The sequence below is a fragment of the Lampetra planeri genome, chromosome 43 (assembly GCF_965212315.1).
Source record: "Lampetra planeri chromosome 43, kcLamPlan1.2.h2, whole genome shotgun sequence".
Classification (NCBI taxonomy): domain Eukaryota; kingdom Metazoa; phylum Chordata; class Hyperoartia; order Petromyzontiformes; family Petromyzontidae; genus Lampetra; species Lampetra planeri.
Genome location: NC_136149.1, coordinates 675,742 through 747,830, shown reverse-complemented (window position 1 = coordinate 747,830; position 72,089 = coordinate 675,742). Strand labels below are relative to the sequence as shown.

Here is a 72,089-nt window from a genome sequence, read left to right as displayed (position 1 = left end):
GGCCGTGGGCATGGGACACGCTCCTGCAGCAGGGGACGTCGAGTGGAAGGGATCCAACCAGCCTTGGACCGCTCCCTGGCGGCCACGCAGCAAAACGCAGCTCGCGACGCCCGCCAGATTAGAATGTCGCAAGTCCGCAATGGACGGTCTAGTAGTGTCAACCAGGGTGTAGTGTCAACCAGGGTGTAGTAGTGTCAACCACGGTGTAGGGGAGTCAATCACGGGGTACTCAACCCAAGGATTTTAATTTGCGAGACCCAAACTGAAGTGTTCAGAAAAACACCGTATTTGGGTTAAGTAGCTCTTCTGCCAAGACTCATGAACGAGCCTTAACCAGCGCGCATGTTTCCGATCTTAAAATGTTGTACTGTAAACAAGTCTGTTTATGTAGGTTTGAAAAAAAATACTGCGAGATATCACCATAAAACAAGGCGTAGGAGGGGGTGGGGGTTGAACACTGCGAGCGTATGGAATAATCTTACAAAGACTCGGTGCCTCAAGTATTATTTTTTATTAAAAAACGTGCGAATGGGAGGGGTGCGGGGGGGACAAGACATCCATAGAAATACCTGAGGTCGACATCACCGCATGGCAGTTCAGAGTCGACACAAACCAGACGGGCCAGTGATGCCCCGAGTCTAGACGGTGGCACCATCGGCGCACATTCGCTACTTGAAATACAAAATACCGCTCGTACGAGAACTGCCCACCTGTAATTGCACCTACTGAAAGCCACGAGTTGTCCATGCAACATTTTTAGACCGGTGCGGTTAAAACATTCGAAAGTGTGCAAGGATAATGACGTAACGAATGTTAAACGAGATAGTAAATACGAGGCTACCCGGTGAACTTCGAGCATTGGTGACATCCATTACACTTCAAGAGGTGCTTTTAATGTTTGCATTTCAGATTCACAGCGCCTCGCACCAACGGCAGTTCGCTCGCCTCCTTGTGCTTCGACGGAGTCGCCACACAGCGGCGACAACAAAGCGGGCCAGGGGTGGTGAAAGTTTCAGGCGACTCGGGCAGACTGAGACTAGTGCAATGCCACCACCAGCGTCGAGCACTTGCTCCAGTCTCCGCCTGCTCGCGCCGTCCAGACGAGACCCCGCATCTCCCTCCCCACCCTCCACTCGCTCCACCCAGCGCCCAGGGGTACAGACAAAGGGCAGCCCGCTCCCTTTCCGGTCCCCCCCACCACCCAATTCCAGCCGGAGTTGTTCACCTGTGGCCCCAGGACAGTGCTGAATGCCGCTATCGGCAGACATCACGCTGCATAACTCGAACCAGCGAGAACGAGTTGGGTTGTTTTGTTTGGGCTAACGGCCAGGGACAGGTTTCAGCCTGCACCATGCAGGTTACAAAGATGTCACCACCCCCCACGAAAAACGACATCAGTTGTCTACGTGGATCGTCCAAGCCACAAACGCACCGCTGCTTTTCACATTTGATAGCACTTTTAAATAGGTTATTTTCGCAAGTCCGACTAGAAGAATGTTCAAAAAAAGGTAAGGTTTGTGATCTGCATAATTCCAGAAAACCTTACTTGCCAACGATAGCTCTGTAGCACTTGTGAGTAGGCATTAACGTGCTAATACGCCACTTACAAAATAGTCTAAGGAGCGCTACAAATGTCATGTCACAAGACGCAGTCCTGGAGCCTACACTTAAGGCAACTGAAGGGACCGTGGATGTCGCCACCACCCCCACAACATCCTGCCGAGGTTGCTACTTGAATCCACTGCAAAACCGGGTGCTTTCAGTATGGCAAATGGTTTCTAAAATCAGAGCAATTATAGATCCAACTTGTCACTTGCCAGGTCGTCAATATTGGGAGCCTTTGCACACATTAAGCAGTGGTGAAATGCGTAATCTGTGTGTGCCATTTGGACTTCACTGGCTAAAGAGTTTTTTGGGCCCTTCTCTCCAAGATGTTTACAAGCTTGGCAGGGGCCCAAGCAGTGGTGATGCAAACCAAGACAACATTGCCAGAATCTGTCAAACCAAACATGAAAAACATTTGCATTCCCTTACCATGTTGGCACCCACATTGAAATTTTACTGGATTATTGAATGAATGGTTCAAACAAAACCCTAAAAATAAATTTTCCATCCAAAATAAAACCCTATCAACATTGACCAAAATCAGGACTCCATTGGGTCACAAATATGCACCCCAAATTGCAGTGAACGTTACATTGCCACAATTTTTTTAATAGCATTTGAAGTTAGAAAATGGTAATGCACATCAACCAATGTCTGCATAAGGGTCACGATCAATTCATTATAACGGTTAATAATATTGCAAATGGTTCCTGAATTAAACAGATTGAAATGCCCTTTTTGGTATAGATTTATGTAATCCCTTCGACCTCAAACGTTGGCCGATTTAACGAGGTACATTAAAATTCAGACACTGTTGCAACTCGATATTGCCGTCTCAATTAAGGGATGACGCAAACATGTAAATTCCGCAATTAACTACTTGGCAAACACCTTAGGAGAGTTGTGGCCACCCACAGATTTTACTTAAAATTTCTTGTAGAATCCAATCAATACCAATATTTGACACAAATTCTTACTAATAGTTAACAGCATGTCAATAAACACTTAATACCAGAAAACCAATTTGGGGCAAACGTAAACAATTTACATTTCAGTGGTATTAAAACTTTTAAGTTTTAATCTGGCCACAGGAGTTCGGAATTACAGATCAGATTAAAAAGATTTATATTTCAAACTGTTGAACACTTTACAACTTTTCAAATACACATGGCATGAAGGAAATAACTTTACCAATCCAGTGTGTAAAGCATTTAAAAAAATTCTGTGGGCAGTTGCTTTAAAAAAGGTATGAACACTATAAGGTGGTAAAAAAAAATGCTGCTTCAAAGCTGCACCTCATTCCCCTGAAAAGGATCAGATACCCAATAAATCTCGCTAAGGCCGGGACGAGTGCAATACAGGATCTAGTCACGCATTGCTGCCCATCCCGACCTCAGCGGGACGGGGAACGCGTTGTACAAATAGATGCAACAATAAATAAATCACAAGGCAATCCCCCGAAATGCTCGACAGGGTAACACTGAATCTGCTGCAGACCGTGAAGACATGCTGCGTTGATGTGAAGAGTCAGCGGAGGTGCACTCACCGTCAGTTTTGCATGGATTTGCACAGCACATTTTGACAAGCCGACAGCAAACATGCAAAACTGGCAGGGAGAGCATGAAGGGAGCAAACGTTTTAAAATTCAAAAACACGAGCCACATGATTAGAAAGGCCTGTAGTTTGCAGTTGCATGGCTAGGAGGCATCCATAAACTTTTACAATACAGACCTAAAGGATGGTTTTTTCCACACCTGGTGCTACAAGTGCTCAAAATGCAGTAGACTAAGATCAACTACCTGCACTATAAGCACTTTGGCACCATGTGGGCAGACATAACACAAGCAAAGTCCTGCCACTAAATAATACCGCCAAACGTGTAATCAATGTGGATCTACAAGATAATTAGCAAGCTGGGAGGTTGCTTGCTAAACTCATGTCAGTTGCCCCTAGGCTATGGAACAGATCGAGTCAATGTGTACATTCAAAATCAACTAAAGACTGTTCTCAAAAGGTCATAACGGGATTAAATTCCCTCTTTCTCCTTTGTATATTCCCCATCCCTGCAATGCTCTTTAGTTTTAGTACACATCATTGTTTTTTGTGTAATATTCTCTCTAGTATGTATAAAGGTTAATATTTTCCCGTTCAGTGCATTGAGCGTGGGAAAAGCACTAGATAAAAAAAATGCATTATTAGTGTCTCCATATTTAACAGCAAGGGATTAGGTTGGAGGCAAAAAAGTTGAGTGAACGCTAAGAGACTTGCATTTACATTTCTAGTCAAAGGTTACACACCAAGCATCGTTATACAGAAATGGCCAGTGTTGAACTATGTAGCACAGAAAGCAGCAGAGGCATCAGTACAGAGTACAATGTTGCTTCCCATGTATACAATTTACCGCAAGACTGGTTAACACACAGCACAACGTGCACGTAATGCTGTGGAGACAAGACATTGGCAGCATTAACAAAATATGAAGCAGTTACAATACTAAAGGCACTATCATTTTAACAAATCGCAAACATGCAATGAATATTAAATTATGCTCGACAGCCAAATAATGCACAATTGTCCACCTGCAGCCAAAGCAAATTCAGCAATTCAATGGGGAGAACCACATCCAAAATACGCATCTTATTAATTATGCATGGATATTAGGACACGTTAGCCCTTAAACAGGATTTAACTCTAAACCTTGACGCCAAAAGGACGGCATAACAGTACAAACCTTGCACCAATAAGCGTGTAATTCGCGACTGCTGTAAGACCAAGGACAGCATGCGTGTGAGAACACGGAGAAGCCGAATTTAGATGCCTTCATTGGAAGGTAAGGGGGTTCATGACGGGTCAACTCTGCAGAAAAGGTTACAATCATTGGGATTATCACAACAGCAGCAGGTAACTCGAGGATCACACCAGGGTCACAGTTCAAACAACATTTCTTCTTGGTTCAATCCTTGCCCACCGTGTTTTCATTTCAGCGCTTCTGCCAAAGCCCTGCAAAGGTGTGTATCCGACTCGCACGAAAGAGGGGGCAGGGGCAAGGTGTAAGTCTCAGCCAGATGTAATTCAGCACATGCGCAAGACACCCCAAACTCAAGCAACAGCCACGGACGGGTGCTCTCCCCAACCATGCGCCACCTAATAACTCATGGCAGCCAATTACTTTAAAAAACCTTAACAATTTTTCGTAATTACAGATTTAATGCAACAGCAATTGGTTGGAAAAAAAAAAGTCTTAAAAATAACTTGGTATGGATTTTACAATGTATCCAAAAGACAATGGTGGACAAGGCAAAAAAACGATGCAAGTGAAGTTGACAATGAAGCAGCATTAGCGAGGGGATGGGGGGGCACGAGGTAGGGAGCACATGCAGTGTCGCCATCAGTTTTGCAGGGGATTTGCACAGCTTGGGAACGAGGCACCACCGCAGTGCAAATCTGCAAAACTGACAGAGGCACCTTCTCACCAGCGCGGAGACGATGCAAAAGGAATCCTGTCCTCTTAACCTTTTTTAAGTGCAATCTCTAAATGCATAGAAAAATGTAAAAAAAACACCACTTGCAAAAGTTGTCTACATGATGTACCAATTCAGGGTAGGAACAATTATCCCAGCTACATTACATAAATTCTGAACGTTGATAATCATGAGGTATTCCTTTAACCAGGTTAGCACCTGAACTTGCAACAAAAAAATCAGGCGCCCGTGCCAGCCTCAAGTGACCGAGCAGTTACATTTGTTGGATTCAAGAATCCTTGCACTTTGTTGCAAGTACATTTGCTTAACGCGAAATATTTTCAATAGCAGTGTTGGGGGGGGGGGCAAGCAATTTTAAAGCACACAACTCTGTAAAGCATGGCACATCGTGCTACAAAACCCAAAATTAGAATTTAACGGACGTGCGCATGCCGTTTAATATTTAACCACTCCCCCAAGATGAAGACAAATCCCTCCCACCACCTGCTCATTACACAACTGGGCTCTAAAAACGAAGCGTGTCGTCAAACCTGAAGCCCATTCAAAGCCCATCAACTTTTACAGGGAACCATTTCCTGTTAAACAATGATCCATCCAGCAGAAGGCGACAGAGGGGATTGGGACCGCACAGTGTTTAAAGTGTAAATAGAGTAGCTGTCATTTTTAGGACCAACTACCACTATCTGCACTTTAACAATGCACGCCCACAGCAGGCTTGATTCCTCGTTTTCTTCAATTCTTTGAAATCTCACCGCTATGCCATTTGAAGACCGCGTGTTAAAAAAAAAAATCACACCACCTGAATCCAGCGGCACACGATTGCACAAGCGCCACCGTAGAGCGAGCAAGCCCCAGGTCGAAGTGCACTCCCGCCCCACCCCCCAACCTGACAAAAGCACAGCACCACACAGCACACATTTACCCCCCCCCCCCACCAGGTGCGAATTATCAGCAGCGCAATATCTCAGCTTGGATTTACCAGAACAAATGGTGCAGAGGGGGTGGGGGGGACAGATTGATCAGGCAGAGCAAGCGGTAATTTCACTTGCAGTACAGGTGAGCAATGCCGACAACACTACATTGTCGTCAATAAGTCGATGAAAATCCCAAGCTGGGTAGCACGCCCCAGGGGGGGGGGGGGTGGATGGCGCACGGGCGGGGTGTGTCCAGGGATGGAAGCAGGAATGAGGAAGCAGCAGCGGCAGCAGCAAAGTGACTTCTTGTGAAAGAAGGAGCACATAGAGCAGTAGAATGCCAGCTATGCCACTATCTGCACTAAATGCACCTTTACACAAGCAAGCACAGCACATGCGCGCGCAGGAAGCTCAAATCTGGACAGGGGTGGCAACGCGAACACGCGCAGGCAAGAAAATCAGTTAATGTTAATTTATAATTAAAAAAAACGCGGTTAATTACCAACAGCAATTCCGAATACCCGACCTGGGGGGGAATTTTTTCCCCCAAAATTCTAAAGCGTCGTGACAACCACAACGTGCAACGTTCTTTTGTGCGGTGGATGACCCAGACGGCCCAGCTACAAGTGCTTGCACTGCAGTAGAAAGATAAGTCGTCACTACCTGCAATGTCAGCACTTTGGCAAGGCCAGGGCATTCTCACAAAAAAACACATTTAAGAGGATTGCACTGTTGCGCGTCTTCTCAATATTTTATTTTAAAACAATTTCCGTTACCCCCCCCCCCCTCCCACAACAAAATCGCCAACCCCACCAGACTAAAAAAACATTTCTAAACAGTACGCTTTCGCGACCAATAGCATCATCCATAGTTTGGGGTTGACCGCGTAAATTTGTGTCGTTAAACCCGCCGCCACCACCGTCTTTGCTGGGGGCCAATTTAAGGCCACGTGCCGCTCACCGCACGTGGCTTCCAATGACTTTCCCGCCACCCTGCAAACAACAAAAGACGTGTTCAGCCACACAACCAACGCCACACTTCGTTTTAAACAGCTGCGCAGCAGAGAGCACTTGACAACTTAAAAAGCAACTATTAAAATGTTTTGAGTCTCGTATCCAGCTGCCTATAGCGTATAATGTACACATCCGATGTACATATTTCATATAATGTACAAATCATATAATACCGCTGTGTACGAGGCTACAAATGTTTATTTAAGCAACACTGCTTGTATATTGTACAAAGCGGCGTTATTTCTCCAATTCTAATTGGAGGCGCCGATTGTAGGACGTGTACGCGATAAATATATTAAAACTGTAAATGTCTGTAAAGTTGTAATTGGTGAATTGTAATAAAGTTATTACAAACAAGCATTTAAATAATTGCTAAGCGTACAATCCCACAAGAGTATTCACTGCCAGCTTTGCCTGCGAGCACGTGTTTGTTAGGCGGCGTATTCGGCAGCAACCGAAACCAGCGCATTACACAATGAACAAAAGTAAAAAAATTAAAACAAAATTGCCGCGACGTAGGGAAAGCGGCGACGCACGAACACGACCAAAAACCGGGCAACAGAACAACAACTCGCTCGAGTGCGAGTTATCATTTGACCCCGCTCGCCATGTGCTCGTGCACATGTTGCTGGCGGCGGCCATTGTTCCAGGGCGGGGTGCGGGCCCCGCCGATGCCTCCACACACAAAAAAACTTTTCGCGCCGCTTTAGAGACGTTTAGCACCGCGCGCCACCACACAGGTGTGAAAATCTAAAACAATAGAGTTGCTCCGTGCGAGTTTGTCGCTGTTTGGGGCGAGCCGCTTTTGTTATGCGCGCACCCGCGGAGCCAAACCCCCCCCCCCCATGCCCCGCGCCAGGCGAACATGTGCTCGGCCCGCGGTCACCCACCGACACGGGCAGCAGCGGCAGTAGCGCTGCACGCGCCTCGCACAAACTTTACCTTAAAAAAAAGCTCAGATAAAAAAAAAGATCCCAGCAGTTGCTGTAAAAAGGGGCGAGGCGAAGTTGCAGCGTCTACTTTTGGTCGTGAAGATGAACGAAAAAGATAAATTATTGAACAAAAAGAACGGGGGGCGCCTCGCGCGCCGTTTTTTTGCGCGTCGCGCGATCGCGGCCTGGCGGGCTCGACTAGTCCGCACCCACCACCACCACGCTGCGGGCGGGCGGGCCAGATTTATACTTTAAAAAAAAAATTCTCCCCCCAAAAATTTTTACTTTAAAAAAATTTGCGACTTCACAATGACTACGCGCGCCTAGTGGCGGAACGGGCACGATTTTAAAACGAGGAGAGAGAATATTTTGGTTTGTAAAAGTTAACTTAAGTCAGCGGCGGCATTGTTCCGACAGCAGCGTCCACAACTTTAGACCCCCCCCCCTCACAAACTTAAATGTTTTTAAATAGTTCCGCGTAAATTTCGCCACCCGGTCGTGTTTAACAAAAACGAGCTTACCTGCGCTCAAACTGCAGACTTCTTTGCTGAACATTTCTGTATAATTTAAAGTTTACATCGAACATTAGAAAAAATCGTTGTTGACGCTGGACGGGGTCATCCGCCGCGCGCGCGCTCACGCCGCTGTTTGAGAAAAATGGCGCGAACTACGCACCACGTGACTTAGTACCCGCGAGCCCCGCCCCTCGTAACCCCCCCACCGCGCCCCTCCCCATTAACAACGGGGTACCCCCACCCCTCACTCCACCCCTCCCCCACTTACTCACCCACCCCCTCAACTCCACCCCCTCCCCCACTTACTCACCCACCCCCTCGTCTTACAGGCCCCGCCCACTGACTCGCGTCCCCTCCACTTCGTCTCGCGCTTAGAGCACGACCCAAGCCCCGCCCACTCCAAGCCCCGCCCACCTCAAGCCCCGCCCACCACATCGCCACCTGAGTCCCATTCATGAGGAGCACGAGGAGGGTGGAGATTGCGAATGAATCACGCGCGCCAATGAGTCAATTGGCCCGCGGATTGTGCGGCAGATGAAGGCGATGAGTTTCCAGCCCTTCCCGTCCCGCGCGGGGCGCGCTCATGCCATTGAATCATTGTTAATTATCGTGTCGGACAAGAAACGCACGGAGGAACGCGCTCTGGAAGGTTCCGCGATTGGTCCTGAGGCGAGGTTACGTAATTTCCACGGTGCTATGGCGGTTAAACCAGTCGATCCTTCGCTTGATCACCGTCGCTTTTAAGAGGATGACTTTGACGTCATTTACCTTCTATCAACGGATTATAAGACCATAACCCTCACCCCACAACTTGCTCACGGTATCCAAATCTGGTCAATCACACACACGCCTTCATCCAGCAGTGGATAGCACATGGATGATGAATGTCCATGTGCCGATGGCAGTGATGTTTAGGACAACCTCAAATGTAACTGTACTCTGACGAGACCAGTCGGCAATCTCAATCCACTGCTGGATGAGCATAGAAGTACGGGCCAACAATGGAGGTTGCCGCACGTGCCCTCTGATGGCCACCACGTGGCGCGCGGTGGTCGCCCGTCCAAGCCTCGACGGCACGAAGCTCGCGAGAGCTCACGGACATCGAGAACATTCCTCGCCGCAGGCTGCTGAGTCATGGGAACACTTCTGGGGGCTCCCACCAGGGGAGGCTCTACAACGCGGTGATGTGCAGAGTCTTGCCCGACACGCCGCCAGAGATTGGAGTCGGACGCACACGCGGCCTGCCCAGCCACTGGGTGACGTCTCACTAACTACACTGATGGGTGCGTAGAGGCGGAGGATTTAAAATAAATAAGAACTTGCCGATTGCTTCAACTGCCGCGCATGGGAGATTTAAATCGGCGACCTCTGCATTGTAACCACAGGGGGTGTTCGCCGTGGTTACACAGTGGCAGCATCCCTGCATTGAACACAAAATGACAACTTTCAGGGACAATCTGCTGCATGTGACGACTACACGCGCTTGTAATTCGTGGCAATGGCGAGGCTTCTTCCCCAGTGACGGACGCGCTTGCGCTCTGAGAGCTGCCCCCGCCTGCGAGATCTCAGTTGAGATCAGTTGAGTGGGAGGCAGCATTTCCATTCTAGTTCCAAGAATGGGAATGTTTAGGGCGTTACTTCAATCCCGAGAAAAGAACCCTTGTGGATAGACCAGAATCGGCACCATTGAATGATTACACTAATTAGAAGTGAGACAAAGTAATTGTGGCATGAGACGTGATTGTATGGCATTTGGTTATGGACCCAAAAGGCATCAGTTGAATTTTTTTTTTATGCGAACAGAGACAACATTCCAGGCGTCTTTTGAAAACGCTTCCTACCCGTAACCATCCTCAATCCACCGCTGGATGGGAGCTCCTGTTGTCTGAGAGCAGACTGCATATGCTGCTCCAATCAAATGACTCGCAAGACGAAGGCGCAGCCCTGCAACTGCCTGCTCACGCCACTGCTGGCAGAAGGGCCTCCACTAGAGGGAGCTCTGGAAAGACCCTGTAGAGTCTGGGAAGGTATTTGGCCGACACGTCCAAGCTCGCCAGATGTGTTAAAAGAGAACGTGGTCCAGACAACGTGCACGTGGCCATGTCAGCCTGTGAAGCAGAGCGGCGGATGTCCGTGCGGTCGTTTCTCAACCCGCTTGGCCTGGCGCGGGTCGCGGCGGCAGCGTGTTGGGTCCAGACCTCCCTGGCGACAGACTCCAGCCCTACACTACACTATACACTACTACACACTACTATACACTACTACACTACTATACACTACTACACACTACTATACACTACTACACTATACACTACACTACTATACACTACACTATACACTACTACACTACTATACACTACTACACTACTATACACTACTACACTACTATACACTACACTACACACTACACTATACACTACTACACTATACACTACACTACTATACACTACTACACTACTATACACTATTACACTATACACTACTACACTATACACTACTATACACTACACACTACTCTACACAGACTGTAGCTCTTCCTGGGTAATTCCCAGGCGGCGTTCCCAGGCCAGCCGAGCGACGTCGTCCCACCGCCAGCAGCAGCAGCCGCGTGGTCCTGGGCCGGCCCCGGGGTCTTGGCCCAGTGGGACGCGGCTGCTGCTGCTGCTGCCCGGGAGAGTTCCGGGTGCCCGAGCCACCTCGAGTGGCTCCTCTCGGTCTGGAGGAGCAGCGGCTCGACCCCGAGGCTCTCCCGAGCTCCTCACTCGACCAGGCGGGGAGTGCTGAGCCCGGAAACCCCGCGGAGTACCCTCAGTGCGGGGGGCCCTGGTACCCGCGAACTCCTCCTCATCCTTGTTGCGGTCATTGCGCTGGATGTCTCACGCGTTATTATCGGTTTCATTCTGCACAAACTCTTTTTTTCTTTCGCTCTAAAATCACCTACTCTTTCACGTGCATATTTATCATGGCGCTGTGTTTGCCAAAGGCCTGTGAAAAAATTCCATTCGAGTCTAATTGCAAAGGAAACGCCGTGTGCCAGTGGATGCTTCCCTATCTCGATCGGCAGTGGCGGTGCCAGGAATAAGCGAACCAAGCAAAAGCGTGGGACCCTAAGCAGCTGAAGAGGCCCCAGGTTCATGAAGACAATCGGGCTAAATCGAATATTACCTTGAACTCAGATCCGTATAATAACGGAAAAGTTCATCATTCTAACACCCCGACAAAAATAATTGTGATTTGTCTTCATTAGCCTGATTATTACAACTGTGATATTATTACGTTATTCACCTTGTCCATCATATCACGTTCGTAGCAATGTGAAACATCCAAAAATAAATTCTGCTTAGGGCCCCGAGTGAGCTGCTGTCACCACCACCAGTAGTCGAACTTGACTCCTGTGAACAGGGGACGTCAATTGTCTCAGCGCTGGCCTGTAAACCTCCGCAACAAGCAGAGGTTTGAATCCAGCGGCCGCCCTGGTTAATACTGTGGGTGCATTGACCGTACCTCCGATTAGTACGGTTGGATACGTACGGTGCGAAAGAAGTTCAACATACATACGCACAGTGGACATTAATCATCCGGTGATGTCATTCCCAACCAAGAGTAGGGCATTTGAAAAGAATGAACCGCAAATGACTAAAGTATGATTATTTATCCCCCCCCCCCCGCCTACTGCGACAACTTGGCAGGATACTCCTGAAAAAGAGTGGCGAAACTCAGCGAGGCTTTCCTGGGTAAACAGGGGGCGGGGGGCGGGGGGCGGGATACCAACACATTCTTTATCTTTGAGCTTCCTCCATTGTGAGCAGACCATAGCCAAAGTGATCACAAGAGGGCAGTGGTGTAACACGAGGAGACGCCGGCCCTTGTCCGTTGCCGCTGCGCAGAAATGGAACACCGTGCAGTGAGGACAGGAATTGACGGCCCTTTGTCAACCCACTGCTTAGATGAAGGCCTCCTCGTGGCACGTCGGTCATTCAGGTTGTTGGACCACACTGCGAGTTGGTGAAGTGAGGCGGGGAGTGGGGGGGGGGGCGAAATCGAGGAGGGGCTCCATGGAGTGTTAGCTTGCTAACACTTCCCACAGCAGGTGAGATCGCGTTGGTGATAGGTGGTGTCCAGGATCACTCTTGCTAACACTTCACACAGCAGGTGAGATCGCGTTGGTGATAGGTGGTGTCCAGGATCACTCTTGCTAACACTTCACACAGCAGGTGAGATCGCGTTGGTGATAGGTGGTGTCCAGGATCACTCTTGCTAACACTTCACACAGCAGGTGAGATCGCGTTGGTGATAGGTGGTGTCCAATATCACTCGCCCACTCAGTGGTTGGTGACACCAAAACGTAGCAACACTGACAATGAGCAGATGTATTTTGAGGATGGATAATATAATTAGAGTGAATTAATCGACAGCCCCACTCATTTCAAATGGTTATCACGTCGTTCACTGTTGTCGGTCACATGAAGACATAGGATCCGCTGAAGCGCTGCCACCCCAGGTGTTATTGACGAGGCGAGAGAGCTATCTGGTCTCCTGGGCTCGCGGACTACTTTAGCTGCTCATCAAATTCAAGCAAACCTCCTGAGCCACTGCTGCACCCCGCGGTGATTTCACAATTCTGACAATGTGAAGGATTCATGTTGGTGAGAGACACATTGAACCAGAGGCTTTGTGACCAGGCAGGACATTCTGAGATTAAATTCACTTTGTGACAGTTCATATGAAACTGGTATTACTGTTCAGATCACGGATATTTGAATGAGCCTAACGAAGCGTGAGTTTTCGGATGAATAGCATATTGAATTGGAGTGCGAATCTCTCTTAGCGGTGTGAAAATCCTTAACAGGGCAGCAAAGGAGATAGTGAAAGAGGCTGAAATAAATAATGAGTGTTAGATAATTATCGCAGTGTCGTATTTTGCAGTCGTGTAATTATGTAAATCAAGAAATAAGATTGTGACTATTTTGAGCCACTCACTTTGAGATTTTAAATTTAAGCAATGCAATCGTGGATGGAGCCTGGACTTTAGTTTAAGCCCTTTATAAATAATTGTAGGTCTCTGGTGGAAAATAATTACAGTCGTTTTGTACGATGTGAATGATTGTTTCAAATCATCGCTCTCACCTATGTGACATTGATCAAAAAAGACATTAGGGCCCGTTGTTAATCCACTGCTGGACGAAGCCCTCCCCATGATGATAGCCGCAAGCGTGCGTGCACCACTGCCCCCCCCTCCCGCCCAATATACATGTACAGGACAGAAGAGAGTGTGCCACTTGTCCAGTGTTCACATGGGAATTGGCATCTGTATTCGGGTTGCAGGGATTGACTTGTACTAAGCCCGGGTGGTACCTCTATTGCGTTGAACTTAATTACAGTAAACTGCACCGTTTTCATTATAAACCTCGTGCTGACTGAGAAACATGGCCGGGCTTGGTCTACAATGGGAAAGGGTGGCAGCCGTAGCGATACGTGTACCCCTAGCGATACGTGTACCCCTAGCGATACGTGTACCGTAGCGATACGTGTACCCTAGCGATATGTGTATTGTAGCGATACGTGTATCCTTAGCGATACGTGTACCCCTAGCGATACGTGTACCGTAGCGATACGTGTACCGTAGCGATACGTGTACCCTAGCGATACGTGTACTGTAGCGATACGTGTACCCTAGATACGTGTACCCTAGCGATACGTGTACCCTTAGCGATACGTGTACCCTTAGCGATACGTGTACCGTAGCGATACGTGTACCCCTAGCGATACGTGTACCGTAGCGATACGTGTACCATAGCGATACGTGTACCCTAGCGATACATGTACCCTTAGCGATACGTGTACCCTAGCGATACGTGTACCCTTAGCGATACGTGTACCGTAGCGATACGTGTACCCTAGCGATACGTGTACCCTAGCGATACGTGTACCCCTAGCGATACGTGTACCCTTAGCGATACGTGTACCGTAGCAATACGTGTACCCCTAGCGATACGTGTACCGTAGCGATACGTGTACCGTAGCGATACGTGTACCCTAGCGATACATGTACCCTTAGCGATACGTGTACCCTAGCGATACGTGTACCCTAGCGATACGTGTACCCTAGCGATACGTGTACCCCTAGCGATACGGGTACCGTAGCGATACGTGTACCCTTAGCGATACGTGTACCGTAGCGATACGTGTACCCTTAGCGATACGTGTACCCTAGCGATACGTGTACCCTTAGCGATACGTGTACCCCTAGCGATACGGGTACCCTAGCGATACATGTACCCTTAGCGATACGTGTACCGTAGCGATACGTGTACCCCTAGCGATACGTGTACCCTAGCGATACGTGTACCCTAGCGATACGTGTACCCCTAGCGATACGTGTACCCCTAGCGATACGTGTACCGTAGCGATACGTGTACCCTAGCGATACGTGTACCCATCTCACTGAAGGCTTTTTTTGCCGTGTATTATACGTTAATTGCTTATTCTTGATTTGGAGTTTTCGTGACTGCAGGAATCCATACTCTTTGGTTCTTTCGGTAAAGTCACGTGGGTAGAAAAAACATATTTTTCTACCCACGTGACTTTACCGAAAGAACCAAAGAGTATTCATTGCTTATTAACTGTCTGCCAATTTAAAACTGCTAACATGTCCAAATAATGCCCTTAACCTGAATATGTTCTAAGCCACGTGATTTCGTTTGTCCATTCTTCACCGCGCTAGTCAATGCAAGTTGGTTAAGGGGGTGAGGGCCAGGATTGGTTAAGGCATCATTCGCCTACTGACGTTAGCAGCGGGCAGGCATTAAACTTGGATTGCTGGGTTTAGAACACAATGCGCTAACGACTGCGCCACCACTCCACCCACGTGTGGTTATTGTCAATGTCAACACGAAGGCATGGACGGTTGTGAACACATGCTTACCACAACACACACACACCTGCCCAGGCACGCGCACACACACACCCCACAAAACACACACCCCATACAAATATCCCCCGATAGCCTTCACAGACGGTGGGTCAAGTGCTGTTAGCGAGCACCTATGAAGGCCGGAACGGCATACGAGGGGGTTGGTGGCCAGAACCACACCCGATGTTTACACCCCCCACCAGGTACTCATTTTAGGCTGAGTCGATCTAGGGGAGGCCCAGGGCCGGTTCAGATAAGTCACTGGTGTTGGCTGTGAGCGGGAATCGAACTCGGATGGCCGGGTTTGTAGCGAAGCTCGCTGGAATTCTGCACCACCGATTCCCCCACACACACACACCACACACACACCACACACACACCCATAAACACCACACACACAACACACATACCCACAAACACCACACACACACCCATAAACACCACACACACACCACACACACCCACAAACACCACACACACACCCATAAACACCACACACACCACACATGACACACACCCATAAACAGCACACACACACCACACCACAAACCACACACCACACAAACCACACACACCACACAAACATCACACACACACACACCCATAAACCCCACACACACACCACACTCATAAACACCACACACACACCACACACCACACACATACCCATAAACATCACACACACCACACACACACACACATAAACACCACACACACAACACACACCACAAACCACACACACCACACAAACCACACACACCACACAAACCACACACACCACACAAACACCGCACACACACCACACAAACACCACACACACACACACTACACAAACACAACACACACACCAGAAACACCACACACCACACAAACATCACCCACACACACACCACACAAACACCACCCACACACACCACACAAACACCACCCACACACACCACACAAACACTATACACATATATGCCACACACACAGCACACACACAAACAGCACACACACACAGCATACATACCACACACAGCACGCATATTATACACCACGCACACACACCACACAGCACACGCACCACATACCATACACAAACAGCACACACACACAGCACACATACTACACACCACGCACACACACCACACACATAGCACACACACACACAGCACACATACCACACACACACAGCACGCATACTACACACCACGCACACACACCACACAGCACACACACACAGCACACATACCACACACAGCATACTACACACCACACACAGGGTCGGATCATGGTCCCGTGAGGCCCCTGGGCACATGTCTTTTGGAGCCCCCCCCCACCCCCGCTTTCCTATGTTGGTGTCTTTCTTACCTTCCTACTCGCAAAATCATCCACTAGATCGTCAAAATCTCGCTCTCTGACGAGGTCTGACTCTATTGACATAGGTGACAATGAGCTGAGACGAGTTTGGCACATGCTACTCCGCAGCTAATTTTTTATTCCGCCTAAAAGGGAAAGTGTCCGCTCACCCTGCCACTTTGTCACTTGCAAAGTTAGAAAAATCCAAAGTGCCACGGAAACATTGGGGAACACCGACTGCAGACTAGGTGCCTGCAACGTCTCAAGCAATTTAGTGTCAGACATGAAAGACTTGAATTGGATGAGTTCGCTGGCAACGTTCATGTCCAGGTCTGATGGATATGCAGCGGAGAGTGCATTTACCTTTTCGACTGTGACATCACTGTTAGACACCTGATCTGACATTAACAGAACTCCAAAGAGACCGGTCAAACGCTTGTAAGTGTCCAAGCGATGTTCAATGCATGCCACTAGCTTATCAATGACTACATAAAATGTTTCTATTTTGAACTTCTCCCTCCCCTCAAGTGTCACACCTGGCTCTGAGCTCTCATCTGCAAATGTTTTGCGATTCCTCTCTCGCTGAAGATCGTGCTCATATGACTGAGACGCCTGTCACATTTAAGGTTGCCCTCTCAAAAGCCTCAAACTGGTCTCGCTGTCCCGCCACAAAATCCATCAACGAAATCAAAAGCTGTGCTGCTACAGAGATGTCAATGTCACTTTTGTGCAGGTGCATGCTTGTAGCGTGGAACCAGTCAAGTACGACGTCCCAGAAATGTGCCATGAACACCATCTCTAAGGTGTCCAATTTAGCACGTAGTCCAGCGGCCTCAATTCTAGTGTCTCTTTTCTCATTATCATCATTGCACACACCACCGAAGGCATCTCCAATGTGGGTGTCATTTCTCCACGGTGCCTTGTTGACTCTGCCCGAGCACTCCACCGAGTACTGGACAGCGATTTTAATGCCAGTCTGACGTCTGTCTTCTGAAAGACTTCCCTCCATCTGTGTGTGGATGAAGAGAAAAATGTGCACAGTGACTGCAACATGCTAAACAACTCGTCAGCCTCTTAGCTACTGCCGTCTAAGGTGTTAACACTAACTCAGTTAAGTTAATGCGCTGCGCAAGGCACAGACTCCATCAGACGGTTTTTTTGCTTAAGTTGGGCCTGTAGCCCATTGCATTTTCCTGACATGTTGCATGCATTGTCATGTGACTGACCTCTACCGTCTGAGAGGTCCAACCCAAGGCCCTCCACCATCAAAGTCACACAGTCTGCTAAACTTTTACCAGTGTGGTGTTGCTCTCAATTGGCTGGAAGCCCAGGAATCGCTCCACCACATTCCCGCTGCTGTTCACACACCAGCATATGGACGCAAATTGGTCCACACGTGACAGGTCTGGGGTGGAGTCAACAATTATTGAAAAATATGTGCAGCGCTCATCACAGATACAGTTGGGCGTTTATGTTATTCATATTTATAGTATATCTCAATACTTATTAAATAATTATTGAATAAATATCAATTAATAATGACAACACCCTTCAAATAGTGTTGTTTGCAAAATACAATCAAGTGGTAGTATTTCATGTCTACCTGTACCTAAAGGCAGCTTCGAGTAGATAAAAGAAAAACATAGAAAATAACGTAAAATAAAATAACCCTAACCCTTTAAAAATGCTGTTAGAAAATAGCCCTTAGGAGGGATGGTTGAAATAGCATTTAAAAAGTCTGTTGTTTTAGAAAAAGATGAAAAAAAGGCTCTGAATATATTCACTGTGGTGTACCAAGCAAGAAAACAGGCATCTGTCTGTGGCTTTTCCTACCAGGAAATGTCTCATAGACCTGCCTGGCACAGACAGGATTATGTTGCTCGAAATTCAAAGATAACTTTTTTTTCATTGGCTGAACAACCACCAAAGGTTTCTCATAAGTCAGTGAAACGACTTGGTGGAGACTACGCACATAGGCCACACCACATCGATGGGGAGGGGGAAAAAGACCTCGTGAGAGCTGTCGACAATTTGCATGTCAACGTTAACATTGTCTACTTCCGTGGATCTAAAAACAGACGGTCTATGGATACAACGAATGAGGTTTTCCTTAATCTTCAAGTATGGATTGGGTATCTTATATATGCGTTTGTGTATGAAAAATATAGCTTTTGGCATATTTTTTTTAATTTTTAACAAAACCGCGATGTATTTTTAATAATTGATTTGTCAATGGCTAAGCTCTCAACAAACGAGGAGCCCTCGGTCTCACGAGCTGGCTTTTTAGTGCAGCTAATTTGGTTGTCAGGGCAGCTAGCTGGCAACAATTGCAACTAACTAACTCGTTTCTGTTAACAAGCTGAATCATGTGGGCAGCTAGCTTGGGAAAATGGGCACCGAGCTAAAATAAAGGGATAGCGAGTTACGGTAAGTCAAATAACGAACTGCTTGCCATAATGACGCCCTTCAAACTGTCCTGTTATGCAGAATGAAATGACTTGTTGGTGAATATTGTGTCATGTTACAGTGTGCTGCAGCGTGCCCACCGGGGCTCAGTTGTGCAGCAGCACTGCGCTCTCCGAGAGGCTCTCGCTTTCAGCACGCACTGCGTGTACCCAAGGGGCCCCCAGGTGTTACACTCGATGTGTGCACCCAGGGGCCTGGGGCCCGAGTGGTCAACTCACACTGTTAGAACCCAGGGGCCTGGGGGCCCTCGTGGTGAGCTCGCACTGTGAGAACCCAGGGGTCTGGGGGCCCTCGTGGTGAGCTCGCGCTGTGCGCGCTGAGGGCCCTGGCGTTCAACTTCCTTCGGAAGTATTGGGCCACGCACCGCGAGCGGCCCGAGGCTTGGAGGTCTCCTGGCAGTCCGAGGCCCCGGGGCACTGGCCCCGCTGGCCCGGTCCATATAATCCAGCCTTGACCACACACACACACACCACACACACACAACACACCACACACACACACAACACACCACACACACCACATACACACACCACACACACCACGCACACACCACGCATACACACACACCACACACACACCACACATACAAACACCACACCACACACATCACACACACACCACACACACCACACACACCACACATACACACACACCACACACACACCACACATACAAACACCACACCACACACACCACACACACACCACACGCAAACACACCACACACACCACACACACTACACTAGGCATTGCAACAACAGTGACACGGGGGAGTTTTATTGCATAACTCGACATCGTTTCAAACGTTTAAATCCCCAGAGGGCGGGGGGGAGTCTCTCTCTCTCTCTGTCATCTTGAGGCGCATTTCCTCTCTCCGCCACGCCGCGAGCCCCTGTGCGCGAGCGAGGGACCCCTTTCACTGCGCCCAGGGCGTGAAAGCTTCCCCCACACGACGAGCGGGGGGCGATGTGTCACCAGCCGCGCTGTTTACCCATCGCCGTTGTTGTTGTTGTTGTTGACGATCTAAACCCCCTCTCTTGACATACACCGACGACGGACGGCACGTGGAGCCTCTTTGTATTTGTCGGGGGGGGGGTCAAAAATGGAACGCCCCCCTCCTCCACGCCCCCCACTTAACAAGAACAAATATGATGAGAACGCCCGCCCATCAATAATGCACAAAGTGAAGCGTGGGCAAATGTCGAGCAATACGGATGGGGGGGGGGAATTTTGTATTCGCACATTAAACATTCGCTTTGATGCGGAACAGATTTTTCCCCCCTTTAAAGCAAACAAAACGATAAGGGGGGGGGGGGGGATTAAGTTAATAAAAGCTGCCCCTCGAAGTGGGAGACATCTCCCGCGCCGGGTTCACAAGGCGCTGGGTTGCAGATGTCACCGCGTCGCGGGCTGGCCGCACACACACGCACACGCACACACACGCGCACACACACACGCGCACACACACACACACGCACACACACACACGCGCGCACACACGCACACACGCGCACACACACACACACGCACACACGCACACACGCACACACACATGCACACACGCACACACACATGCACACGCACACACGTACACACACACGCACACACGCACGCACGCGCACACACGCACGCACACTCACTCACGCACACACGCACACACACGCACACACACGCGCACACACACACGTACACGCACGCACACACGCACACGCACGCGCACGCACACACGCACACACGCACACACACGCACACACGCACGCACACACACACGCACACACGCACACACGCACGCACACACACACACGCACGCGCACGCGGAGTAGTTGGGGGTGGTGGTCACGTAAACATTTGCAAGGTGTTTTCAAGGTCATAGTAGGCACAGCTGTGCAATGATGGGTTTATTATTTGTGAGCCGCGTTTTAAAACCAAAAAAAATTCAAAACGACAGAAAATCGCCCCGCACACACGGACGTGAATCGGTGTGAAACTTCCAATGGTGGCCTGATGCCAGCGGTGGAAATTCCATGTTCCGATGACAAGGCCAGTCCACCCACAGGGCGAAACACTGATGGCCGACCACAAGTGCCCATAACTGACGCGATTCAAGGCCGGATTTAAAGTATATCTGACTCAAATCATTCATAAGCCACCATTTCATTCATATCTGAGCGGATATCTCATGCCGTTGTAGATTACCCGTCAGCTGGAAAGGTAGACGCGATAGCAAGGAACCAACGCAACAAATGCCCATCGGTTGTTACGCTCAGACATTCGTAAGCTAAATGTTACACAACACGGCAAATATGTGTGCTGCGTACTTTGCTCTTAAGATAGATTCATGAGGTCCAATATTTTCAGGATTCTACGACGAGCACGAATTTCACGGCAGCTGTCACTTGACTTGAACGGCATTGTAATTGGAATAGCGTCACGAAGCTTCCCACCATGCATTGCAATACAACTCACAAGCATAACACTGGGGGGTTTGGGGTTATAAATGTTGTGTCGGTAAACCCACCACCACCCGGCACAGCCAATTAGTAAGGTTTGTCACGTCAACAAAACGTGCCAATTCGTCACTAGTACAGCACACCGGTGTGTTGGAGAGCCAAGCCACAACATTTACAATCTGAGCGCGACGTTTCGCCAGTAATTACAAATACTGACACGTCGTACTCAGATTGTCAATGGCGTGGCTGTTTACGTGACAAACCTTACTAATTGGCTGTGTCGGGTGGTGGCGGGTTTACCGACACATTTATATATTACGCGATCTAACCCAAAACAAACCTGTATTATGATATTGGTTGCGAAAGCCGACGTGTGAAACAAAACTCACAAGCACGCTTGGCAATTACTAAAAGTAAAAAACCACATAAAACGTCAACAATAATAACGATACCATCATATTACTTCTGTCCGAGTAAGCTGCTTGTATTCGTGAGATGGATATCGTCAGATGGATATGTGTTTTTTTCCCCCCATCGTGGCAATGTGAAATCGCCACGCTTCTGTCTCTGACGGGGCGAGGCGTCTGTGCGGGCTGTGGGAAATGCCCCTTATGAACAATACACATCTTGGACGTAAATCGATAGCGTAAGCTCTGTAATAATTTACAAGTTATAAACATTTAAGCACTGTTGCATATACAGGGTTATTTTAATATATATAACGGAAGCCAAAACCTCCACTCTTGGTTTTGTTGTGGCAAAATAATCATAGTTACTTCTAAGTCATCATAATCAACGTTAGCATCATCATCATCATCAGCTCGCTCATCATATCATGATCCATTGATTTAAAGTTATTAACCATCTTAACTTGACACCATGTAAAATCATCACCATCATCACCACCATCAGGGCTTTATTTATCACTGAATATCCGGATCGTTTGCATACCCGGAAGTCGTCACGTGACGAGTACTCACTGCCAGAGCGATATGTATACTCGATGTGGTATGCCGGGCGTGCAACTAGTTTCAGGTATGCTGACCCGGACGGACCCGGCTGAATTTAGTTCCTCATCATCATCACCATCAGCAGCATGTTTCCATCTGCTGCTGATTCACATCTGCCAATGTCAGTGTACCATCATGTCGATGTATCACCACCATCATCATCATCAGCACCATCACCATCAGCAGAATATTTCCATCTGCTGCTGATTCACATCTGCCAATGCCAGTGTACCATCATGTCGATGGATCACCACCATCATTATCCATTCTCTGTCTTCTGGTAGGTGGAGATGTGCAATTATCAGCACCATCAAATTAAATCACCATCGAAAGGGGCAGCACCTGCGTGACATCAGCCCCTGCACAACGGCGAGAGAGAGAGAGGACGACGCCTCTGGTTGGTGCCACGTGGGCACGCCGAGGAGGAGCAGGCGGCAGGCCTCACGGAGCTGCGAGGAAGACCCCCAAACACCCCCACACAGTAACGTCGCACGTAGTCGCACAGGTGTGCACAGCCAACGTTGAGTGGCCTACACAGCTCTCTATACACTCGCTCGCTCTCTATGTACAGGCAATGACAAGTGCACAAGTGAACAAGACAAAGATCCCCCGTATAGCCTGCGACAGTTTGTTTTGGGGAGGAAGTGCTGTTAGCGAGCATCTATGAAGGCCGGCATGACACACGAGGGGGTGGGTGGACAACACCACATCCGGCCGCCTTTGTCTCCCCATTGATAATGTTTACACACCACACCAGATACTCATTTGAGGCTGAGTCGACCTGGAGGAGACCCAGGACCGGTTCAGATAATCGTCACTGGTGTTGGCCGTGAGCGGGAATCGATGTCGGGTCGCCGGGTTCGTAGTGCAGCGCGCTAACCGCTACACCACCGCTCCGCACGCACTACACACACGTACACACACTCTACACACACTCTACACACACTCTACATACACACACACTCTACATACACACACACTCTACACACACATACTCTACATACACACACTCTACATACACACACACTCTACATACACACACACTCTACATACACACACACTCTACATACACACACTCTACACACACACACTCTACATACACAGACACTCTACACACACACACTCTACATACACACACACTCTACATACACACACACACACTACATACACACACTCTACATACACACACTCTACATACACACACTCTACATACACACACTATACACACACTCTACATACACACACTCTACATACACACACTCTACACACACACATACACTCTACATACACACATACTCTGCATACACACACACACGGATTCATTTTCAATGAACGTTCTCCGGGTCGCTGGTGGACTGGAGTGGGCACCACGTGACCAGTGGCCCCTAGCAATGGCGAGAGATGTGTCCTGCTTGTGGTGTGTGGGGGCAGATGTATCCCTTGCGCATACCTAACTAAAAACATAACGCAACAATAGACACACACACGAACATACACAGACATACAAACCAGCACACGCACAAACCAGCACACGCATGAGCACAGATACAAACACAAACTAGTGCACACTCACAGAAGTGCGCACACATATGGACACATTTACACACAAACACAAATATAAACAAAGGAATGCACGCACACACACACAGAAACCAGTAATCACAGACGCGTATGCACAACTGACATACACACATGGGCACGAACCAACACACCCGCACACGGGCAAATTAATACGTACACACACAAGCAGAGAGCAATGACAATAGATCCATAAGAGGTTTTTTGGTTTAGATCGCGTAAATATATAAATGTGTCGTTAAAACCCGCCACCACCCGACACAGCCAACCAGTAACGTAAACAGAACGTGTCCAATTCGTCACGAGTACAGCACTAACCGGTGTGTTGGAGAGCCAAGCCGCAACATTTACAATCTGACTACTCAGATTGGCTGTGTCGGGTGGTGGCGGGTTTTAACGACACATATTTACGCGATCTAACCCAAAAAACCTCGATTATGGATATTGGTCGCGAAAGCCTCCGTGTTAAAATGTCAACAAACCCAACACTATTCAACTTAATCGTAATATTAACGGTCTTTCAAAAAAAACACAGAGAACTAATATTCTTATACAACCTTGCCGTGAAATGTTTTGGCATAATAATACAGTCCAGTGAACTCACTCGCGGATATTAATCAACACGAATGGAAATTAAGTAAAGTTGGAGCAGCTATAATCCGCAATCGCAATTCTAGGAAAATTAAGAGTTATTTTTTTTACGGAATAAATAAAAGTAATGTTTACAATAAAGTGAAGGCCTTTGCGAGTGAGTGTATTGTGGGAGTGATGTCCATGCCTCTCGTGCATGCCGGATAATGAACAAGCGTATACAATGGAATGTGTAAACTTGATTAAGTACTCAACCTGTGCAATGGAAAGCACCCATCTGTGTACATCGTGTGAGTTACTTTTTTGTTCAATGGACCTTCCACAAGGAAGAAAAGTTACATTTTAAAAGAAACATAACTACATAAAACTTATACGGAAATGCATGTTTAAACATTTACAAAAGCTGACCGCGTCTAAAAATAGCGACGTCGTTACTGTGAAACTACGGCCGACCCTCCAGCGAGCCGTTGGGTTGTACCGTACCGCGTGCTGCTGCTGCGGCAAACGATGTCCGACGTTTCGTTTCCGCGTGCCCGAACCAAAGAAAGCTCCCGGCGTATTCCTGGAGAGGCTCCGGGCACGGGCAGCTGAAACGTCGGACGTCGTGCCAAACGACGGGGGGGAGGGGGGGGGACAGATCGGGACGCTCCACAGGACAACAGCAAAACAAATTATGGAGCGGCGCAGTGACGTCGAATGTTCATCAGTCACACAATGTCAAACAGGGGTTTCATTGCTCGGATAAACGCTGCGGTGGCAGGACTCGTTTATGTTGTTTGCTCTGAGCCGGTGGTGGATATTCTAAATTCCCATGACGGGGGCTAGATTACGACTTTTCACGAAACGGTATTGCATTTTTTTTCCAACGTCAGAGGGGCGATGGACCGACTTGACCCCGACCTGACCCCGACTGGGATTGGAGCTCGCGAGCCGTCAGACTTGGGAGTTGTGCTTCGTGCCACAACGCAGCCAGACGCAGCAGCTACTTCCGAATCACGACGGACACTCCACTGCGAACCGTCAACTTGAACACGGAAAAATGAAAATGCACTGGCACAACACGCAAACAACAACAACGACGACAAATAACAACCGCCATCCACCACGACTACAAAGTAGCCATGAAGCCACAGAACTTGAGAACGCAGGCCAACTCGACTGGGCTACCCCTCCGCCACCCTACCCAGCCCCCCCCCCCCCACTCCGTGTCGATGTCTCGACACAGCTCGAGTCAGCTACAGATCCAGGCGGTTTCTCCCGTGGACGATCTCGCTACTCGCCTCACCTGAGGCTAGGTGAGGTTTCCGGCCGGGCAGAAATCTTAAACCCGTGCGGACACGGGCCCCAACGCTCTACGCGGCCGGGTCATCTAATCGAACGTAGTCGTGTCCATCGGGCGCCTTCAAGTCAAGGCGCTTGACATCGCTTGCAACACGGTGACAGGATAAAATGATTGACGATTGAGGAATGGGCGACCGTGATGGAAGGGGCACTTGGGGCTCAGGAAAGGGGGGAGAGGAACGGGAAGGAGTGGAATGGGCAAGGCGGAGGGAAGAGATCGGGCGGTAGGGAAGTGGTGAGGCTTTAAGAGGTGAAGCTTTAAGAGGTGAGGCTTGAAGAGGTTGAGGCGTTAAGAGATGAAGGGAAGGAGGTGCAGGAGGGTGACTGCTGCGTGATGTACAAGGGAAGATGATTCCAGCGGAGGGGTGTGAATACTGTCGCCACTGTGTTTGTGACACCAACAGGACAGCGAGGCAGACTTGGCAGGGACGTCACTGCAGCATTTGTCCCACAGGCTCGGCGCACTTGAAGTGGCGGTAACTATCACACGAGGAGGACTCAGTGTAATGGGTTAACCCAGCGAGTTCCAAACGTCAGTCTTTGTCACTCATCATTATCCACTTTTACAGATTCAACTATTTGATGGAAGTACAAGTCGCTTGAGTGGGGGCCCTTCCGCCAGCTGCGGTGTGACCACACACGTGACGGTTGCTCCTCGAGCACTCACTCATTGGACGTGTTGGCGGCCTGTGCACACCGGTGCAGCATAACACACCGGGGTCCTCAGAACGACAGTTCTCAAATCTAAATTGTAACTGACATTCGTCTTCCGACTGCTTCGACATCACGAGAACTGATTTTGACGCGCCTCCACTACTACCACAGCGCAAGATTTTCTGACGGGGGTTTGCGAAATCGCTGGACAATAAATAATGCTTGTGAAAAATCTGCTTTTTGTTTTGTTTTATACCGCGCATCACCGGTGTACCGCCAATACGTTCATATAGAGGATCGCAGAACTTGGGCAGTTGTTGGCACCGACTTATTGCATGGCTGCCTTCCTGCTCGTCTGCGGCTCCTCCCACTCGAGTCATTCTCTCTCGACGACAGTGAGCGGATCCTGAACAGACGGTTGGCCGGAATGGCACACGGAGAGGGTGGGTAGCCAGCACCACGCCCGGCCGCCTTTGTCTCCTTAGTGGTGATGTTTACACGTCACCAGGTACTTATTTGAGGCTGAGTCGACCAAGGGATAGGCCCAAGACCGGTTCAAATAATCGTCACTGTTGTTGGCCGTGACCGGGAATTGAACTCGGGTCGCCGCATTCGTAGCGCAGCGTAGCGCTAACCACTGCACCACCGCTCCCCACACAGTCTACACAGGAGCTGTAACTAGAATCAGCATTACGTCCCACGTCACGTGGGACGTAATGAAGCATTATTGGCTATTCGTAGATGTGTGATGAGAGAAGACTGGTAAACGTGGAAACGCATATCATGGTGGGTCGCAGGGACTGTAGTTGGGTTAAGACAACACGGTGACTGTCACATGGCCTACCCACACTCCCTGCAGTGCCAACAAACACACAGATAAAGATCCCCCGCAGAGGCTTTTACAAGCTGTTGGGCAAATGTTGTTAGGCAGCACGTGCTAAGGCTGGCACAGCGCCCGAAAGGGTAGCACCACGCCCGGCCACCTTAGTCTGCCTAGTTCTGACATTTACAGACTGCAGCAAGAATTAATTTTAGGCTGAGTCAACCTAGGGCAGATCGCCGAGGATATCACTGATTTCACAGAACCGTTCGTGGGCCAGAAAATCGAACACAGATTGCCGGGTTCGTAGCGCAGCTTGCTGGACGCTACGCCGCCGTGCGCACAAAGACAAAGATCTCCGTTGTAGCCTCAACAGACCGTTGGGGCAAGCGTCGTTAGCCAGCGCCTACGCACACACGCACACGCACGCATTGAGCGGGGGGGTGGGGGGGTCCTCAGTGGGCCCCGAGGGGCGGTTTGACGACCATGACGGCGATGGGCGCGTCGGGGCCACCCCTGCGGTGGAACGCTCGCAGCGCCAGCTCCCGCGCCCCCATGCCCGGGTCGAGCAGCCGCTCGCTCACGAGGGCGCACGCCTCGTCCGGGGAGACGCCGCTCCACAGCTCGTTGGAGCCGAGCAGCAGGAAGCCGCCGGGTTCCCCGAGGAGGCCCGGGGACCCGGCGGCGCGAGCTCCTCCGGCGTCTCCGCCGGCATCCGCGCCGCCGGCGGAGACGCCGGTCGCGGACTCGACGGGGTCGGGGTTCGTCTCTCGGGTGACGACGTCGGGCTCGGCGATGACGACCCGCGAGGCCTTGAGGCCCGGGTCGCCCAGCGAGCGCGAGGCCGTGAGGACACCCTGCACGCGCCACGCTCGGTCGCTGAAGCTGATGTACCCGCCTGTCACGCGCACGCCACGGGGAAGAGACGACACGCGTTCATTACGGGACACTTCTCGCTTCCTGGGGTCTGTCCTAAAGATGCTTCGTGCGGTTTGCATGCGAAACGCTGCGTTTGTGATCGCTGATGATGGATGGTGACAAATACAAGCATGTGCTGCTGCTGCCAATTCTCAGGGATTGCAGACATTCCCGATTCATAATAGCAAATTAAATCAATCTATTTATACTTTGCAGATTTCTCAGAAATATCCAAACTTGGCACAGAGGATTGTTATGAAGTGTGCCTTGACTTAGAAAGCAGCTGTCCACATTACTGCTGCAGATGGAAGAAAAAAAGATGAATTATTTTTCCACTTGGCAAATGTTTACCCACGTGGAGTAATAATGAACAGCTAATTACAGGTCAGTCCACCGATGCTAAAAATAAATAAAAAAAGTACCCCGACCAGAATCTAGCCTCATGATGTGTCAATAGGCCGGTCATCGCTGCACATTGCTACAAAGTTCAATGTCCCCACACTCTTTTCCCAGTTCTGAGCCGGCAATGGAAATGCGACATTCCTACGGCACGGCACAGGAACACCAAATGACCACTATCCACAAAAGTGGTCCGCGTGTGACGCGCAAGGCCCACACTGTCAATCCACTGCTGGATGAGAGCACCCCCGCTTGGTGCGGGCCGTGGGGCTTGTTTTGACCATACTTCACCACGCTGGTTGCGGTAGCTTGGCTAATACTGGGGCAGCACAAGCACAAAGGAGTTTGCTGCCCGGTAGCGACCTTGTGGTCACGTGTCCACATTCTCTGCAGGCTCGAACCTCGCCCGAGTCTGCGGGATCTGACGAGATGGAGGCGGATTCCGGGAGACTGTCGTGGGCTCGTCGTGGGAGTCGGCCCTTGTAAGCGTGCGGTCGCATCGCCCGGAAATATAGCGTCTCGGGGTGCCGCGGTGCCGAGATGTTAACGACCTCGCCTGGTACGCGGGAGGTCGTGGGTTCGATCTCGATCCTGACGCCTGCTGCTGTTTATTTGGAGTTTGCGTGTCTCTCTCTCCTCGTGGTCACGTGCTTTTCCCCTCCACATCTAGAAACGTGCGTTTAGATTATTTGTCCGCTGCTATAAATTTCCACACTTCGTTGATCTTTCATTTGTGGCCAGGTCGCTTCTGAAAAACTAGCTCAGTGGGCCTCACCTGGCGAAATGAAAATAGTTCAGTTGAAAGTTTAGTTTTTAATGAAGTTCCACGGACGCCATTGTTGGCCATCTGTTAACTTGTGGTCGAGAAGACACAAAGTCGGCCATTGCTAACTGGTGCCATCGCGAGAGAGAATGTGCACGCGACGTGACAGGCACACAAGCAGGTACACAAGCAGGTACACAACCGGATACACAAGCAGGTACACAACCAGATACACAAACAGATACACAACCAGATACATGAACAGGTACACAAGCAGGTACACAAGCAGATACACAACCAGGTACACAAGCAGGTACACAAGCAGATACACAACCAGGTACACAAGCAGATACACAGGCAGGTACACAAGTAGGTACACAAGCAGGTACACAACCAGGTACACGAGCAGACACACAAGCAGGCACACAACCAGGCACACAACCAGGTACACAAGCAGATACACAAACAGGTACACAACCAGGTACACAAGCAGATACACAACCAGGTACACGAGCAGACACACAAGCAGGCACACAACCAGGCACACAACCAGGTACACAAGCAGGTACACAAGCAGGTACACAACCAGGTACACAACCAGGTATACAAGTAGGCACACAAGCAGTTCCTTAAAGTAAATAAATAATTATAAAGCACATCTAGAAAGCATGTTAATTATGTTCTTAGAATTAATTACATAAACCCTTGTTTAAGATACTCATTAAGGTAACGTGACATCTGTTGGGATTAAGTGGTTTAATTCAAGCGGAGTAACACACGGACGGTCATCGCCCTCCGTGCTGAGAGTCGCGGGATGAAGCCCTCCACAAAATGTGTCCCTCTCAACTGCAATTAGCGCACCGCAGAGGCCGATAACGGAACGGGAGACGCTGGGGCAGCAGGAGGCCGATGACGTGTGTTGTGTGTTGTGGTGTGTGAGTGAGTGAGACCAGATTTGTATAACTTAGTGGACACCAGGCACGAGTTCGAGGTGCGCGTGACCTTTCTCGAGCATCTCATAATGCGGAGAGCGCGGTACGGTCGTGAGAATCGAGCGGCACTGTGGGTGAGAGCACAGTGGAACGCTCCATCGCAATACAGCGCAGGGAGGTGAGCAGCCCCACATTCGTCTGAACAGGGAGATGAAGTACTCCGAATTTCGCTTTCATTATGATTGGCAGAGGCGGCGACGCGTGGCGGAGTGACTTGGCTTCTCCGCCACGGCTAACATCGGCGGCAGGTGCTGTGTGGACCAGCTCTGAGCCCTCCCCTTCAGCAACCCGCACTGACCAGCGTGGTGAAGTATGGTCAAACAACCCCTACGACCGACAGAGTGAGGCCCACATCCAGAAGTGGATTGGCATAGGGCTGAAATCGTTACAACGATAATTATGTTGATAATTATGACTAACAGCGGAGCCTAATTAAGAAAAACAAAAAAAAATTACCAATGGGAATCCTCGGCACAGAAACGAAATATAAATCTGTGCAGTGTCCCAATTGTGCGGGGAAACGGTGAGCATCAGCGGAGAGAGAGAGAGCGCGGCGGAGAGGGAGAGAGAGAAGGAAGGAAACTCTCTTGACAAGAAAATCGCCATTCAAAGGTTGGCTGTAAATTGCTTTCAGCTCTGAGATTCAAGTGGTGTTTGTTGTTGACCTTGATAATGGAATGATTGGATTGATGCCCCCTCTGTTATATTGCTGCAGGTGCCAAAGCCATCTCCCGTGCAGGCTGTCCGCACGCACGCACGGCGCAGGCGGTGACTCTGCAACAACGCGTGTGCGTTGCGTTCGTCGCTGAACCGACTGTTGTTCAGGCACGTTTCTGTTCGTCTCTGGACTGACTGTCCACACACCTTTCTGTTCGCGAGAATCTACCGAGGCCTATCCAACCGCATTCTAAACTAAAACTATTTTTTATTTGAACCAAGTAAGGCCCCATGGAGCTGTGTAACTCTTTTTCAAAAGCGAGCTGATCACAAATGACAGCTCAACAAAGTGGGATTATCATCACGTGCACATTGATAGCAGGAGCCAAATACTCCGAGCGCATGGTGTGGAGACCATTCCACGCAACCACGGGGAGAACACATGCAAACTCCAAATATACAGTAGGCGTCAAGGTCATGATTGAACCCACGACCTCCTGTATAAGAGGCGAGGTCGTTCACATCTCACCACCGTGGTGCCCTCGCGGTGCTGAGAGTGACTCGCCACTACACCAGGTACTCATTTTAGGCTGAGCCAACCTAGAGGTGTTTTCCCCAGGCACAGCTCCTGTTGCCCCTACATCAAGAGGGTGCCCCAACCTCTGGAGGCGGCTGAGCAGTTCACAGTGGCCACGTCAGAGCAATCAGCCAACATCACCCAGATCATTGGGTCCCAATCTGTGGTTTCGACTGCGGCCTCAGCGGATCACGGCACGACGCCAAAGATGTCCAGCCGCCCCGAGTTTGATACCTGGCTGTGATGCACATTACCACAGTCGCCACTGGTGCCTGAACCGCTCCCGGGTGCCCCACGAGGTTGTTTGCGTCCGCACCACGTGCGTGCCTGGAGTGATGGACGTCCGTGGTGGGAAGACAAAGGTGGCCTGGCGTGCACGGTGCTAGCCAGGCCGCCCCCTGTGTGTGCGCGCTGCGCACGCGTTAATGCGCTAACTTTAGCCAGAAGTCTGTGGGGCAACACGTGGGATCATCGCCCATTGGGCATGCATATACTGTACGTGCTTGCCTTTGCACGTGTGGTTTTCTTTGCATGAATGTGTGCGTACGTGTGTGGGTGTGTGGCGGTGAGCGTGTGTCTGTGTGCACCTGGTCTGGCACAATGCTGTGGTGATGTCACCGCCACTTTGTGGTGAATGGTGGTTGCTGCTCTTGTTGATGCTGTGTCTGCGTGCACCTGGTCTGGCACAAGCGCTGTGGTGATGTCAATGGTGGCTGTTGTTGTTGCTGTGGCTTTGTGTGCATGTGCACACAGAGCCACAGCAACAACAACAGCCACAAAGCAGAAAGCCCATTCTAAGCATCTGCAGCATCCCGAGAATGAAGAGGATTACCGCGGCTTTCACTCACAGGCAAGGCTGCATTTATCTATTCTTATTTTCCGGGTCGCCGGTTGACCAGGGGGTAGAGGATGACTAATCACTGGTTGACCTGGGGTAGCAGAGAGCGGCAAGTCAGAGAGCGAGGAAGACGTTGTAGATCCAGATGACAATTTCAGAGGTGGAGCTGAGGAGAGAAACCCATACTACCCCAACCAAAAATACCTCAACGACTTGATCAGAGATCTTGGTCTCACCAAGTCCAATGCCGAGCTTTTGACGTCTAGGCTAAAGCAGTGGAAATTGTTTGATAAAAGTGTGCAAGTCGCAGATCAGAGGAAGCATCACCAACCTTTTTGCAGCTTCTTCACCCGTCAAGATGGGCCCTGCTTCTGCCACAATGTGACCAGTCTGTTCGTGGCAATCGGAATCGCCTGTAACCAGAATGAGTGGCGCCTCGTCATTGACAGCTCATCCAGGAGCCTCACAGCCGTGCTGCTCCATAATGGTAACAAGTACCCGTCTCTCTCCCTGGCTCACTCGGTACACCTCAAAGAGGATTACAACAGCATCAAGACCTTGCTGGACGCCTTGAAGTATGATGAGTGCGGCTGGGAGATCATCGGAGACTTTAAAATGGTGGCATTCCTGAAGGGTCTCCTAGGCGGTTTTACCAAGTTTCCCTGCTATCTTTGCCTTCGGGACAGCAGGGACACCAAGGCGCACTACCACAGGCGGGACTGGCCACAGCGGACCGAGTTCTCTGTGGGGAGGAACAACGTTAATTGGGAGCCACTGGTGGACCCCCGGAAGGTGCTGATGCCACCACTGCACATCAAATTGGGCCTTATGAAACAATTTGTCAGAGCTGTAGATAAGGAGTCAGCAGCCTTCAAGTACCTTCAAGCCGTCTTCCCGAAGCTGTCTGAGGCAAAGGTCAAAGCCGGTGTCTTCGTCGAACCACAGATAAAGAAGATCCTGGAGTGCGATGAATTCCACAAGAAGCGCACTAGTAAGGAGAAAGCGGCTTGGGACAGCTTTGTTGCAGTGGTTCGTGGCTTCCTGGGCAATCACAAGGTCGACAACTACGTGGAGCTGGTTGAGACTCTGGTGAAGAACTACGGCACAATGGGCTGTAGGATGTCCCGCAAAGCCGAAAGACTCGCTATCCTTGATGCTCATCTTAGTAAATTCAAGGAGAACATGGGAGCGTACTCGGAGGAGCAAGGCGAGCGCTTCCACCAGCATATACTGGACTTTGAACGCCGCTACCAAGCACAGTATAACGAGAACATGATGGGAGACTACATTTGGGGGCTGATTCGTGGAAGTGATTTCCAGTATAATCTTAAATGTCGAAAAACTGCTCACTTCCAAATCTTTTGTAGTCATTTTTGTATTACTTTAGTATAAATGCATGTTAATTTTGATTCATATGTTTTTTTCTGACTTTATGTGAACGAAAAGACACAAATTTGCCCGTTTTCTCATTGAAAAGAAGTACATTTCTAAATATCACTGTCCGGTCACAAAAGAAAAGTTTGTAGGGAATAATAGGCATTTCTATACTTTTTAGGCATAAGCAATTACGAAATAACACTTACTACCCAAGAAAAAAAATTGTGTTACATAGTGTAATGGGCCGTGTGCGAGTCTGAATGTGAATATGTATGTGTGTGTATCTAGATCGACTCAGCCTCAAATGAGTATCTGCTGCGATGTGTAAACATCGCCACTAGGGAGACAAAGGCGGCCGGGTGTAGTGCTGGCCACCCACCCCCTCGTGTGCCGTGCCGGCCTTCATGGGTACTCGCTAACAGCACTTGCCCCAACAGTCTGTTATGGCTACACGGGGGATCTTTGTTTTTGTGGGTGTGTGTGCGTGTGGTAACATATGGTAAGCAGAGCTTTAGTGATGTCTGCAAAGGCTCTATGAAATTTAGATAATGAGATATGTGTCTACATACTGTATCTACGTAGCTATCCAATACAAGAAGAGCAATTTAGGTCGATGGCCGCCAGGCCTTGTCCGTCGATAAAATAGAGAATCTTCGCTGTGACAGCTGCGTGTTCGTCGCTGTCTCTGTTCAAAATTACACCGCCGTGTCTCCTGGGAGAGCCGCGTAAAAATAGTGCGCCGGCGGGCAGCAGGGAGCGTGCCCGAGTGATGTGGCGGTGAGAGCATTGCCCGCCTATGAAGGCCGCCAAGGTGCCGGCCTTCAAAGGTGGCTCGCGAGCAGCACCTGCCCCAGCGGTCTATCCGGGCTATACGGGAGGATGATTTGTCTTTATCGTTGTGTATCTCTGTGTGTTCGTGGATAACTGAGTACAGAACGAATCACTGTAATGAGAGGAGGAGTCGCTGTTATGGCAAGGAAAGAGCAGAATAACTATCACGGGGCAATGTTCTTGACCAATTCTGATTTCCCGTTGGCCGTCCAGAGCCACCCGTGGATTTTGCACATTTCTGTGATGGAGTTCAGCCTCTTCACAGCACAACCCTCTAGAGCAGCAGCGCTCCTCCCCAACCTTCTTGGCACCAGGGACCGGTTTCGTGGAAGACAATTTTTTCACGGACCGGGGGGGGGCTTCATCATTGGGTCTTTCCCCCTTTTCAAAGAAGCTCTCCAGCGACGTTTGTTCTTGACTCACTGTGGCTACTCGGGGCTAGAGCTTGTGGGCTACCAACACTGTGACTGAGACGAGTGCGCAGTGCGGGAGAGAGGCGCGGATGGAAGTGGCCAATAATAAAACAATGGGGGCGGGGGGCCACGCGCGGACTCACCGCTCACCACTACGCGGTGTGTAGAGTGTGTACACACACGGACTCACCGCTCACCACTATGCGGTGTGTAGAGTGTGTACACACACGGACTCACCGCTCACCACGATGCGGTGTGTAGAGTGTGTACACGCGCGGACTCACCGCTCACCACTACGCGGTGTGTAGAGTGTGTACACGCGCGGACTCACCGCTCACCACTATGCGGTGTGTAGAGTGTGTACACGCGCGGACTCACCGCTCACCACTATGCGGTGTGTAGAGTGTGTACACACACGGACTCACCGCTCACCACTATGCGGTGTGTAGAGTGTGTACACGCGCGGACTCACCGCTCACCACTATGCGGCAGAGGTGGGACAAAGTCATTGTTATGCAAGTCCAAGTCGAGTCGCAAGTCATCAAATTCATGACTCGAGTCTGACTCGAGTCCAAGTCACATGACTCGAGTCCACATCTCATAGGTGGGACAAAGTCATTGTTATGCAAGTCCAAGTCGAGTCGCAAGTCATCAAATTCATGACTCGAGTCTGACTCGAGTCCAAGTCACATGACTCGAGTCCACACCTCTGCTATGCGGTGTGTAGAGTGTGTACACACACGGACTCACCGCTCACCACTATGCGGTGTGTAGAGTGTGTACACACACGGACTCACCGCTCACCACTATGCGGTGTGTAGAGTGTGTACACACGGACTCACCGCTCACCACTATGCGGTGTGTAGAGTGTGTACACGCGCGGACTCACCGCTCTCACCTGCTGCTGCTGTGCGGCCTGGTTCCTAACAGGCCACGGACCGGTAGCGGTCCGTGGCCCCGGGGTTGGGGACCCCTGCTCCAAAACATTTATTATTTACCCACGAAAAAATATGACCGTACTATTATATTTTTTACGACATATTCAGGAACGGTTTTTTTTAGTGAGCCTCAAGACTCATTTTCAAGAAGGCCATTGCTTTGGCATGTTTGGCTCACTCAGTGTATATGAGCGCGTAAAATACCGAATATTTAATACTAAATTGTCGTTATTGCAGCAAAAAAAGGTGACGAATCTGAAAAGGTGTGCTTCTCAGATTGTTGTCACTCAGCGGAAACTCTTGCAGAGCGAGAAAATTTCGTAAATAATGTGCATAAGTACGCCGATTTATCAGTACGGCAGCGCTCGGAAAAAGTGCAGAAGGAAAATAACGTACTTCTGCGATGCAGGGAAAACAATATTGCAATCCCGAGGCAGGCTGTGAGTATTATTGAATACATTTACCCAGGCTGCTCAGTAAAAATAGAACTTGTCGCTTGGGAGTTTTTCCAGTAAAATTATATCCCGTGGAACGGCCACCGTAAAATCGCTCACATGACCTTTTCTGAGCCATTGTTACTGTTTCTGTGTTTTTGTGTTTACACTGTTCGCCTGGACTGTGTTGTTGTTGTTTCTGTGTTTGTGTTTACACTGCGAGCCTGGACTGTGTTGTTGTTGTGTCTGTGTTTGTGTTTACACTGCTCGCCTGGACTGTGTTGTTGTGTCTGTGTTTGTGTTTACACTGCTCGCCTGGACTGTGTTGTTGTTGTGTCTGTGTTTGTGTTTACACTGCTCGCCTGGACTGTGTTGTTGTTGTGTCTGTGTTTGTGTTTACACTGCTCGCCTGGACTGTGTTGTTGTTGTGTCTGTGTTTGTGTTTACACTGCTCGCCTGGACTGTGTTGTTGTGTCTGTGTTTGTGTTTACACTGCGAGCCTGGACTGTGTTGTTGTTGTGTCTGTGTTTGTGTTTACACTGCGAACCTGGACTGTGTTGTTGTTGTTTCTGTGTTTGTGTTTACACTGCGAGCCTGGACTGTGTTGTTGTTGTGTCTGTGTTTGTGTTTACACTGCGAACCTGGACTGTGTTGTTGTTGTGTCTGTGTTTGTGTTTACACTGCGAGCCTGGACTGTGTTGTTGTTGTGTCTGTGTTTACACAGCGAGCCTGGACTGTGTTGTTGTTGTGTCTGTGTTTGTGTTTACACAGCGAGCCTGGACTGTGTTGTTGTTGTGTCTGTGTTTGTGTTTACACAGCGAGCCTGGACTGTGTTGTTGTTGTGTCTGTGTTTGTGTTTACACAGCGAGCCTGGACTGTGTTGTTGTGTCTGTGTTTGTGTTTACACTGCGAGCCTGGACTGTGTTGTTGTTGTTTCTGTGTTTGTGTTTACACAGCGAGCCTGGACTGTGTTGTTGTTGTTTCTGTGTTTGTGTTTACACTGCGAGCCTGGACTGTGTTGTTGTTGTGTCTGTGTTTGTGTTTACACTGCGAGCCTGGACTGTGTTGTTGTTGTTTCTGTGTTTGTGTTTACACTGCGAACCTGGACTGTGTTGTTGTTGTGTCTGTGTTTTTGTTTACACTGCGAGCCTGGACTGTGTTGTTGTTGTGTCTGTGTTTGTGTTTACACAGCGAGCCTGGACTGTGTTGTTGTTGTGTCTGTGTTTGTGTTTACACAGCGAGCCTGGACTGTGTTGTTGTTGTGTCTGTGTTTGTGTTTACACAGCGAGCCTGGACTGTGTTGTTGTTGTGTCTGTGTTTGTGTTTACACAGCGAGCCTGGACTGTGTTGTTGTGTCTGTGTTTGTGTTTACACTGCGAGCCTGGACTGTGTTGTTGTTGTTTCTGTGTTTGTATTTACACAGCGAGCCTGGACTGTGTTGTTGTTGTTTCTGTGTTTGTGTTTACACTGCGAACCTGGACTGTGTTGTTGTTTCTGTGTTTGTGTTTACACTGCGAGCCTGTCCTTTGGTCAGTGAGGGGAGGAAAGGATTTGTCAACTCAATCAGCCTGAGTGCATGACCCGCACGCAAGCGAGGCGTTTTAAATTACACTCCTCAGAATCTAATCAGGTCACTTTGAAAGTTATCTTGAAAGGTAATCATCTGGTACATGCAAAGTGAAGGCAATCTGATTCTACACGCGAAGTCCAGTCAAGGTGAAAGTGACTCCGCTACCTAAAGGAATGGCGCTGTTGTGTGCGTGTTGGTACTCCACTCCGCGCACGATCTGCTCCGGCAGCCGAGGCTTTCTCCCCAAGGCTCCCACCGTCAACCTCGATCCGAGGGACGTCGCTCATTCTCAACGACTGCCCCCGTGGTCTAAAACTCCCTTCCACCATGACCACTTGAAAATAACCTATCCACGTGACTTTACCAAAAGACCCAAAGAACATCTCTTCCACCAGTCATCTGTGCTGTCGACTACCTGCACCTGGTCAATTGCAGACTCAAGATGTCTTCTCACTAAAGAGTTACCAGGTCACTGGTAGACCCGGAGGTGGCACCTTAGTCGTAGCCACAGCCACGACGAGGTATACTGGATGTGGTGTGCAAGGTGCAGAAATATACACGGGGAATGTGGCATCAGTGCAGGACCGCCACTGCCTAAAACTGTCATGGGGCTTCACATACTTGATTTTTTTCCTCTCCTTATGACTGACTGCCTCTCTTCATCATCTAAATGTGCTCAGTTTCTCCACGGCGTCTTGAGATGCGGTCCCAGGTCTCCCCTGAGAGTCAACTTGTCTCTACATCTTGAGATGCGGTCCCAGGTCTCCCCTGAGAGTCAACTTGTCTCTACGTCTTGAGATGCTGTCCCAGGTCTCCCCTGAGAGTCAACTTGTCTCTACGTCTTGAGATGCGGTCCCAGGTCTCCCCTGAGAGTCAACTTGTCTCTACGTCTTGAGATGCGGTCCCAGGTCTCCCCTGAGAGTCAACTTGTCTCTACGTCTTGAGATGCGGTCCCAGGTCTCCCCTGAGAGTCAACTTGTCTCTACGTCTTGAGATGCGGTCCCAGGTCTCCCCTGAGAGTCAACTTGTCTCTACGTCTTGAGATGCGGTCCCAGGTCTCCCCTGAGAGTCAACTTGTCTCTACGTCTTGAGATGCGGTCCCAGGTCTCCCCTGAGAGTCAACTTGTCTCTACGTCTTGAGATGCGGTCCCAGGTCTCCCCTGAGAGTCAACTTGTCTCTACGTCTTGAGATGCGGTCCCAGGTCTCCCCTGAGAGTCAACTTGTCTCTACGTCTTGAGATGCGGTCCCAGGTCTCCCCTGAGAGTCAACTTGTCTCTACGTCTTGAGATGCGGTCCCAGGTCTCCCCTGAGAGTCAACTTGTCTCTACGTCTTGAGATGCGGTCCCAGGTCTCCCCTTAGAGTCAACTTGTCTCTACGTCTTGAGATGCGGTCCCAGGTCTCCCCTGAGAGTCAACTTGTCTCTACGTCTTGAGATGCGGTCCCAGGTCTCCCCTGAGAGTCAACTTGTCTCTACATCTTGAGATGCGGTCCCAGGTCTCCCCTGAGAGTCAACTTGTCTCTACGTCTTGAGATGCGGTCCCAGGTCTCCCCTGAGAGTCAACTTGTCTCTACGTCTTGAGATGCGGTCCCAGGTCTCCCCTGAGAGTCAACTTGTCTCTACGTCTTGAGATGCGGTCCCAGGTCTCCCCTGAGAGTCAACTTGTCTCTACGTCTTGAGATGCGGTCCCAGGTCTCCCCTGAGAGTCAACTTGTCTCTACGTCTTGAGATGCGGTCCCAGGTCTCCCCTGAGAGTCAACTTGTCTCTACGTCTTGAGATGCGGTCCCAGGTCTCCCCTGAGAGTCAACTTGTCTCTACGTCTTGAGATGCGGTCCCAGGTCTCCCCTGAGAGTCAACTTGTCTCTACGTCTTATGATGCGGTCCCAGGTCTCCCCTGAGAGTCAACTTGTCTCTACGTCTTGAGATGCGGTCCCAGGTCTCCCCTGAGAGTCAACTTGTCTCTACGTCTTGAGATGCGGTCCCAGGTCTCCCCTGAGAGTCAACTTGTCTCTACGTCTTGAGATGCGGTCCCAGGTCTCCCCTGAGAGTCAACTTGTCTCTACGTCTTGAGATGCGGTCCCAGGTCTCCCCTGAGAGTCAACTTGTCTCTACGTCTTGAGATGCGGTCCCAGGTCTCCCCTGAGAGTCAACTTGTCTCTACCTCTTGAGATGCGGTCCCAGGTCTCCCCTGAGAGTCAACTTGTCTCTACGTCTTGAGATGCGGTCCCAGGTCTCCCCTGAGAGTCAACTTGTCTCTACGTCTTGAGATGCGGTCCCAGGTCTCCCCTGAGAGTCAACTTGTCTCTACGTCTTGAGATGCGGTCCCAGGTCTCCCCTGAGAGTCAACTTGTCTCTACGTCTTGAGATGCGGTCCCAGGTCTCCCCTGAGAGTCAACTTGTCTCTACGTCTTGAGATGCGGTCCCAGGTCTCCCCTGAGAGTCAACTTGTCTCTACGTCTTGAGATGCGGTCCCAGGTCTCCCCTGAGAGTCAACTTGTCTCTACGTCTTGAGATGCGGTCCCAGGTCTCCCCTGAGAGTCAACTTGTCTCTACGAGCGTCTGCGTGTGCCGTTGGGTTGCCCCACGTGCCGGTGACAAGGGATGGGCCGAGGGGCCACTGTGCTGAGATGTTGACTACCTCGCTCGGTCTACAGGAGGTCGTGGGTTCGATCCCGACCCTGACGCCTGCTGCTCTATATTTGGAGTTTGCGTGTCTCTCTCCCCGTGGTTTTTTCTCTGGGTCCTCTGTTTTTTCCTTCACATTTAGAAGCGTGCAGTTAAGAGTATTTGGTTGCCATAAATGTCCACGTGATAAGGCACTCAGTTACTCTCTCATTTGTGACGGCCAGGTCGCTTCCCGAAAGAGAGCTACAGAGCTCAGTGGGCCTTACCTGGTACAATAAAAAATAGTTTAGTTTAGAAGCAGCAGGCCTGTGCCTGTAGGCCGCAGTGCTCAGCAACCCCCCACCCCTGCACCCCCCCCCCCAATCCACTCCTCTGCCCCCCCCAACCCACACCCCTGCCCCCCCCCACTCCCCTGCCCCTGCCCCCCCCACCCACTCCCCTGCCCCCCCCACCCACTCCCCTGCCCCCCCCACCCACTCCCCTGCCCCTCCCACCCACTCCCCTGCCCCCCTCACCCACTCACCTGGCCCCCACTCCCCTGCCCCCCACTCCCCTGCCCCCACTCCCCTGCCCCCCCACCCACTCCCCTGCCCCCCCCCACCCACTCCCCTGCCCCCCTCACCCACTCACCTGGCCCCCCCACCCACTCCCCTGCCCCCCACTCCCCTGCCCCCACTCCCCTGCCCCCTCACCCACTCCCCTGCCCCCCCCACCCACTCCCCTGCCCCCCTCACCCACTCCCCTGCCCCCCCCCCCCCACCCACTCCCCTGCCCCACCCCCCACCCACTCCCCTGCCCCCCCCACTCCCCTGCCCCCCCCACTCCCCTGCCCCCCCCACTCCCCTGCCCCCCCCACCGCCCCACGTGTGAACCTACCGGCGCGCTTGATGCGCCTGCGCTCGGCCTGCAGGTAGGGCTTGTGCGGGCGGGTCAGGGGTCGCGCGGGCCCGTCGCGGTCGCACAGCACGGCCTGGGAGTCGCCCACGCTCAGCACGGTGAGGCCGCGCTCGCCCACCACGGCGAGCAGCAGCGACGTCCCTGCAGGCAGCACACGACAGAGACAAAGATCCCCCGGGTAGCCTTAAACGACTGTCGGTGGCAAGTGCTGTAGCGAGTTGCGGCGCCTACGAAGGCCGGCACTGTGGCACGCGAGGGGGTGGGTGGCCAGCGCCACGCCCGGCCGCCTTTGTCTCCCCGGTGGCGATGTTTACGCACCACGCGAGGTACTCATTTGAGGCCGAGTCCACCTAGGGGAGGCTCAGGACCGGTTCAGAGAATTGTCATTGGTGTTGGCCACGAGCGGAAGTCGAACTCATGCGTCGGGGTTCGTAGCGCAGCGCGCTCAACGCTACATCGCCGACGCACACAGCCACACAGAGGCAGCGCAACACAAAGCGTCACCTGCCGAATTGAAGGCAAGCCACTGCCGGGCTATCGTGGCCAAGCAACCCAGAAACTATGGTTCCACATCGCAGTCCACGGGAGTCTGCGCTCCATCAACGCAGCAGGAGGATGAGGAGGAGAAGCAGACGAACTCTCCCTCCTGAAACCCTCTCGTCGTGGCGAACGGCACACCTCGACATTGACGGGCAGCTCCTGAACGTATTTTGCCATCGCGTGCAAGAATAGAAAACGGCCCAAACTGATGAAAGTGTTTCCTAAAAACTTGGAGACACAAGCCAGTGAAAAATAATGTCCTGGAATAATTGCACAATGTGAAAACACATTTTTCCCCTGACAGCTGTTAACCATCGGCTTACAGACCGCTCAAATCTTTCACGGACGAACACGCGATGCCAAGGCGTTACGTAACCCACGCGTGCTCGTGGTTTTTCTTCAATGTCCAATGACGATGACTCATCTCCCCTCTCTGCGAAGGGCCGCTTCGGAATTGACCCCGTGCTCCTTGACACCCGCGTAACCCCCATTACGTTCTGAACGCGGTGCATTAGTGGTAATAAAATCATCCTCCCACTACGACACGTAATGAGTTTCTATACATTATTGATTATTATTTTCCGCCGGAACGGGGGGGGGGCACTGTCGTGTAGGGGAGAAACTGTTCTTGCCGATAACATCTGACAATACACACGTATTTGTTTAAACATGTATGACTATGCTGAGACCGGGAAAATGCTGCTGAATGACATCCGCAAGGACGATTGGTCGATGGGGTCACGAAAACGAATGCGGAGGCAGATGGAGCTCTGTTTATTTGATTATCCTTGTGCTTCTGTGTTCATAGTGTTTTAAGTCTCCGTAACTTAGCTGTGTGGGGGGTGCATGGCGTCAGAGTGATTTATACGCATGGGCCTTGCACAATGGGGCAACGCAGAACGTAGCGATGAGTTGGAGTGTGGTGAATATGTTGCAATGTGCGCTCTGAACGGCTGCTAAGGACATAATACAAAAAAATGAGTGGATTTTTGGCTGAGCTGACGTAAGGGGAGGTCCATGCAGGGGTCAGATAAAGGTTGCGCAAGTGGGTGGTCATTTAGAAGGCAGAACTAGTAGCTCCGTGTCAGACCACAAACACACCACGTCCAACGCAGCACACACACGTCTGCAGGAACAACGCAGCACACACACGTCTGCAGGAACAACGCAGCACACACACGTCTGCAGGAACAACGCAGCACACACACGTCTGCAGGAACAACGCAGCACACACACGTCTGCAGGAACAACGCAGCACACACACGTCTGCAGGAACAACGCAGCACACACACGTCTGCAGGAACAACGCAGCACACACACGTCTGCAGGAACGAGCACACACACGTCTGCAGGAACAACGCAGCACACACACGTCTGCAGGAACAACGCAGCACACACACGTCTGCAGGGACGAGCACACACACGTCTGCAGGGACGAGCACACACACGTCTGCAGGAACAACGCAGCACACACACGTCTGCAGGAACAACGCAGCACACACACGTCTGCAGGAACAACGCAGCACACACACGTCTGCAGAAACAACGCAGCACACACACGTCTGCAGGAACAACGCAGCACACACACGTCTGCAGGAACAACGCAGCACACACACGTCTGCAGGAACAACGCAGCACACACACGTCTGCAGGAACAACGCAGCACACACACGTCTGCAGGAACAACGCAGCACACACACGTCTGCAGGAACAACGCAGCACACATGGACACAGATCCCCCATATCTCGTTACCAGACTGTTGGAACAAGCGCTGTTAGCGAGCACCTATTAAGGCCGGAACGGCACGCGAGGGGGTGGGTAGCCAGCACCACGCCCGACCGCCTTTGTCTCCTCAGTGGCGATGATTACACGTCGGACCAGATACTCATTTGAGGCTGAGTCGACCTAGGAGAGGCCCAGAACCGGTTCGATTCCCAGTCACGGTGGCCGTTAGCGGGAATTAAACCCGTGTCGCCGGGTTTGTAGCGCGGTGCGCTTACCACTACACTACCGCTCCCCACATACACACACGTGCAGACACACGTGGATATGAATACACACAAAAATACACCCGGACACACACACACGGAAACAACAAACGCCATTTGCACGGAGATACAGACACTAACACACACACAGAGACACTAAGATACACACACACACGTAGATACAGACACTAAGACACTCACACACACAGACACACGTAGACACAGACACACGTAGATACAGACACTAAGACACTAACACACACACACAGACACACGTAGACACACACACACGTCGATACAGACACACGTAGACACAGACGAACACACGCAGAGGCACGTAGACACACGTAGACACAGACACACGTAGACACACACACACGTAGATACACACACACGTAGATACAGACACACGTAGACACACACACACGTAGATACAGACACACGTAGACACACACACACGTAGATACAGACACACGTACACACAGACACACGTAGACACAGACACACGTAGACACACACACACGTAGATACAGACACACGTAGACGCAGACGAACACACGCAGAGGCACGCACAGAGGCTTAATTTAAATTCACGTGGGCACACACGCACGTGGTCACAGTGCTGCATTGCAGTCACAAGTAAATAAATATATAACTCGCACAGGCAATAAACGTGGACATACATCACACACGAGCAATTATTAGACTGTACATTGGGCAAAATTGTTGCCAATTTTACAATAAAGTGATTCGTTGATGAAGCAGAAACAATTAGCGGTGGGGTTTCCCCTCTCTCTTTGTTTTGTAGCCCTGAAGGAAATTGTAAAACAAAATAGGATTACATTTCAGCCGCATGGCTCTTGCAGCTCGGCACAGGTTAAGTTTGTGTCATTTGCTAGGTTCGGAGCAAAAGATGCGTTGGATTTTCCTTAATGACCGACAACTGGCACGGTTGGCGAAAGAAATTCAACACACACATATATATATACAACTATTGTACGGGCACGGTGAAGTAGATTGATTTAAACAAGATTTACATTTGAGCGAAATGGCTTTACACGGCGAAAAAAACATTTGACAATAATTCGGCAGAAGGTGAGTTTACACGAATTGTTAGGCAATTGAAAAATTATCTGAGTTTTTTTAAAGTTGTAATTTCCCCCCTCCATCTCGCTTCCGCTGTCACAAGGTCACGTGGTCTCTCACGTGGTGTTCAGGAACGGGCTCAACAGAAGTGGGTACCACAGAGCTACCACCGATAATTACCCTCCACCAACACCGACGACGGAGCCGATCAAAATCCGCTTGTCACGCGCGTGGCCAAATGTGCCAATTGATTTTGGCTGTTCAGCCAAACCCGGAGGAGTGTTGAAACGCGCAATTTTGACACCTTATACAATTTGTTTGAATTTCGACATAACACTCGCTGGGTTTTTTTGCTGAAAAACAAATCGAAGCGGCACGTTTACCCACACACGTGACGAAGTTGATTTGATTTGCTCTGTTGTCAGGCGGTGGAGGAATCTCGCAAAATCAAATGTACATTACACCTCATCTACTTATGAAGCATACTACTCTCTTGTTCGTTGCGATTTCACCTTACGCACACAATTCTCAGAGCTCCCTCTGAAATGATTTCCAGCGACCTCTGATCCGCACACAGTAGAGGGCAGCACTTCCAACACACCCTGTGCATGGATGTTAAGTTCATCACAGTAGTAGTAGTATCACCATTACGTTTGTTTACCCAGGAGAGTGCACAGTGATTGGTATACGTTTCCTAATTCAGCACGTAATCTTTTTTTTCATTGCCAAATTTGGACCATGACACCAGCACACAATGGCCTCATCTTTAAATGACATCTTTAAAGTCCACCGCGAAGCAGATGCCACGTATTTGACGGTTAATACACCACCGCAGTATTAACCAGGGAGGCCGGCTGGAATCAAACCGTGAACATCTGCAACAAGCGATGAACTCATGCCCGCTTGGCCACGCCACCGACAGTCAACCCGATGCGGCATTTTAATTCGTACAGCTGGAATTTAGCCAAAAAGTGAACAACCGAATTTTAAATGATGGGGGGGGGGGGGGGGTTAGTGGGGTGTGCAGTTATTGGTGACCAGGCTGAGACCATCAAATCGCAACACCTGAGGGCCCTGTTTAATCACAGGGTTGAAACCAGGCTGACCTCTGACCTCTGCCTCACCGGCCCAACCTACTATTTGTTAATTTTCTTAACCAACAATGAATAATGCGAACACAAGAGTAACATGGCTATCTTTATATCTTTTCATTTAATGGGACGGTAAATTATTTACGACGGTTTTCCATTTGAAGGCGAGTCTCAGCTTCACGTAGAAAACAGCGGCCTTTATTTATTGCTGCGTTTTTTGTTTGTTGCATGAGGATAAAAGCCAGGGAGGAAGCCTGGAACATAAAGGGAAACATCAAAATGTTTTGCTTGAAAGATTCTGCAAGCAGTGCTGTGCCAAAACAAGCACAGTCGAGATTGCTTTGAATTTTTCGAAATGGTCATTTTATTATTTTCCCAGTTTATTAATTATTTTTTTCCTACATTCGAGACCCCCCCCCCCCAAAGCAAACTGCCCTCTGTGTCGCGCCTTTCGAAACGACTGTTGGTGCCTAAAGGGGAGACTGCCCGGCATTAATCGCAGCCGCTGTCGGGTTGCGAGGTGTGGTCAGAAAACGGTTGCACAGCGACGGTTTCTTGAATCTATCTGTGCGGATCTTTGAGTATCACCCTCTCCTCGTATGCGCGGTGGGATTTCTAAGTTTCCCCGGTTTCCACACGCAAGAAGCCAATCTCTCACGTTTGAAATTCGCCAAACTATATTTTTTGTCATGAATATTGTTTCATAGCGCATATAGCGCCTGAAGGTATTATCGCTGCCATGTGTTCAGTCTTTATTACTCTGCGTTATTTGTGAAGCAATTATGGGACAATGGCCTCCTCATGCTGAATCGGTCATGGGGATTGTTGACCATACTTCACCACGCTGGTCATCGCCGGTTGATGCAGCCTGTCTATTGCATTGCCCACCCACTGGAAATGTGGCAAAGCTCACCCTGCGCTAAACCTCAAGCTGCATCGCGCCACTAGTCAGTGTGAGACCTACTTGCTGCCCTGCCGCCTGCTGCAAGCACCACCAACCCGGCAGGCGGGCGCCTCACACTGCCTCCCTCTCCATGTGATGATGCCACAACCTCACTTCCCACCTACACGGTCGCATGATACATTCACGGCCACCAAGTCCCCACACGCACAGCTACAGTGTGGTGATGCTGAGAGTCGTCACTGACAGCCCTTTGTCAAGGCACTACAGGACGAAGGCCACAATACACCAGCACCACACAAAGATCCCCCATAGAGCCTGCACAGGCTGTTGGGGCAAGTGCTGCTAGCGAGGCCAGCACGGCACACGAGCGGGTGGGCGGCCAACACCACGCCCGGCCGCCTTTGTCTCCCCAGTGCTGTTGTTTTACACACGGCTTGGTAGACCTCGGCGAGCCCCGAAACCGGTTCAGATAACCGTCACTGTTGTTTGTCCGAAGCGGGGAGCGAACTGGGCTCGTCGGGTTCGCGACCAGGACACTCCGTCTCCCCACTCTTACCTCATACGCACACACGTAGGCAATCTATTCATAACCAGTGAAGACGAAGGTTGTTTTGCAAACGAGATTTGTGTTCAAACGTGAAAGCACCGTGCAAATGATCTCAGCGAGGAAACATAAACGTCAGAATCACGTGATTCTGAGCAGCCGCTGTCGTGAGAGTCGTTGTTCATGGTGAAACGCCGACTCCTCTGAAGTGTTTCTCGGGAGGCCACCATTGATTATGGTGATGACGATTCAATCGGTCTAGTGAGATGGATGACGCGAGCTCAGTAATGGTGATGATGATGACGACGTTGATCGAAATGCAGCAGAGTTAACCCTTGAGATCACATGGTCGGGAAAAGTTACAGGCAATACACATTTTGCATGATGCATTAACGATGATGACGATGATGACGACGACAATGACGACGATGATGATGTCACATCACGAGCTAAACATCGCGCGATGGTTGTGATGTGGAAATTAACACGGGGAACACGATGGTGAAAGACATTTTTTTTTAAGCCACACAGCCCTTTCCTTGTGCCTAAAACATAATCGGGTCGTTTGTATTCAGGGCACGTGCCCCAATAAGCAAAGGCATGCCGATGAGATAGTGAATCGAGTAATAGACATACCAGCAAATACATAGTGGCAGACGCGTGAGACTTAATTGAAGGTGATAGTAAAACAGTGAACGTATTTTCTTGCTCAAATAATAATGGTGATGATGATGATGCTGCTATACGGTACCAGCATTTGTGAATGCACTACGGGATGAAGATCTCCCCGCACGGCGTGTGACCATACTTCACCACGCGGGTCGGCGTGCACAGCAGCGATGGGAGGCCCAGGACTGGCTCAGCTATCACTCGCCGCCGACAAAACAGCAGTGCCGTGGCCAGGAGTTCAACTCGGGTCACTGGGTTCGTAGTGCCGTGTGCCAGCTACTGCCTCACCACGCTGCCCCAGCAATGAGAACCGTGACTCTCTTGCAGGAGGTTCCTGCACTCGGATGTTTGGCCAATTCGATGAATGAGTGTCTGGCTGGTTGGAGGAAATTGCAGGATCTGAAGAAAATCACGTACACCAGGAGTTAACACTCGAAGCGCCACACAGAGAGATTCAAGAAACGATTCCAGTACTGCAACCTAGCGGGCCAATCCTACAATAGCTGGTGTTCCAAGCTGTCTCCCGTGTAGGTACCAACCAGACTCAGGCCTGCTTAGCTTATGAGATCTGATACATTCAGGGCGATTTGGTCTCAGGCTAGAATACGAACCAACAGGGCACCGATAAACTCTGTGGGCAGCCCTGAGCCAGCAGTGGAAATTCCACACTTCCATGGCAGCGACCAGTCTTTCCACAGATGTGTTTTCTTCCTTTCTAGCGGTCTAACCGCAGTGCCTCTCGATCGAATGTATTGAACACGTGTGCGGACAGATAGCGTTACAGCGATCGATTGTGTTTCAATAGCTCTCTGTCAATACGCGCCGACCTCTGACCCCATTAAGGCACGATTTTATTTCATTAAAAAAACGAGGAGAGGGTCGTTAATGATTTATGACATCGATCTTGTGTTAAAAAAAATCGCCACGATCTTAGACTGTTCTGTGGCACGACAAATCGTTTGGTGATGCTGCGTTGGCAGTGGCTTCACACGCACCAATGTGCTATGAAACAGGGCCGTGGCCCAAAACGTCGCCTCTTATATATTTTATATACAGACTGGAATCATAGGGAAACATAACTCATACATATGTTTTTGTGTCTGCAGGCCCAAGATGTCTCTGAGGAAGGAAGAACGAGCCCAGCGAATCTTCCTCGTAGGAAATCGGAGTGAGAGGGAGGATCGCTGTTGAGTTTAACAGAGCGCATCCAGACCGCGAGCCAACAACACGGAGCTGTGTCTGCAAACCTGTTGCAAAGTTTAGGGAAACGGGCTCCATGCGAGACAAACCACGCAGTGTCCCTTCGAGGAGTTGCGTGTCAGGAACAACGGTGGACACGCTGAGCACGTGTTGTGAATAGAAGCGTTCGTATTGCCATGTTGTATGATTTTGCTTGTGATTCCAGACTTATGGGACAGCCTGTACATCGGTGCCCTTTTAGGGCGGTGTCAGCGACGAACGTGTCGAGGTCTTTGTAGAACAGCACAGCGATGTTGGTGAGAGAGAGAGAGACGGCTCATTTGGGGCAGCGGCTCCAGGCTACGAAGAGGGCGCGAGTGGCCAAGTGCCCTTTGCACTCACAACAACAAAGACCCCCACCGCCCACATAGCCCCCCCCGGCAGACTGTGACGGTGGCTGTTAGCAAGCACCTATTAAGGTCGTCACGGCGCAAGCGGTGACGGGAAGTCGGCCCCACGCCCATCCGCCTTCGGCTCCCCACAGTGCCGATGTTTACACACCGCTCCAGGTACTTGGTGAAGGCGGAGTCGACCTAGGGGAGGCCCGTGACCGGCTCAGCCGCTCGTCACTGATGTCGACCCGTTGGTGGGAATCGAACTCGGATCAACGGGTTCGTAGTGCATTGCGCTAATCGCCGCGACACCGCTCCCCCCAACACACACACACAGGAAGGTGTACACACACGCGCGCTGGCGAGACTCTGCGAGCCAGACATTGTGAATGTAACACAAAGGGACAATCTGGGGAGCGCTCCCCCACCACCACTCCCCACATCCTTCCCCCTGCACCCCTCCCCGCTGTCCCCGTGTAAATGTGAGGGATTTGTCGGGGGGCTGCCGAGGTCAACTCGCACACAAGAGCCGAGGGGAGGGGGGTGGGGTGGGGTGGCACAGACTGTGCATGACAATTAGCCCGCGCATTCAATTAGACAATTTGTCAACTCGTTCTTAGCGCGCCGCTCGCTCGCTGCGCACGACGGATTCACGGCAGTGCGAGTGGAGGTTCACTTTCGCGACGTTTTCTCCCGGCATCAACCACCGCCGCCTTTTGTGAATGGACATTTGAGCAAAAGTGCTTCGATTTTACCTGCGACCTGGTTTTTTTTTTCTTTTGTGAAGTCGAGTGGCGAATGTGACAACGAGCTTCAGAGCTCATCGGATTCCTCCACTCTGAATAAATGCAGGTGTCTCAAAACATGTTAACACTTATATAAGACTATCGTTTTTAAATGGGAAAAGAACGGATAATACACTGTAACATGATAACTAATATATGTTAATAGCTTCAAAAAGTCAAAGAGTGTCCACTCGTTCGCCTTGAATGTCAACGCGTGCCCGGAATCTTCTCCAGGTGGTCTCCAGAGCTCGGAGGCACATTTCTCGTGGTATCGTTGCAAATTCTCGGAAGCGTTCACATTTCTTTGAGCACCCTGTATTCTGACTCTGAAGTGGCACTGCGGTCAGACGGTCCCGCCCGCGATATTGAATGTTCGCCAGTTTTGGCTTCAATCGGATGTTGACTCGGCCCATCACCTCTCTGGCCTGATAAAGTATGTACCAATTTGTGCGAAGTCACCAGGGCTCATATGGGGCTGCCATCTCTGAGGTACAAAACAGCGCGACACATCGTGGGAGAAGCTCATATCTCACGAAGCCGGACAATGGGAAACACGTGCGTCGAACGCATCGTCAGAGTGGTGAATAATTATTAATATCATTAAGCAACTGACAAATAAAATAGTCTTATTACATTTTTACTTAAAGCTTTCGTGACTGCAGGAATTAATTTTCTTTGGGTTTTTCGGTAAAGCCACGTAGATAGAAAAATAATTTTAAAAATATCACGTTTCAATCGCTGCCTCAGCAGCTCTCCCGCTATACTTTTTCACCTGATGACGATTGCTTGTGTTGCGATCGAAACGTCGTGATATTTGTATTACTTTTGATTAATTTTCTATCTACGTGGCTTTACCGAAATACCCAAAGAATATAAATAGGATTATTAAAGTCCTCGGAGCGCTGGCTGATTTCCCAAGAAAGTAGCTACCTCACAAATAGGACGATCCTGGGAAAGCCATCACAGGTGGCAACCCTCCCAACATAGGAATGTGGAATTTCCACCAAGGGCTCAGGGCCATCAGCTATCCATGCCGCTGCCGCCGCTCATCGTGAGCGGGAAGCAGTGACGCGGCCAGGTTGTTGGCATCGTGTTGACGCGGGATTCGCTATCGAGCGCACAGCGCGGTGTTCTTGCGATGCGGCGTTGATCTCGGATGTATTCCCTGGAGCTCCGGGCACGGCTCGCGGCGAGCGTTTTCATTGCCTCGGATAAAAGACTCGCCCTGTCCACGCGCATCGATCCGTCTCGACCTCATTGCCAGAAGACCGCACTCAGCACTGTGCGATTTGGTGTAAACACATGGAAAACATACGGTGACGCATGCACAAAGATCTCCCGCATAGCCTCAACGGACTGTTGGGGCAAGTGCTGTTGGCGAGTAGCACCTTCGAAGGGGTGGGTGGCCACCACCATACCTAAGCCGCCTTTGTCTCCCCACCGCACCAGGTACTCATTTGAGGCCGAGTCGACCTAGGTGAGGGCCACTACCGGTTCAGATAATCGTCACCGGTGTTGGCCGTGAGCGGGAATCGAACCCGCGTCACCCGGGTCACCAGGTTCGTAGCGCAGCACGCTAACCGCTACACTACTATTATAGACACACACTCACACAGTAGTACACACACTCACACACGAGTACGATTACATAACCAAATTCGAAGTGGCTTCCCTCTTAAAAGAAACCTGGGGTGGCACTCAACTCCATTATCGCACCCATGAACCGGTGTTGGTGGGAACTCCACGTTCCTACGGCAGTGCTGGTTGTTTCAACCCCTGATGGGACGGGCGCACGAGTCCGGCTCCCGACTGCCATTTGAACTCACGACCTCCGACGCGCGCGAGCGCCGTTTGTGAACTGGGACGGCTTCGAGTTACACGCGGGAGCGTACGGTGGGGGGAACACCCACAAAGACAAAGACCCCCCGTATAGCCTTAACAGTCTGTTGTGGCAAGTGCTGTGAGCGAGCACCTGCGAAGGTCGGAACGGCACGCGAGGGGGTGGGTTGCCAGCACCACGCCCGGCCGCCTTTGTCTCCCCAGTGGCGATGTTTACTAGACACCGCACCAGGTACTCAATTTGAGGCTGAGTCGGCCTAGGGGAGGCCCAGGACCGGTTCAAATAATCGTCACCAACTTGCTGTGCTTTAGCCACCCGGCGCTCCGCTCGTTGTTGTGAGCGTCGCTCCTCCGCCCTCCGTTGTTGTTGGAGGGCGACTGCCTCCAACTGCCCAGTAGCGTCCTTCACGAGCCTCCTCCACTGAGGCCGATCTTGACACCGCTGGTACCAGTCATCGGCAAGTCCACTCAGCTCCACGTCCTCCTGTACCACATCACTCCATCTCTTCTCTAGCCCGTGCCGCGCCCGTTTAGCCCCCTCGATCCGGCCGAACAAAAGCTGTTTAGGCATGCGGTGGCTGGGCATGCGGGCTACATGACCCAGCCAAAGCAGCCTTGCCTGCTGGAGAAGCTCACCGATGGGACTTTGCCCAGATCTTTCAAGGATTTGTGAGCTCCTCACACAACCCAGCCTGGTTAAACCCAGGATGGATCGTAGGCAGGCCAGCCTAAATGTTTCCAACCGGCGAAGATGCTCCATTAGGGGGGTCCACGTTTTGCAAGCGTAGAGAAGGGAGGGAATGACTGTGGCTGAGAAGACTTGAAGCTTCGTGCGGAGCGACAGACCAGGTAGCTTCCACACAGCGTTACGCAACCGATGGAAAGATATTTCCGCTCGACTGGTTCGGAGTGAGACCTCTGCTGTTAAACCGGAGCCGGTCATAAGCACACTGCTCAGGTATGCAAAACTCTCCACTCTCTCCACTACTGCCCCATCACCGATACACACACGTACACACACACCTACCCACAGACCTACCAACACGTACACACACACACCTACCCACACACCTACACACACACCTACCCACACACCTACCCACACGTACACACACACACCTATACACACACGTGCACACACACCGCAGCAGCAGCAGGCACAGAGGGAGGTGATATTCACGGTGGCACGGCGCGGGCAGTTGGAAGCCAACGTGGAACGCCGACGGCCCCAACGGCAGACGGTGGCCAAATAATCCCAAAAAAATCAAAGCCCTCGGCGTGCCGGTCGCTCTACACCAGGGCTCAGCAACCAATATCACAATAGAGCAACAAGACGAGGGTTTGTGGTTTTTAGATTTTTGTAACAACTGCAAAAAAAACTCCCTCCTCGATATATAAAGAAACAAATCCCCCGCAATGCAGTTTGGTGGTGACTAGGAGACGGTGGTGTAGCGTCCTTAGTCAACACCACGTGGCCAAGCAGCCCCCCCGGAGAGAGGCGCACGCGTGCCGCCAGGGCCCTGGGCGAGGCCGCCGGCGTCTCTCTGCGTCTCGCGGCCACGCGGAGACGGCGGCCACGCGGACGGGGAGGGGGGGTCGTTGTGTGCCGCCCTTCCCTGTTCCCAGCGCCACCACACGGAGAGCCCTGCGCCTGCCCCTCCTCCTCCTCCTGCTCCTGCCCCTCCTCCTGCTCCTGCTCTTGCTGCTCCTGTTGCTGCTCCTTTTCCCTCCGCGCTGACCCCAATTCTGGCAACGTCCACGCCACAACCTCTCCCCTAACCCCCCCCCCCCTAAACACCCCCCCCCCGCAACCATCCCCTAAACCCCCCCCCCGCCCCCCACATGGTGGCTGAGGGCCAACACGGCACCGAGGCCGAGTTCAAGCCCGAGCCGCGCGTGAGTCGGCCCGGTGCTGGACAGTGTCCGCCCCCCCCGCCCACCCCCCGCCCCCCCCCCCTCCTCCTCGCCCACCGCCTGCAGGAACGACGTGCGGTCACAATGGATGTGTGTTGGACTTCTTTCGCACCGTACGTGGCCAACCGTGCTCATCGCAGTCGAGGGGGAAGGGCACTTAATTGGAGGTCAAGCCGGGCTTGAGAAGCCATCATCATCAGCCAGGGCCAATCCACTGCTGCATGAAGGAATCCATAGAGCCGACGCCATCTCTCACAACGACCGCGCGTTGCAATAATCCACATCGCACGCGGCTTTATCGCCCCGTGTCCTGGATGGACGCGTTCAGGCACGTTCCGTTTCTTGGCTGCCAATCTGGCATTGTTCTGGACCATAGGACTTAGCAGTCTGCATGCTGTGTATTATATGATACGTGTGTGTGTATATATATCAATCAGATAATGTACCCATTTTTCAGATGATTGGCATTCGGCAAACCGCTTTTCTTCTCATTGGGCTCTCAACTGAATTTAAATAAGAGACATTACTCTCAAGATGTCATTACGATAGTCCTGCAACAATAGCCTGTGCATTGATACGGCGCTTGCCGGAATACATCGGCACCTCGAACTCTGCAGCAGCAGCAGCAGCGTGCGACTGTGATCATCCGGAACGGACCGCACAACGCACAACGACGGAGTCGTCACTGGAGCGACAACCCACTCAGCCACTGCTCCTGGCGCGGTGATCTGGGCTTGAACACCTCAATCTGAAATTGTCGTTGTCGCACTGCAGCTACTTCAGCAGTCAGTACAGAAAAAGAAGAAGACGACGTGGTGGTGGGGGAGGTGGGGGGGGGGACGCCGGGGGGGACCTCCCGCCCACTAGCAGTAGCCAGCTCTGCGTGGCAGAAGGCGACTCAGCACCGGACCTGCCGGCGGGCATCCCTCTGCCCGCAGGGCGCAACGAGTGCTCTGTGTGCGATGCCTACGGAGTCATGTTTACTGTCCTCGCTTCAGGACGCTGTGCGCTGCCCCGCGGGTTTTTTTAGAGGGAATTCCACTGAGGAGCGTCTGGCTTGTAGGAGAACAACTCCCACGCAAACGAGGGGAGCCGAACGGATGGAATCAACGATCCGCTTCTGTGACTCAACCTCTTGGCTTACCTCTCAGCTCAAGTCTGCAAGGCCCAGTATTAACCAGGCAGCGTCCCATCCGAGTCCTAGCCAGGCTCAACAGCCGCTTCGCTTGCGGAGATCCGACCAGAACGGGCTCTTTCAGGGTGCTTCTGTCAAAAGGGCGACCGCTCTTAACGGCGAACTTGAAAAACATTTCTATATCCTCGCCATGTTTTGTACCGCACGGCGGCAACGATTTCCTGGACCAAAGCGAACGGCAGTGAATGAAGCGATGAATCGTATTTAAATAAATAATTACCCCCCCCCCCCCACAATGGAAGCCCCGCGCATATTTGTCTTGTGTCTGTCTTTGTTGGGGGCTTAAACGCGTGTAGGAACACGCGACCCAGAAGCGCCGGGAACATTCCTTCCACCGCAGCTCCACAGAACGCGTCTCATCAGGCCGTCTGATCTGCGGCGCAGCGCACGCACGCACCGCCGATTTGGCACCGCCGATTTGGCACCGCCTCGTGCCAGCGTCGCACCCGCGTACGCCGGGGCCCGGTGACGGTCGTGAGGTCCAGGCGTCCCGCGGCCCAGCGGCCGGTGACGTCCCACCGAGGCGCTGTCCGTCTCGTTCCCGGGGGAGCGAGGCGTGGGTCCCGTTGCTGTTGTGGAGATGAGGACGGGACTTGGGAATGATTCGGTGGCGGCATTGCGGGTCAAGGAACACTCAAGTAGAACAGAAATGTAAGACGTAATCCTCACTGTACACAAACAGACACTGCTGAAGAGCGAGAGAGAGAGAGAGCTGCTACTGTATTTTTATACTCGGCACAGCAGGAACCAGTGAAAACACTTGGCCGTTATAAATAGAGCCCTCTGCGTTTCACTGCACACAACGCTGCCTCCAGAGAACCCAGCACTCCCGCCACGACATACCTCACGTGTGAGCAGAACGGGTAATCTGGGTACAAGCTAGGTTACGGGTAATCTGGGTACAAGCTAGGTTACGGGTAATCTGGGTACAAGCTAGGCACTGAAAACTCAGTCATCCAAGGGGATTACTCGCATCTAAGTTGGGTGATCCGATTAAAGTAGTTTGTAACTTGCAACGCGCTACTCGCCAACTCCGGATATAGGATCACATCGTGAAATCCAAAGCAGAGAGACGTTGTTGCTGGTGGACGCTCTGGGAAGAGAGGCGCTGTTTAAATCGCGCAGCTCACCCTCCCGTCGTGCCCGCGAGCACTCTTCCCTCCACAACAGCACCGGGCTCTGTAAGAGCGGCACTTTGATTGAACAGGCCACAAACCTTGCTGATGGCACTCAGAGAAGTCAAAACCGGTCCGAGGATCTCCCCTTTTTGAACCAATCCTGCTGGATCATTGTTCCCATAGGCCCCATACACTAATGAGGACTAAAACTAAAAAATTAAATTTGTTCATGAAACAGATCCAGCTCGTTTTGCTGATTTATTATTAAGAGCCAGCTCTCTGCATGCTGCGTCTCGGTGCAGAAAATGCAAGGCGCGACACGACCCACGTTCCGCACGGGAATTCCGGACGCTTCTGTGGCTAACGGCAGACTGCACCCCTCAAATGAATAATACAAACTGAGAAAGAGTCTTGAATGTGTCACTCATAACCGGGCGGTGGTGGTGGTGGTGGCGGCGGTGGTGGCGGTGGCGGCGGTGGTGGTGGTGGCGGTGGTGGTGGTGGCGGTGGTGGTGGTGGCTGTGCACGTGGCCCGGAATCCTCGAGCGCTTTGGAGGCAGCGAGGGTTGGTGGTTCGCACGCAGATGGTGTGAAACTCCCTTCCACCGGGGTGTCGAGGAGGTGCCGTCCCCTGACTCGCCAGGAGAATGCAGTACAGCAAGTGGGCCAATGTCATCTGTCCCTTCTATGTGGGGTAAAGTGTTTCCCCCTCGCAGGCGTGAGTTTTCTCTGGGTGCTCCGGTTGTCTCCGACACATATAAACATTCATTCGTTGGTTGAGAAGATTTTAATATACAGAGGACTGCAGAGCTTGGGAAATTTTTGGCACCGCTCACCGCCTGGCTACAACCCGGATTGTCTGTGGTTCCTCGGTGATTGAGAGATGCAATCTGCATGACCGACAATGCCGAAAAAAACTAAACGTTCTCATTACATTGCAGGCTTCTTGGAGATGGCGGTGACTTGGGTACGACTTCACTCAGCTGTGGATTGACCACGGATGATGATGATGATGAACGAGTCTAGGGCGACGCTAATCTGCAGTTTACAACCATGAGCCAGAGGCAGGAATGTCACATTCCTACGGCAAGGGTGAGTGTATCCATAGAGTAACCGCTCGGGTTGCCGCCTCTAATATTTCAAACAAAAAACGGAGCATGATAATTTTGTTATGCAACTGATGAAATCTGGGACTTTTCATGCCTGGGGAAGATTCACAGATTTCCCAGGACAGCAGCTGCCTCAACAATAGGACGATGCCGGGGAAACCCCAAGACTGGTGGCAACTCGTGATAGCCACCGCTGACTCCCGCACAAAGTGGTATCGATTTTGTGGACCCCCTTGATGGATGATGGGCTGAGTCGACCCCTGGCTGGGATTTGAACTCGCAACTCACCAGCAGCCGGCCACACGCCCCAATCACTTGCACCACTGAGTCATGAATCCCTCACCAACGCCATCAACAGCCATGCTCACTCCGCTGCTGGGGAAGCGAACCATCCAACCGGCGGTGACCGGGTTCTACAAGCTCCGACTCTCGTTACGAATCCCGGTCTCCGTATTCCGCCGTAAGGAAAATACAACTCCACTGCTGGATGGAGGCCTACCCGAGTCGCCACCGTCTGCCACAACCGCTCGACGTAGCATCCCCCCGTACGAGCCCATTGCTTGCGATTGAGGTCGCCGTAAAATCCCTACTTGTGCCCAAGACGTCCCGTTTGTTATTTTGGTTGTTGAATATATACATATGTATTTTCGATTGGAATTAAATCCGCAAGCTTAAAGGAGGTATTTTGCTCGAAGCTACCAGCACCCTATTTTCATAAGCGCCGCTCCTGGAATTACATTGCAAACACGCTGGGTTCTGGAGGTAAAAAAGGAAAAAAACCCACTTGGGCTTCCCTCACTGATGCATGAGGAGCGAGGTAAAACACTTTCTCTGGTTATTAACTGATAACGGAGGCTCGGGGGGGGGGTAAAGAGGGGGGGGGGGGAGAGCGCGTTGCACCACAGCCCCCACGCTAAATGTTTTTTGTTTCGTCATGAAAGCCGCGCGCCCTCCCGAGATCTCCCCGCCGATGGAGGGAACGAGCGCTAGCGGGCTCCTCGCCCCGTCACATGAAGGACGCCCTGTGGCACTTTTGCGATTTGCGCGTCCGCCAGTTCGCGCGCGATCTCCACGTGGATTATTCACCCGGGAGCTCGAATCACCGCTCCATCGACGCGGTGTCCATCCCGTGCGGAGAGGGTTTCCACATTTGGCTGCCGCTCGGGTCCTCAGCCTCGCATTGTGTCCTGCCCACAAGCGTCCACAATTGTTGCGTTCTTAATAGCTAATGGGTCTGCAACTCCCGTTCGATTTCCAACCAATCGGTCCCCCCCTTGCCGTCTCTCGTTGTAATCCATCCAGGAATTCATCTCTCAACGCTTCTCTGCACACTTTGCTCCGTTTTCTCTGCCGATGCTCACCTTTCCGATCCAAATGTCACAGCAGGGCTTAAACGCCGACTGCACTCGCACACGCTTCCGCTATGCACATTAATTAATCATAACCCAACCGTTTTAATCTGTGCCCCCACCGATAAGCTGACACCTGTTGCAGGGACTTTGAGAAAACATTCCGGTGTTGTGAATTGTTTAGTGTCTTGGCTCAAAGTACACGGCTAGGATAGCTGCGGCCTGGAAAGGTCATTCAGGGTCATCGCCGCTGTGGGCCACACGGCAACAGCACGAAACAGCCGGAGGACGGAGCGGACGGAGCGGACGGAGTTGATGCTGCAGTCGTCGGGAGGAATCATCACCATCACAGTCCAACGGCTACGTGGAGACGACTGTCAAGCAATCTTTGGGAAGAATCCGACGGAAGGGATCACGGTTTGGAGGACAAACGGTGAGATCCAGCAGATTCGCAGGCGACAGGGCAGCATTGTCTATGGGGGAGGGGGGGGGGCGGCACCTTTTTGGTTACGAAGCCAAAAGCGAAGCGGCAGAAGATTTGGGAATTAAAATAAAACTCGGGGAGTGACTCCAAGTAATGCGGGTCTCGAGGAGAGAACGCTGAGAGAGTCCTTGCCTGCGGTCGTGGGCGAGGAGATACAATCGGTGAAAGAGTTGAGCTGTTTGGGTAGCCAAGTCACATTCGACGGGCGGCATTCTCGAACAATCTCAACGAGGATTGGAATGGCTCGAGAGGAATGCCTTCAGAAGGAAAAAAAGCGGCTTTTTTTTTTACTAAATGCTTTGATGCCAAAATTCTAAGGCAACACTTAATGGAAATACTTCCTTCACTAATCGGTTTGTATCAATCCCTGAAATGAAATAAAATTTAATACTGCGGACTAAATTACTTTTCTCTTAGATTGTTTTTTGCTCAAAGCTACATTGTTTTTTTTATTAGGTAAGATAAACCCGGGGACTGTTTTGACCTCGCTGAGCCTCATCAGCAACAAAGCGGAGGCACCCGCAGCAAACAGCCGCGACGACGTTCATTCTAATACATGTTGCCTTCCCTGCCCTGTGTGCGTCCGTCCGCGCACGAACGAACCACTTACACCACCGGATTATATCGCCGAAGTTGCGATAACCGTCTCCTGTCCACTGACACCACCGGAGCTCTCTCCCTCCCACAGTCGGCGTGGCCACCGTCTGCGTCAGCGCCGCCGGGCGATGCGACGAGGCTCGCGGCACCCCAGCCACCACCCCGCCGGGCACCCCCCGGCGCACGACGAGGGGGCGATCCGCGATGTCTTTACCCCCCCCACCCCAAAACCACCCCTCCTTCGCACCGCCGCTCGGTGGACACCCGCGGCAACGCTCGTCCACCCCGCCACTCTGCCCTCTCTGCCCTCTCGCCCGTGACAGTTGCAACATCCCAAATGGACGCCGTTGCTCTCCGATGACTTTTTGCTCCGTGCCACTCGGCGACGAATGGTTTGGCAGCAACAAAAAACACCTCGCCGGAGAAGAAGAATTCTGGCCCCTGCTCAAGTGAGCACTCGGGCAGCCGCTCTAATAAAACCTCTCGCACCTCCGATTCGCGCGGTTGGCTACGTGCGGTGCGGAACAAGTTCAAGGTACACACGCACTGACGCGTACGTACACAACGCGAGCCGTGCTGGTCCGGCTCGCGTTGTGTGCCGTGACGCTGACGTCGCGCGCGACTTGCGTCTTCGAGACTCAAGCGGGTGCCGCGGAGACGCGGTGCTCGAGTTGCGTATCGACCGCGTGACGTCACTAGTCCCGCCCCTGGCCCTGCTTGACCCCGAGCCAAATTCCGATGTCGCCTCTGCGAAGCCGACATAGCGCGGCTCGGCTTCGTCTCTCTCGGGGTCGGTAAAAACGCCAGTGGAAAATCCGCCTGTGCTGCGCTGGCGTGGCTCGGATGTGCAAGTGGAAAAGGGGGGTACGATTGTGCCCATTGGGTGGCCCTGAGATCGTGGTGGAAATTCCACATTACAATAGCAAAAGTCAAGTGTATCCATGGCACGTGCTCCGCTCATTCGTAATTACTTTACTGGACCCGGAGGGATGAAGGGCAGGCTTGTCACCTGCGGTACAAAATATACCGCGGAGAACTGCACATGAGTGCGTCGTGTTGAGTGGCCCATCGCCATCATTACGCGGGAAGCCTCAGATTTCTCGCGACAGCGGGCTGCCTCAAACAAGGGGGGCGATCCTGGGAAGATTGAGGACAGAGGCGGCAAGCACCCAGTCGATGGGGCTCGTTCGCATCCCAGCTGGGTTGCGAACTCCAGGTCTCTCCCGCGCGACACCTCGCCGGCTGGCGGATCTCGACCGACAAACCGAACGTTCGTGAGGGCTTCCGCGGATTTTCACTTGACCTTTGAAGTTACAGCCGCGCTGATGATAAACTCCCTCTGCAGCACGAAAGAGCACGGCATTGTTCGAGCGGCCGCGCGTTTGGGGAGAGTGGCGGCACACCCACAGAATTGGCATAAACAAAACAAAAATGAATGCTTTATACTGTACAGTACCAATGTGGTCATCGGTCATTCAGCTGTAGACAAAGACAATGAGGAACTGCCAAGTAGATGACGTAACAGGGGAAGACATCAACTCAGCCATGGAGAATAGATAATGATGGTGGTAATGGATGATTATTATAGATTAAATATGACGACAGGTAAAGTGGGAACAAGTGGGTTAGATAACAAACACGACAGCCTGTAGCTATCGCTCTCGCTGTTGAAGGAGTAAGTGGCACGTGCGCAGGACACGCGGCTCAAACGGCGGCAAAGGGGCAGCTGGGGCGGCAAGCACTTTCAGTCCACCGAGGGGATTGATCGATGGTGCGTGATGGATGTATCACTACGACGTGGGGAGGCCATCATCTAGCAGCGAACAGACCATGGCCCATCACGATGACGACGATGACGCTGAGCGAGAAATGTGATTTCCGTTTAAAACAAAGCATCCAACCAGAATGTTGAATGTCTCGCGCCGCCGCGGAATCGAACGGGGACCCCGTCTCGCGGAGCGGGCCCAGAGTGGCGCGTCCTACCGGACTCGTCCTGGCTCGCCGCCTGGTGCGCCAGCAGCTCCGTCTCCGTGGCGAGGACCTCCTCGAGCGCCAGCTCGCGCACGCGGGACGCCGCGAGCTCGCGCGCGGGGCGCCCCGCCCCCCGGGCCTTCGCGCCCCGGCGCCGGTGGCGGTCGCCGTCGCCGCCCGGGGCCCTCGCCGACGTCCCGCCGGCCGCGAGGGCCGCCGCGGGCGAGGTCCCTCCTCCCTTGGACGGCGCCGCCGCCGCTGGGGCTGATGAGAGCGACGAGAGCGACGAGAGTGACGACGACGTCGACGACAGAGGGGGGGGCGGGGCCCTCGGAAGAGCCCGGGGGGCGGCCGGCGGCGCGGTGCCGACCCTCTCCTCCAGCAGCCGTCGGCGGAGGCCTTGGGTCAGCCGCTTGAGAGAAAAGTCTGCGGCGAACTGAACATGAACGGTCGTCGTTATCACTCGCGGCCGAGGTGACGATTCGCTTGATCTACCCACGAGCGCCTTGCCGAGGCTCAAGACTCTTTGTAAACGCGGCCGGTCCTCTGCTATTTAGCGATGTTTTTGGGCAATTACGTCGATGAGCGGTAGTTTCCCCTAAAATATACTCGCCAGGCTTGCCCCTGCTTGGCTTCCCACCTGTGATGAGGCCGGGCACGTACAGGGACATTTGGCGACGAAAAAGCAAACGGTAGAGACTCGAAGTAGCGTGTTCACCGCTCGTTGCAGAGGTTCACAGTTCGAATCCAGCGGTCGCCCTGGTTAATACTGGGCGTGTATTAGCGATAACAACGCCCACGCGCCATCCGATTCACAGCGGGCGTAAAAGATCCCCCCGACGACATTCGCAAGAGTAGGCAAACCGTGTGCAGGCGTCAGGGTCCGAATTTGCCAAATTCAAAAGTTACACCGCACATCACTCAATTGGGATCGCACACACACACAGCGCTGATCGTCGCCTCAGGCCACTCGTGCGAATGAGACTCTGTGCTGATCTCTTGGAGTGCTCACCTGCTTAAACAACATCAACTTGAACTCATACAACAGATCTCAACATCAAAGTGTTTCTTGTGGTCAATTCCTCTGATGATGATTCCTTCCTTCTGCCAGTCCTGAGCTGTTGCACAGTTAAAACCCAGCCTCAAAGATCCATTCTTACAGTCTCATCATCATCATCACCAGTACCGTCTTGCTTTAAGTCTTCCCCTTTAGGTCTTCCCCTCGGTTGCCAACCCACACAGACATTGCCACCCCAATGTCTGCGTGGGTAGCCTGCCCCTTCTCCATCCAGAACACGTGTCCCGCTCATTGCAACCTCCTCCTCTTGGTTTGGCACACAGCAGCCTGGTGCACAAATGTCTGTGGGTCTCTGTGCGAGTCTATAGGTCTCTATGTGACTCTGTAGGTCTCTAGGTATCTAAGAGTGGATGGTGAGGGACTGTCAGGGCAGGTCTATGGGTCTCTGTGTGAGTCTACAGGTCCCTATGTGACTCTGTAGGTCTCTAGGTATCTAAGAGTGGATAGTGGGGGACTGTCAGGGCAGATCTTTGGGTCTCTGTGTGAGTCTATATGTCTCTATGTGACTCTGTAGGTCTCTAGGTATCTAAGAGTGGATGGTGGGGGACTGTCAGGGCAGATCTATGGGTCTCTGTGTGAGTTTATAGGTCCCTATGTGACTCTGTAGGTCTCTAGGTATCTAAGAGTGGATGGTGGGGGACTGTCAGGGCAGATCTATGGGTCTCTGTGTGAGTCTACAGGTCTCTATGTGACTCTGTAGGTCTCTAGGTATCTAAGAGTGGATAGTGGGGGACTGTCAGGGCAGATCTATGGGTCTCTGTGTGAGTCTATATGTCTCTATGTGACTCTGTAGGTCTCTAGGTATCTAAGAGTGGATGGTGGGGGACTGTCAGGGCAGATCTATGGGTCTCTGTGTGAGTTTATAGGTCCCTATGTGACTCTGTAGGTCTCTAGGTATCTAAGAGTGGATGGTGGGGGACTGTCAGGGCAGATCTATGGGTCTCTGTGTGAGTCTACAGGTCCCTATGTGACTCTGTAGGTCTCTAGGTATCTAAGAGTGGATGGTGGGGGACTGTCAGGGCAGATCTATGGGTCTCTGTGTGAGTCTATAGGTTCTGAGACGTTCTACCATTGCTATGGCCGGAGGCAGTCTAGGACCGTAAGAGCACAGTGGTGACCTCACGCAATGTGGTACCTGATTTATTGCTGAGTCGGCCCTTGACCGGGATTTAAACTTTTAACTTTCCGATAGTCGGTCAGGTGCGCGCTAACCACGGTGCCAACCAGCTGGAACACGCGAGGAAAGCCTGCAACAATATTTACGGTGGCTGCCAAACAAAACGCAACGGAATTGTACACGCCGTTTCCATCCTGCTTTGAATAAACACCTCATTCGAAACCCAAACATTGCACCTCCTAGCTTGGACATTCGTCCGTGACCACTCGTGTACTGTATGCTGGACTTCTTTCACACCGCACGTAGACAATCGTGCTAATCGGAGGTGCGATGACACCGGTGGTGTTACCATCAAACGCATCAGAACATCGACGGTCCGATGTGCACATCTCCTTCAAATACGTCAAACGAAAGAGGCAAGCCACAGCAGTGCGACCGTGCCCACCACGCCCCCCGCACGAGCTCTGGACCAGACAGAATCGTGAGCCGCTGCAGGAGAGGGAACAGCAGAACTACACGAACTCTCCTTTCCCTCCTAAAGCCCTCTCGTCGTGGCGAGCAGGAGACCTCGACAGTGGTGGCATCGACCTCCTGGGCAATGTTGCTGCCACACGCAAGAATAGAATATTGAGATTCTCGGGAGAGATCATGTCACGGACATGTACAGTGTTAAATTGAACACGCGTGTACACACTCGCCCAAGGTATTGGATGGAAGAGATGACGTAGATCGACTGTACTGTGCGTAGGTAAAAGTAAAGATAAAGGCGCAGGTATAAAATGGCTTTCTCTTGCCCCTGCTGGAGGAAAGGCCTTCCCTAGAGGGAGCTTCAAGCAGCCACTCTAGATGGCAATTTGGCCTACTCTTCCACGCTGTCCAGATGTGTTGGAAGAGGTGGGGACACCCACAAATGTCTCCACCACATGCGACCTCCCCATCGACTGTGGTAAACCAAATTTAACAGCTGCTTGATGGACAGACACGGAGGGAAGAGAGACGCGGGAGAGAGAGAGACGCGGAGGGAAGAGAGACGCGGGAGAGAGAGAGACACGGAGGGAAGAGAGACGCGGGAGAGAGAGAGACACGGAGGGAAGAGAGACGCGGGGGAGAGAGAGACACGGAGGGAAGAGAGACGCGGGAGAGAGAGACACGGAGGGAAGAGAGACACGGAGGGAAGAGAGACACGGAGGGAAGAGAGACACGGAGGGAAGAGAGACACGGAGAGAGAGAGACACGGAGGGAAGAGAGACGCGGGAGAGAGAGAGACACGGAGGGGAGAGAGACGCGGGAGAGAGAGACACGGAGGGAAGAGAGACACGGAGAGAGAGAGACACGGAGGGGAAAGAGACACGGAGGGGTTGACGTAACTTGCACGATTTTTTACATTTCCAGACCGGGAGATAAAACGGGCCATGTCTGGATTACAGGTCCCGAGTGCTAACAACACCACTGTAGCATCCCATTCTATATAGCAATAAGTATTTACATCGTTAACCAGGAAACCTTCACTGGTTCTCAATATATTTTTATATATACAAGGTTTTTTTAAAAATCTGGGTTCCTTCCTGAAAGATAATCCAATATCATATGGTCAAGTATTGAAAAACAGAGCACTCTTGAAAATTTGTTTTTCGAGTCAGTGAGCCTTTGTAAATTATTATAGCTCGAAATTCATTCATTCATTGTGCCTGGGCAAGCTTCTGCTGGTATGGAAGTGATAAACAATTGGCAAGCGTTGTCCCACTGGAGCCAGAGTGTCCATCACAAGGTCATTCTAGGACAACTGAAATTGTTACAAACTTTGTAGTTGCCCTAAAATATTGCTCGGTCGTCTGCATGTTAGCAAAATTTGGTGAGTACATTTCGCTTCGTACACAATGCGAGTACACGTTAGTCAATCGACTTCAAATGTCACGACAGTGCGCTTTGTGTCGACGAGCATCACAAATTAAAATTAATAAGAGCACACACGAACTTGCGAATGCTGCCGCATGCCAACACAGCAGGATGGCCGTACGACGGCTCCTCACCTCTCCTCCGTGGCCGTCAAAGATGCAAAATATTCCAGGGTGAGTGCGGTTGTCCCAATCTTCAAGCGCGCGCATTTTAGGGTCTGAAGGTCCTCGATCACCAGCAGCAGCAGCCCTTCGACCAAGTCCCCTTAGAGCAAATGCGGAGGCCGCTTTGCTGTTCCATTTCGCCACCTCCACAAACTCAGGCCCTCCGCCAGGTATCATCCCTGGGCGGCCAGCCTGAGCCATGTAGCCTCCCGGCCCTTCCATGTCATCGGCAGCATCTGAGATGTCACCACCACCACCGTCAGCAGCAGCAGCACCGCCAGCACCGGCCCTGGCACCAGGCAGTTCTCCTCCACCCAGGAACCGAGCAGCGCCACGCCCAGCCGTGCCGCTCCCGGCAGAGACCAGGGTTCGAACCCGGGTCCCAGGAGATCCGAGGTAAGACCAGAAGGCCAGGCAGAGGCAGGCGAGGAGCAGCGACGCGGGCCGCAGGAGGATAAAGCGGACGGCGCGGCCGCAGAGAGAGCACAGCCCCATGGTGGCGAGGGCGATCGTCTGGATGTGAGAGGGCTGTCGTCTGGCTGAATGAGCCACTGAGTCGACCTACTGCCTACACCTCAACACAACCATCACGACGTTTGCTGCACGTACGCTAAGGCAAGCGATGGCAGTGCGGTCCCAATGACAATGAACTATTATAAGTTAATCGCGTGCTCTATGCAGACTACATATATACATAATACAATGCTAAATCGTGTCCGATTCGCTGCTCAAATTCTCGAACAAATTCAAATGAGACCGTCTTGTGTATTGACAATTCGTATAGTAACACTGCACTGCGATTCGCTACACGGGTTTACATGCAATTATCAATGCGCACAGTAATGCAACTAATGCACAAGCACGTCGCCTGCTGTTGTTCGATAATTTGACGGGATGACACTTGTACCGAGATGATAACACACCATATAATCTGGGTGTATGGATTGGCCCCTACCTACGACGCCGTCAAACGGCTCGGCAAGCCCACACCATCATATATGCAATCCGCCTCGCGCGATTTGCAAGCTACACTTACCATTATACTTTATCGGTGTCGGTTTTAAATATAGTGCTCTCTATATATACACCGGCACACGTAATATAATGTTCAATGGTGTAGCTACCCACCCCTTGATATCGCAGCAGTAAAGATCAAATTGTCAGCAGAGAGCGCCCGTTGACGACCGCGCACAATGCAGACCGCGAGCTATCAATTCGTGAATTATTCAAGCAGATACCCGCACGTACGAGAGTAAACATACCACGCTCGCACACACAACCCACCCACCGCCGTACGCCCGACGTTCAGACCAAGGTCGCTATCAGCGCCACTCGGTCCCGACATCCGAGCGCGCCTGGACGCTCCAGCAGCTCGCGCGACGTGTGTTGTGAGTCGTATTGACCGTGTGGCAATCCCGCAAAGTGCGGTGCGCCACGCCGCGCTGCGTGCTGCGTGCACACGACCCGTGCGTGCGCCTTGCCGGCAGGCTGCGCTGGGCGCCGCTGTGGGGGCAGCAGCAGCAGCAGCACTGCGGCAGCACGGAAACCACACACAGTGCGGAGGGGAGGAGCAGAGGCTGTGCGTGTGTGTGCGCTGTGCGTGTGTGCGCTGTGTGTGTGTGTGTGCGCTGTGTGTGTGTGCGCTGTGTGTGTGCGCCCTGTGCTCTCTGTGTGTGTGTATGCGCGCTCTGTGTGATTGTGTTGGTTCGCTCTGTGTGTGTGTATGCGCGCTCTGTGTGTGTGTGTATGCGCGCTGCGTGTGCTCTGTGTGTGTTGTATGCGCTCTGTGTGTTTGTGCTGTGTGATTGTGTGTGTGTGCTCTGTGTGCATATGAGCGCTGTGCGTGTGTGTGCGCTGATGAAAGAGGGATGCGTGTCCCTTGTGTGTGTGCTCTGTGTGTGTGTCCGGTGTGTGCGTGTGCTGTGGGGAGCGGTGGTGCAGTGGTTAGCGCGCTGCGCTATGCTCACGACCAACAGCAGTGAACGAGCACTCGGACCGGTCCCTGGGCCTCCCCGAGGACAAAGGCAGCCGGGCGCGGCGCTGGCCACCCACCCGCTCGCGGCGCCTCCATAATGTCGTCTCTGACAGCACTTGGCCCAACAGTGCGTTCCAGGCTATACGGGGGATCTTTGTCTGTGTGCCGCTATCGAGCGTCCCTGCTGTGGGAATCTGTCTTAAGGATGCCTCCCTTAAAGGGACGCTTGCTCTACCAAGCAGAGTTACCAGTCCAGGTCTGTACATCGATATAATGTTGGTGCTGTACCGCATCCCACAACACTAGCTGACGGGCGCCTCTCTCTCTCTCTTAAAGGTGTCCAATGCTTGCGTGGTGGGGTTTGATGGATCTCGACAGCATTGGTCTCTGTCTCAAGGATGCACCGTGCATTATGCGTCTTTTTCTTAAGGGTGCCGCTCTCTTAAAGGTGCATTGTGTATCACACGAGTATATGTGCGTCTGTCTTTCGGCGACATCTTCCTGTATCCGCACAACACGCGGTCTAATAACATTGACGTTTGCCTTGAGGGCTAAGCATGCTTGAGCCTGCAGCGTTAGACTGCACTCCTATGCTCCCACGACTAATGCTGCCCATCTTTCACTGACCGGCGTGGTGAAGTATGGTCAAACAGCCCCCGTAGCCGACACGGCGTAGCAGTGAATTGACCAAGAACTGGACATGATCCTTATCGAGTGTCTGGACTTCTCTCGACACGGTGCACAGCCCACGGCGCCTCCGTCTGCAAGGCGCGCGGTGCCTCCTCCTCCTCTCGCCACGAGCGTCTCAAGGCGGCCTCCCTGCAAGGCGCACTGCAGGTCGACGACTACTGCGAGTGGACAGGATCTCCCTTTCAACTAGAATTCCCTGTCACCGCGGAATTCTAGTATCCGCGGGTTCTGTGGTAGCCACACAAACTCCTGTTAACTCGCGGGGCTATTTCGATTAAACGCAGTTTTCCCCCTAAATGATACCGTGGGTAATTATCGGATCAGGCGATGTTCGTCTCTTGCATGACTACAGATATGAGGGGTTCTATAGCATTCGCGTCTGGCGAGAGGGAACACCCCTTGCTGCTCTATGAAGCGTGCCGCTTTAGAGGCGACGAGTGGTCTTTATGCTGCGAGTTTAGGTGTGTCAGTATTAAAGGTGAGTATGAAAATGTTGCAGTTCCTGAAGCCGCACGTCTTTCTCACATTATTATCAGCCGTGCTGCTGACGTCTTAAGGCTACGCCGTGTCTGTGATGTTATCAGTGACCCCATTCTTAATGGTCTCTTTAAAACAAACACAAAAATCCCCATCTGCTGTTCGCCTTCACTGAGCGTCTTAAAGGCGCACGTCTCCCACTGCTCGGTGTGCCTTTGAAATGTGAATCACTTGTCGGGCTGTCTTCCATAAGAGTGAACTACACCTGCCGCTACATGGCGTGTCACTCTTAAGGGTATTATATGGTTCTTTCGGTAACGGCACGGAGATAGAAAACATAATAATAATAAATAAAAATAAAGTGATTAAAAATATCACGATCGAAACGTCGTGATATTTATTATATATGTTTCTATCTACGTGACTTTACTGAAAGAACCATAGAATATGAGTTCCTGCAGTCACGAAAGTTTCAAGTCAAAATTTACTCCGAAGGAGTTGAAGTTTTCGTGACTGCAAGGGTCCATACTCTTTGGTTTTTTGTGACTTTACCGAAAAAAACAAAGTATTACTCTGAAGGGCTGCGCCATTTCTTACAATGATGGGTTCCTCTCTGTCTCAAGAGCGCCCTCTGCCTGCCAATATTAGCAGTGTCGTCTCCCAGGAGGGCAGTGTCTCCCAGCAGTGTCTCCCAGCAGGGCAGTGTCTCCCAGCAGTGTCTCCCAGCAGTGTCGTCTCCCAGGAGGGCAGTGTCTCCCAGCAGTGTCTCCCAGCAGTGTCTCCCAGCAGGGCAGTGTCTCCCATCAGTGTCTCCCAGCAGGGCAGTGTCTCCCAGCAGTGTCTCCCAGCAGTGTCGTCTCCCAGCAGGGCAGTGTCTCCCAGCAGGGCAGTGTCTCCCATCAGGGCAGTGTCTCCCATCAGTGTCTCCCATCAGTGTCTCCCAGCAGGGCAGTGTCTCCCAGCAGTGTCTCCCAACAGGGCAGTGTCTCCCAGCAGTGTCTCCCAGCAGTGTCTCCCAGCAGTGTCTCCCAGCAGGGCAGTGTCTCCCAGCAGTGTCTCCCAACAGGGCAGTGTCTCCCAGCAGTGTCTCCCAGCAGTGTCTCCCAGCAGGGCAGTGTCTCCCATAAGGGCAGTGTCTCCCATAAGGGTAGTGTCTCCCAGCAGTGTCTCCCAGCAGTGTCTCCCAGCAGGGCAGTGTCTCCCAGCAGGGCAGTGTCTCCCAGCAGGGCAGTGTCTCCCAGCAATGTCTCCCATCAGGGCAGTGTCTCCCATAAGGGCAGTGTCTCCCATCAGGGCAGTGTCTCCCAGCAGTGTCGTCTCCCAGGAGGGCAGTGTCTCCCAGGAGGGCAGTGTCTCCCAGCAGGGCAGTGTCTCCCAGCAGGGCAGTGTCTCCCAGCAGTGTCTCCCAGCAGTGTCTCCCAGCAGTGTCTCCCAGCAGGGCAGTGTCTCCCAGCAGGGCAGTGTCTCCCAGCAGGGCAGTGTCTCCCAGCAATGTCTCCCATCAGGGCAGTGTCTCCCATCAGGGCAGTGTCTCCCAGCAGTGTCGTCTCCCAGGAGGGCAGTGTCTCCCAGGAGGGCAGTGTCTCCCAGCAGGGCAGTGTCTCCCAGCAGGGCAGTGTCTCCCAGAAGTGTCTCCCAGCAGTGTCTCCCAGCAGTGTCTCCCATCAGGGCAGTGTCTCCCAGCAGGGCAGTGTCTCTCAGCAGTGTCTCCCAGCAGTGTCTCCCAGCAGTGTCTCCCAGCAGGGCAGTGTCTCCCAGCAGGGCAGTGTCTCCCAGCAGTGTCTCCCAGCAGTGTCTCCCAACAGGGCAGTGTCTCCCAGCAGTGTCTCCCAGCAGTGTCTCCCAGCAGGGCAGTGTCTCCCAGCAGTGTCTCCCAGCAGTGTCTCCCAGCAGGGCAGTGTCTCCCAGCAGTGTCTCCCAGCAGTGTCTCCCAGCGGAGCAGTGTCTCTCAGCAGAGGAGTGTCTGGTCTTGATGTGAAGGGAGCGGTGTCTCCCAACAGAGTTTTCCAGCTCTAACGGGGGTCCCCTGTTTTAAAGATGTCTCTTAAAGGGACCCTGTGCTTCTACGATAGGCATCCCTCTT

General features: G+C 51.7%; 1 protein-coding gene and 1 long non-coding RNA gene across 2 annotated transcripts; both read right to left on the bottom strand.

The window, feature by feature from the left end:
- Positions 1-6,925: 6,925 nt before the first annotated feature.
- LOC144732544 (uncharacterized) lies at positions 6,926-8,604 on the bottom strand. The gene is made up of 2 exons (XR_013588206.1): positions 8,468-8,604; positions 6,926-6,993 (listed from the first exon to the last, which is right to left on the bottom strand). It is a non-coding gene; the product is annotated as an uncharacterized LOC144732544 (long non-coding RNA).
- A 12,443-nt stretch (positions 8,605-21,047) lies between these two features.
- Positions 21,048-68,419, bottom strand: LOC144732543 (protein phosphatase 1L-like). The gene is made up of 4 exons (XM_078613969.1): positions 66,835-68,419; positions 62,622-63,045; positions 41,834-41,995; positions 21,048-28,522 (listed from the first exon to the last, which is right to left on the bottom strand). Exons 1-4 carry the CDS (start codon positions 67,357-67,359, stop codon positions 28,080-28,082), a joined length of 1,554 nt encoding a protein of 517 aa, XP_078470095.1. The 5' UTR covers positions 67,360-68,419; the 3' UTR covers positions 21,048-28,079.
- Positions 68,420-72,089: the final 3,670 nt, after the last annotated feature.

Excerpts from the sequence above, each read along its gene's own strand:
- LOC144732543 (XM_078613969.1), bottom strand. The coding sequence starts at position 67,359 with ATGGGGCTGTGCTCTCTCTGCGGCCGCGCCGTCCGCTTTATCCTCCTG. Across the intron at positions 63,046-66,834 it reads TTGACGGCCACGGAGGAGAG|TTCGCCGCAGACTTTTCTCT; the intron begins GTGAGGAGCCGT and ends GTTCATGTTCAG. Across the intron at positions 28,523-41,833 it reads CAGGCGCATCAAGCGCGCCG|GCGGGTACATCAGCTTCAGC; the intron begins GTAGGTTCACAC and ends TGCGCGTGACAG.